The sequence below is a fragment of the Pongo pygmaeus genome, chromosome 8, assembly GCF_028885625.2.
Source record: "Pongo pygmaeus isolate AG05252 chromosome 8, NHGRI_mPonPyg2-v2.0_pri, whole genome shotgun sequence".
NCBI classification, from domain to species: Eukaryota; Metazoa; Chordata; class Mammalia; order Primates; family Hominidae; genus Pongo; species Pongo pygmaeus.
In genome coordinates, this window is record NC_072381.2 from 52,546,834 (window position 1) to 52,617,247 (window position 70,414).

The 70,414-nt window shown below is 50.0% G+C and overlaps 3 protein-coding genes across 3 annotated transcripts; all 3 read right to left on the reverse strand.

Moving 5' to 3' along the window:
- Positions 1 to 502: 502 nt before the first annotated feature.
- RBP3 (retinol binding protein 3) lies at positions 503 to 10,024 on the reverse strand. Its single transcript, XM_054436368.1, has 4 exons — positions 6,850 to 10,024; positions 4,851 to 5,041; positions 2,850 to 2,992; positions 503 to 1,280 (listed from the first exon to the last, which is right to left on the reverse strand). The coding sequence occupies exons 1-4, from the start codon at positions 9,898 to 9,900 to the stop codon at positions 925 to 927; spliced, it is 3,741 nt and encodes a 1,246-aa protein (XP_054292343.1). The 5' UTR covers positions 9,901 to 10,024; the 3' UTR covers positions 503 to 924.
- A 20,903-nt stretch (positions 10,025 to 30,927) lies between these two features.
- GDF2 (growth differentiation factor 2) lies at positions 30,928 to 36,056 on the reverse strand. The gene is made up of 2 exons (XM_054435814.1): positions 35,496 to 36,056; positions 30,928 to 33,674 (listed from the first exon to the last, which is right to left on the reverse strand). Exons 1-2 carry the CDS (start codon positions 35,839 to 35,841, stop codon positions 32,731 to 32,733), a joined length of 1,290 nt encoding a protein of 429 aa, XP_054291789.1. The 5' UTR covers positions 35,842 to 36,056; the 3' UTR covers positions 30,928 to 32,730.
- An 8,863-nt stretch (positions 36,057 to 44,919) lies between these two features.
- Positions 44,920 to 58,093, reverse strand: GDF10 (growth differentiation factor 10). The gene is made up of 3 exons (XM_054436867.2): positions 57,444 to 58,093; positions 47,763 to 48,688; positions 44,920 to 45,896 (listed from the first exon to the last, which is right to left on the reverse strand). Exons 1-3 carry the CDS (start codon positions 57,757 to 57,759, stop codon positions 45,705 to 45,707), a joined length of 1,434 nt encoding a protein of 477 aa, XP_054292842.1. The 5' UTR covers positions 57,760 to 58,093; the 3' UTR covers positions 44,920 to 45,704.
- Between the last annotated feature and the right edge of the window lie 12,321 nt (positions 58,094 to 70,414).

The window sequence follows — 70,414 nt, forward strand, 5'->3', positions numbered from 1 at the left end:
GAAACAAATTGCCCAGAACCACTCAGCTGGGGAAATGGCTGGGCTGGTTTCCCACCCAGGCGGGGCTGACATCACTGTTTCCTACTGATTCATATGGGCAGTGATTCTCTGATCATCCAAAGGTGCTACAAATGCTGGGTGGCCCAAAGGAGGACACAGGTCCACCATGCTGGATGTGTGACCTTGGGTGAGCTGCGGAGTTTGTCAGTGTCTCAGCTGGCTCCTGGGTAGAAGATGAGAGTGGCCAGCTATCAGCCGGCATGAGGCTCAGAAGAGACACAGCCAGCGTATGTACATCACCAGCAGAAGGGCCACACCAGCCCTTTCCCTGTTTAAGATCCACAAGATCTTTGCCACCTGCTGACCCCACAGCATCTTGCACCACATCTTAAACAAAATCAGCTGTCCATAGAGGCCAGCAGGGCAGATCCAGAAGATCTAAATAATGTGAATGGAGAACTCATGAAAATAAGAGATTTAACAACCACTAGTGATTACTAAATTGTGGTTAATGGCTCGGTTATATAATTTATTTTATCTTCTTTATTTTGTATTTTGGAATAATGATAGCTGCGTCTGAAAATAATGATATATGCACATTAATGAGTATTTAAGAAAAAGAGCAAAGTATGAAGACGAAAGGTAAAAATACCACCCCAAGTTCTACCACTTAGAAGGAACCTTTGTTAAAATTTAGGTGGTTATTGGAAAGCCATATACATACATATATATACATACACATATATATGTGTATATACGTGTGTGTGTGTGTATATATACACACCTCCAGCTGTAACCTAACCAGAGCTCAGCAGGCCCCTTTGCTGCCCCTGGGAACCTCAGGCCAGGCCACCTGCAGGAGTGCCCTTGGTGTGCGTCCCAGAGGTTCTGTCTGCCCTGGGGCTCTGCCTATGGGGCCCTTCCCTACGGATGGTCCTGCAGGCCTGGGCTCCGCTTCACCCTCAGCTGGTTGTGCTGGAGCATCTCCTTGGCCCTGGCGAGAGCCTCTTCTGCAGGGACAACCACATGGGGTGTCACCCCCACCCCTTCCCAGGAGCTGCCATCTGAGGCCCCCACAGAACGGGCCGTGGGGATAGTGAGGTAGAGGTTGGTGTCATCCACGTGGTAGGTCTGTGGTGGCTGGCAGCCCCCACTGGTCACCTCCCCAATGACCAGGGCCCGGCCCAGCCTCTTCATGATGTAGGTGAACTCCTCTGCGGTGCCGGCCGTCACACTGCTGGTCAGAATGACCATGCTCTTCTTGGAACCATAGCGTTCACCTGGAAGACAGAAGGCCTTTCAGGATGGGGGTCATGTCAGGACCCTGGAGCACCTGTCTTCTCTATCCTGCCTGGGCCTACAGTGATGGAGGAGTCCCGGGTGTTTCGGTCTGTGTCCTTGTGTCCACTTGTGAGCCATCTGACTTCTCTGAGCCTTGATTTCTGCATCCGTAAAATGGGGACAAGAATGCATGCCTAATCACAAGGATTTCAGTGCTTGACAACTCCCAACGAGGCCTTTTTACGCCAAGTGATAGGAAAGGCTTGACTCTCCTGAGAAAGGAGCGTCCTCTCTCTTCATGAATAATAAGAATACCTAAACTGACCTGACTTCCTTTTCACTTTGGACTCAGAAAAGCCCAATTTGTGATGTCATAAGAACAACCCTCCAGGACAGCACTGTCCAACAGGAATGCAACGTGAGCCAGAATGCTGGCCATAGATGTCATTTTAGGTTCTCTAGTAGCCATGTTAAGCAAGCAAAAAGAAACCCATGGTGTTAATTTTAATCATGTTTTGTTTAAGCCAATGTATCCAAAATACATTCATTTCAAAATGTAATCAAATAAGATTATTAATGAGGTTTTTTTTTTCATAATGTCTTCAAAATCTGATATGCACATTACACCTCCAGCACATCTCAACTTGGGAGAGCCACATTTCAAATGCTCGATGGCCGCAGGTGGCTTGTGGCTCCCATATTGGACCTTGGGGTTTTGGGACCTCACTATCTGCAGAATTGAGTCTATCTTTAACTTCCAGTCTTGAACATCTATTTGAATTTAGAATTCGCCTGGTTCTGATTTGCATTTACACTTTGTAATATTATTGAATGTATGTCCTAGGAGCTACGGCAAAATGCCTGTGTATTACAGAAGCATGGACATGAAAATGGTGGGGTGTTTCTCTGGTCACAGGCACACCCCCATCGGTCTCTCCAGTCCTTTCTTGTTGGATAGGAGCACAAGTTCCTTGGTCTTACATACTGGGCAGGGAAGATAGATGGAGGCCATCCACCCTGGAATGGGGCTTTGAGAGTTATGGTTCTGTAAAGCTCAGGGCCTGCCTTTGCTCCCATAGCCACTGCTCTGGGCCCAGGGCAGGGAACAGAAGCCCGATCAGCATCATGACCTTTTCAGGCAAGTTTGTGGCACTGTGGCTGAGAGCTCAAGTACGGTGAGCACTGGAAATGCCCACTGGGGTTGGTGAGGGGTGGGGAGAATCCTTCAAATTCTGTATTTGTCCTGCAGGCTGGTGATTATGGTGCTAAGCCTGGGGGAAATTTTGGTATTAGACAAACTAATATTCACATTTTGGGTTTCACTTATTAGCTGCATGACCCTAGAAAAGATATTTGACTTAGTCAACCCCCCTTTTTTTTCCCTCTAGAAAACAGGCGTAGTGATACATGCTTTTCAGGGATTCGAGATCATGCACATCTAGTGCCTGGACTAGGACAGGGCCTTACATTCTGGTTACTATGACTTTTACCTACACCTAAGCTGTCTTTCCCTGGTTTCCCAGAAGCTTCTAGAATGACAGCAGAAAGGAGAAAGCTTCTCCACATACCTACAACCTGGGCGTGTGTCCAGAGTTCACTGACAGAGTCATCAGGCCGGCTGTAGATCTTGTCCAGCAGAACTGGAGGGCCTTCATCAAAGAAGTAGGAGCACAAGATGGGAATGGAGGATGTGGGGCCACCGATGTTGAACCTGAAGGATGGGAAGCAGAGCCTGTTCAGGGGCTGAGCTCACAGTGAGGCCCTCTGTGCCCCTCGGGGAGGCCAGGATCTTTGTCCCATGGAGGGTTCTAATTCTTGGCAGCCTCAGTCTAGTGCCTCTTCCTCCTTTAGAATTCCATGGGTTGGCATTTTCCAGAGTATTCCAAGAGTACTAGTCTCTTGAGAACAAGAAACTTAGTGGTCAAATATGTTATCCTTTCCTTCTGCTATATAATTAATACGTTAATATATTAAAGGCCATGACAAGTCCTGCAGTCAGAAACTTGTTGATAAATTTCCCCCATTTATTGACCATGGACTGCTCGCCTGCACCCATATCTGCCTATGAGCGGAACACATTTTGGGAAACATTGTTTTTCCCAGTTGCATTCTGTGACAATCTTATGACACCTACCAGCTGTCTTAGTTCAGGTGTCTTAACAGGGCACTTAGTGTATTGGAATATTCAGGCTTGTGGAGCCACATTGGGAGCAGGGGAGCCTGTATTTCTCCCAGGCCATTTAGATTTGTCCCACTGTGTGACCTCGTTGGGCCCCTGTCTCCCCACTGGGGCTAGTGATGTGTTAAGGAGCCTCATCCAACTGATGGCCTGGGACAGCCTGGCTGGGTTCGGGGCCTGTGTTGTCAGTGTCTGAACCTCCAAACAAACCTCAGGGGTGGAGGGGTCTTTAAGCAAAGTGCACTTGCAGGCTGGAGCCATCTCCTCTTTAAAAAGTGTAAATGGCACATTCAGAAGAAAGGGACTTAGCATGAGTGTCATTCGGGTGCTCAACAGAACTTCTAAAGAATAAAATGATCAGAGACCCCAGGAGCCTCAAGCTCAGGCTGTGAACACACACAGAACTGGAGCCAGGGCTAATGTTTTATCTCCCACAGAGGAGAAGCAGTGGGTGCAGGACTGAGAGCCACCTAGTGACCACTAAGAACCATGTGAGTGAGCGCTGAGGGCTTGAGAACTGGAGCTGGCTGAATGCTTCTGGTCTGCCACCCCCCGCCACTTCTTTCAGACAACACAGGAGCATGGAAGGGTCCCATCTGAGGAAGGCAGCCTGCCCATGGAGGGTGCCGGGGCATGTCCACCAATGGACCCCAGAGTCACGGGATGCCAGGTCTGGCCACTGCCTGAGAGTGCTCATCCATCTCCCACCCCTGGTCCATGATGTAAACTCATGACATATGAGGCACATTTTTACCGAAACAGAGGAGAGGTGGCTAGCTGAAGACATCCTTCTGACAATCATTTGGTGATGCAAAGAATTCTTTTGATAACAATAGTGATTAATTTCTAAATTTTCCCTGTGTGATTTCCAAATTCTGCCTGTACGATTCATATGACCAGGGTTGTCATGAGTTGATTTTGTATGACGTGAGGCACACTCCCAGGTGGGGGGCCTGGCTGTCTCACACGCCACTGACCATCAGAATCACCTGGGATGCCTGTCAAACAGAGATTATTGGGACTGTCCACTGGAGCTTCTGAGTCAGTAAGAGGGGAGTGGGGCCCAGGAATCAGTGTTTTTAACGTCTCCTTCCTCTCCTGCCCACTGAATCCTATGACCAGGCAAATCTGGGGGGTAATTCTCAATCTGGAATGCACATCGGAATCATTGGAGAAGCTTGCAAAAACTACCAGTGCTGGGCCCCACCTGCAATGAAAGCAGATCCCCTAGGCTAGCTGGCCGGAGCCCTGATAGGCAGGAGGCCTGGCCCCCCTCAGGTCCTCTGCTGTGTTGCAGGGTTCCTTTTCTTCCCTGCTGTGGCCCATAGCTTTGATTGTCCCCCAGCAGCCCTGCGTCCTGGCTAGGAAGCACCGACCCCTCGCCACTGACCTCATGTCGATGATCATGGCATCCGTGTGCATGATCTTCTTCCAGATGTGCTCCACCAGCAGCCTGGAGACCTGGGTGAGCAGCTCACCGTCCCCAAACATGTCAAACCTCAAGTAGCCAATATTGTCCTCAAGCACGTTAGTGTGGAAGGAAAACTTGATCAGCTCTTCAAAGACTTCAGGGGAAGGGATCTGTAAGAGTTGGAGGTCCTACTCAGTGTCAGGAGGAGCAGCCAATTTTAGAGCCCAGGAAAGCAGGCGCCACGGATCGCCTTTATGTCATGGGAAATATTAAGGGCATGGGACAGGAACTAACATTTCTGAAGGAGTTAGTAGACACCGGGGACTTTCCCAGTGGCATGTCTGGGATGTGACATGCCATTGGGACATGTGTGATCTATGGGCAGCCTCCTTGCAGAGGATGCTCCTGTCTGCCACCCACATGCCCTGGTGTCCTTAGCTAGAAGGCCCAGGAATGGTCTCCCCTCTGACCTCTCCAACCTCACCAGATACTTCCTAATGTCTCTAAGCTGCTCCACTGGGGCAGGATTGGAAGATGTTAGTTACCTTTACCAGGCGCCTGGCCCTGTACTAAGCACTTTGTAGAGCTTATCATCATCCTCACAGCCCCCTATACAGGAGATAACACGATCCCCATCTTTTCCATGGAAAAACTGGAGCACAGAGAGATTAAGTAATTAGTCTCAGGTCACACAGTCAGTAAGTGGTGGAGCCAGAATCTGAATCCACATCTGACTCCAAATCGTGAACCTTGGCTATACTGGAAAGGCAGGAGATGTTGATTTGGAAACTGGGGATTCTGCAAGCCTAGCACAGGCTACTCCCACATGGACGCACCTCCTCCTCCCTCTCTAAGGCTGCTGGAGGGAGGCAGGTCTTAGTGAGATTGATGGGCAAGGAGCCTTTGTTGACAGAGACACTGCCCTCCAGGCCCTGCCCTGCCCTCAGTCACAGCTCTCTGGCCTCAGGCCACTCCCTTCTGCTCCTCTCTGGGCCTCAGTTGCAGAAAATGGGGATGACAATTCTGTAGCAGATGCTTTTGGCACTCTCAGCCCCCTCTGCTTTCAGCTGCACCCGACCCCACTGACAGGCTCTCCTATAGCACAGCCCTGTCTTTCCACCCTCAGCTCAGGCCTTCTCCAAGAAGGGGGAGCCTGCCCCACCCTGAGGCATGTCCTCAGGGCAACTCTTAGCCAATGCGGGACAGGAGCCACTGGACCCCGCCTGCAGTGGGCTATGCCTAGGAGCATCCCCACACTCGTCAGGGTCCTGGCTTCAGCAGAACAGCTTTGAGGCACCTGCCTGTCAGCTTCCCATCCCACTCTCCCTGCTCCCTCCTTCATGCCTGCTTCAGCAACTGCCTCCCAGACAAACCGCCTGCACCCAAGCCCTGGTCTCAGACCCTCCTTGCAAGGGATCCCACGACAAATGCTGCCCTGCCCAATTGTGACGATGCAGCAAACCACAGGTAGAACAGTGTGGAGGTGTGAGTGCTGCCTAGGTGGAGCTCTCGGCCAGCGGTAGGGCACTTGGTGAAGCCCATTGGCCACCTCTGCCAGGTGTTGGCCTCTTCCCCAACACTGGCAATGAGAAGCCCTACCAACACTCACCTTCCACCCAGCCAAGGCTGAAATGCCTTCTATCCCAGGAGCTTCCGAACTGGCTTCCTGTGAGTATTGGTTGGCTTTCAAACTGGCTTCCTGTGAGGTGGGTGCAAAAGTAATTGCGGGTTTTGCCATTGAAAGTACTTTTGCACCAACCTAATATGAATGTTCTACAGAGGTGTTCAGCAACCCCAGGGTCACAGACAGTGGATGTAACAGGTTGAGAAAGAGGAAAGGACTTGACCGGTCAAAACTTAAACATGAGAACAAATCTAAAAGCCATTGTCACGCACTGTGCACAGAGCCCTGCATGTGCGGACAATGGGTCAACTCACTCCCGGGACTGGGCTCAGCCAGGTATCTCTTGGGTCTCACCTGCATGGGCACAATTCCAGGAATGCGGTCCTTGGCATTCTCAGGAATATGGGCTGCCTTCAGATGTGGGTCTCCGGAGAGCATCTGCAGGTCAGCCCCCAGGATCTCAGCCAGGGCCACTTCTGAGGTCACCCTGGAGTAGCGGCTCTGCAGACCACTCAGTTTGGCGGCCATCTTGGCCCCCAGCTCGGCAGAGGCGTAGTTATCAGCCACCAGCTTCCCGGCTGTCTGCAGCACCGTGGGCACCTTGGCACGCAGAGCCACTATGTCCTGGGCTGTGGAAAGGGCTTCGCTCATGGGCACAGTGATGTCGGGCTCCACACCAGCTAGGTCCCAGGCCTTGCCTGTGGTGGCACTCAGGGCCATCTGGGTGGGCATGGATGCATATAAGGGGCTGCTGCCCACCTGATAGATGCCCACAGAGAGTGCCCCTCCGGCTGTGGGCTCCCCAATGACCGTGGCCCGCTGCAGGTCCTGCATGGTGTGTGCAAAGGCCTCAGCCGTAGAGCCACTGGTGTGGCTTATCAGGATGTAGAGGTCCTTGTGTGAGCCGTAGCGTTGGCCCGCGACTTGGGGCAAGGTCCACACCTCCGTGACTTTCGAGGTGGCCCTGTCAAAGACAGAATACAGGTGCTGGCGGGGCTCTGCCTCAAAGAAGTAGGAGCAGAGCAGCGGGATAGCCGTGGAGTAGCTTCCAGGGTTGTAGCGCAGGTCGATCACCAGCGCAGCCGTGTCCACCAGCTGTTGCCATACCAGCCGCACCAGCTGTGGCCCGACGGCCTTCACTGTCTCCAGTTCAGCCATGGCGTCAAAACGCAGGTAGCCCAGCTGGCCAGGCAGCACCTCTGTCTTGAACAGGGCCTCAATAAGGTAGGTGAGCTCCTCTGGAGAGGGGACAGCAGGGGGTGGTGGGGGTGCTTCCTCTACCACCAGCTCGCCAGGGCTGTGGAACACTAGCAGGCGGTGGTCCCCAGACACCTCCTGGAGGTCTGCTGTAAGCTGAGAGGCCAGAGACTCCAAGTCCACAGCTGTGCGGTAGGCGCCCTGGGCCAATTTGGCCCGCAGCAGGGCACTCGTCTGCCCCACGACCTCTGGCCGAGCATAGTGGGCCTCCAGCAGGTGCCCTGTGCCCTCCACCAAGGCCCCCAGGCTCTGGTGGAACTCCAGCACTTCCTGGGCTTTGTCCAGGGCCTCCTCGGCCAGCACGATGGCATCGGGCACCACTCCACCACCCAGCCAGGCCTCGCCGTGATTGTCGATGAAGGTGAGGACCGGCACGGTGAGTGCCAGGCTGCCTTCGGGTGTGTCTAGCAGCGGCACCGTGCGGGTGTGCAGCAGGTTGCCCGCGGTGATCTCACCTACCAGCGTGGCCCAGCCCAGCGACTGCATGAGGAAGGCGAACTCCTCCGCGGCCGTGGCGGTGCGGTGGCTGGTGAGCAGATACACCCCACGTTGGGTGCTGTAGCGTGGGCCCGGGAGCTCCATGCGGCTGAAGTGCTCCTGCGTGATGTTGGTGCGGCGATCATAGGTGGTGAAGAGGTGCACGGGGCCGGCCTCAGGGCCCTGGAAGTAGGACAGGAGCAGGGGCACAGCAGAGGATGGCCCTCCAGGGTTGTGGCGCAGGTCCATGATGAGGTGCTCCGTGTCCTGTAGCGGCTCCCACACCTGGCGCAGGACATATGGGGCCAACACACCCAGGACGGAGGCGTCAGCAAAACTATCGAAGCGCAGGTAGCCCACGTTGCCCGGCAGCACCGACACCTGGAACACGGAGTCCACCAGTGCTTGCCGGATAGCCTCGTCCTCAGGCAACTCTGGGGCCGCCCCTGGTGGGTCTTCGGCTGCAGCGTCGGGCGCAGGCCCAGAAGGAGTTTCTCTGGGCCCGATGGCTCGCACCAGAAGCCTGGGATCCTCAGACGCAGCCTGCAGGCCGGCATTGAGCTTGGTGACCAGATCTTCCTCGGAGACCACCGTGGAGAAGTCCATGCTGGCCAGGTGCTGCAGCAGGGTGGGCACACGGTCCACCAGCGTGTAGTAGTCCTTCAGGACCTCCTGGAGGCAGTGGACTAACCCTGGAAGGGCGCTGCGCAGAGTGAGGATGGCCAGGGCTTTCTCCAGGGCCTGCTCGGCCGGCGTCCCCACACAGGGCAGCACCCCGCTGCCCTCCCACGTCTGGCTGCCTCCACCCAGGGGCCCCAGGGACCTGGACACGGGCACGGTGAAGAAGAAGTCAGACTCGCCTATCCTCAGCTTCCGGAGGTCCAGGGCCCCTCCCCCAGTCCGCTCGCCCACCACGATGGCCCTGCGCATCTGCTTAAGGATGTGCGCGATGTCCTCGGCCACGCCCCTGGTCTGGCTGCTGGTGAGGACCACCACGTCCTTGTCGGCACCGTACCTTTCTCCCAGGACCTGGGGCAAGGTCCAGATCTCCGTAGTGGTGTTGGAGGGGCGGTTGTAGATAGTGTCCACGTGCAGGATGGTGTTCTCTGGGTGCAGGTAGGAGATGATGTAGGGAATGCCAGAGACCTGGCCTCCCGTGCAGTGCCGGAGATCCAGCACTAAGGCGGAGGTGCCCATGAGATTCCCCCACACGTGGGCCACCAGGAACTCCCCCATCATGCTCAGCACCTCCTGGCCCGGGACGCTGTCCACCCGCAGGTAGCCCACATTACCCTCCAGAACCTCATGGCGGAGGCCCCTTTGCAGCCAGGCAAGCAGTTCCTCTTCTGAGAGGCTGGTGAGTGCTGGGACTTGTGGGGGAGGCTCGGGAGTGCTGGGCTCATAGGAGATGACCAGGCGAGGGTCGTTCAGGGAGCTCTGCACCCCGGCTGTCAGCACACTGGCCAGCGTCTGCGGGTCTGAGATGCTCAGAATCTCATGGCTCTTGATGGCCTGCTGGATGGCTTCCTGCATGCCCAGCAGGTTCTCCGGGAAGCAGTAGTTATCCAAGAGGACCTTGGCCATGTCCAGCACCAGGCTTGGCTGGAATAGGTGTGTGGGGCCAGCCAGACCACAGAGCAGTGTGGACATGAGCAGAACCCATTCTCTCATTATGGGGACCCAGGGGGAGGCCTGGCTCCTGCACAAAGCTCCCTGGACTGTGTGCAAGGCCGTGGCCCTGCTCTGTGCAGCTGCCTTCCGCCGTTGTCCTTCTCAGCTGGTGGACAGAAGGTCTGGGACTAAACTCCTGAGTTGGGGCAAGGCTTCCAGCTCCAGTAAGCCTTTAATCCTGTCTAATTCAAGCACATCAACCCTGGGTATCGGGGAGGAGTGGTCAGGGTGGTTTGACCTAGAAGGTACATTGCATCTTATCTTGCTATGTTGTGTCTGCATATCGCAACATTAATCACTGCCATCATTTTAGTTCTTGCTACATGCCAGACACTGTGCTCCATCCTTTACAAGCTGACAGTTTCCACCAGAGCCTTGCAAAGTCCAGCTATTAACTTGCAAGTCCTCCTTGGAGAACTGGTTCTGCTACTGTATCTCCCATGGCCTCAGGGAAATGTCTTAATTACTTATTGTGTAGATTAAATGAGAAAATATGTGTAAAGCATTTCTTCCCAGTACCCAGTAAGTAGGAAGCACTCATTACTGGTAAGTTCTCCATTAGATATTACCTCTGTTTCATAGTTAAAAAAAAAAAAAAAAACAGGCCAGAGAGTTCTGTAACTAATAGAAGCCCATCGTTTTAGTTGTGGACAGATAGGGGGTGCAGCAAGAAGAAAAGTCCTTGGGCTACAATTGGCCCATACAGTGCAGAGGCTGAGTTTGAGGCTGGCATCAGCCTCAGAGCTTGAGATTTATTTCTATGTCCCTTTAATGCCTCCAAGGAACAGAACGGGTCCCCCTACAGCTTTCTAATGCTAGGAATGATGTGTCTGGACCACCACGTAGGGTGTGGAGTGTAGAGGTGCCCACCTTCCAGACATCACAGGACTAATGTTCCCATTCAGATGAGGTTAGCTCTGAGAGTTAATGGCTAGAGGGGACTCCTGCTTCTTGAAGGCTCAGCCCACAGCCCGCAGTTTGCAGGGAGAATCAAGCAGGAAGTCTTGGGTCTTTGTGGTCCTAGGCTTCACGTGGAATCCAGATCATTCCTCCTGACTGCATAAAGCACAAGAAACAGGGAAAGGTAGACTGCTGAAGACTTCAGATCCCAGCTCCTGCCACTTCTTATAGAAATAATGTGGGTGCTGCTTGCAACTGACTGGCTGTAGAAATCCAAGAAGTCCTGCTATGGGGTCGGAACCTGGAAGCCCTGTTTTGCCACTGAATGCCTCTGGAGATGGGCACTTTCCTCACTTAACAGACAGACATCTATGGCCCAGAGAGTGGTCGCGAGGCCAGGGCAGAGCGTCAGGAGAGCTGTCCCAAGCTGCCTCCAGCAACACCGCCTTGGCTGAGTGGGCAGAAGGCAGGCACCCCTGTGTGCCTCAGCAGGCAGCTGGAGAAGGTGGTCTCAGGGACGTGGGCTTTCTCTGCACAGCTGAGACCCACAATCTGCTCTTTGGAAATCATTATCTGAGGATGTTTACCAACTGCTTTATGAAGGCCAAAGAGGTCAATTAGCTAAAACAAACATATTTTTAGCTCATTAGGATTTGTGTAATGCTCAAGTGACATATGGTCACATCACTCCACCGTATGCAGCCAATGGAAGTGAGCCTGATTTACGATGAGAATGGGGCGGGGCTGGGATGCTGCCAACACCTCCGGATGAATGCACTCCTTGCATATCCTTAGCCCTGCTGGGAAGGCTGGGCCTTCTCCTCTGCCTCCACTTGGAGAATCACAGTTCTGAGCATGCACTTCCGTGTCCTCAGAGGGCACTTGTCTGCCATTGCTTGAGTCCAGGCAAAGCTTCTGGCCCAGAAAGGGCTTAGGGGAGAACAGGAGTAAGACTGTCTTTGGGGAAAGGATTCCTTGGAGTCTTACTAAGATGTAGTTTCAGGATAGGATGTCTGGACCTATCACTGGGTTTGATTTGTGTGGCTAGCCCGGAGCCTTAAGAGGGACATGAGAAAAAATCAGTCTGTTGCAAGTCCCTGGGGTGCCTGAGTTGGATGGGGCATGGGTAGAGAGGCAGTGCTTCCCCTGTGGGTTAAGGCCGAAGCAGGTGGAAGAGCAAGTTCTGTCCTCAGAGTTCTCCATACTCCAGGGGGCCAGGGTGTCCTTGCCCCCAGGCCATGGGGGGATGTAAGAAGATGGCAGCCAGCCTCCTTAGCTCATGAGGAGAATATGTTCTGGGTAAGTCCCCAGAGTGAAAGTCGAGAGCTCTACATCTTCCCATCCAGTCCCTGACAACTGTAGGCCCAGGGTGGGTTCAGAGAGTCCACTTGATCTTGGGGGCTGAGTTTTGGAGTTGGAGGGGGCTAGAAGGCCCTGTACCCCCTCACTTATACAAATGTCCTGTGAGCAGAGCTGTGGAGGGTAGCTTAGAAGCCATCCTGAACTGAACTGGTGAGAACTGAATAGTTGAGTGGGTGAGACCCTGATAAGGTGACATGAGACCTTGATCAGGTGACATGAGACCATGTTTAGGTGACTCGACTGCTCTGAGCCTTGGCTTCTTCAAAAGGGAAAACAGAATAAGGAGAAAAGCCTCAGTATTGCTGGAGGATTAGGTGTTACCATCCTAGAAGTTATGAAAGGAAGTTGAGGACATAGAAGTTGGTGAGGGGCAGCTTGGCTCTGCCTGGGATTAGAACACCCCTGTGGTATTAGGGAAAGTAATTCCAAGAGGCTGGGGCTGCCCTGGAGACCTGGAGTCCTAGGGCTTCTTAGGCTCCAAACCTTTCCTGGGCCTCTACATATCTAAGGAGAAATGCCCAGACCCAGGCTCCAGAGCCCAGCCCTGCAGCACCTGCAGCACAGGTTAAGAGGGGGGCAATGACACATCAGGGCTGCTGCAGGGATGGTCAGGGAGCATGTGGAGCTGGGCAGTACAGGAAGGAGCGTCTTGCCTATTGCATCACAGATGTTGTCTTTTCAGTGGCCAAAGCCCACGTCTGTCTATTGTTTTCTGTTAGTTTTCCCCTCAATGTTTTATAATGGAAATGTTCAAGTGGCACAGCAAATATCTATATACTATCATTTAAAGAAATACTTTGACATGTTCACATTTTAAAGAACTTATCTGAGCAGACAGCGATCCATGAATCCGGTAAGGTCCAGATCTCCGTGGTGGTTTTGGAGGGGCGGTTGTAGATAGTGTCCTAATCAGCAGTTCATTCAATCAGCAGTCCTGGGCTGCGGCGTCGCAGTTACATTTGGGAATATGCTTTCCCGTGGGGTCACAGTGAGGGTTTGGAGTCAGGGTGTGGAGACAGGAAGCTGGTCTGGGCCTCAGTCTACCCTGAGCAAACAGAGCCCCAGACTTCTTCCTCCTCTGCAACAGGAATAGGACAGAGGCGAGCGCTCTCACTCATGGCCACCCCACCCTCAGGAAGCATTGTGGGACACACGGCCTCATGAGACGGGTGAGCCCCAGCGCAGGTGCCATGCCCATGTGTGAGGCCGTGACACCCTTCCTTACTAAGGAAGAGGTGGTTTGGAGCTCTGCAAGGGAGCACAAGGGGAGGCTTCCACAGGGTGAAGGCAGAAGCGGAATAAATATTACAGATGCTTTGGTTGCTTAGCGTTTCGGCCCTTGCATGATTTGGAACATCCTGGTGGAAAGTTCAAGACCATGCAACTGATGTCCAGTTGGCCGTCAGTGATTGGCTGGACTTAAGCTTCGGTTTCTTTTAAATTAGCTGCTTACAGTAAATGAGTCTGAGTTAGGTTTCAATTTGCTCTTGTAGGAAATCAGGGCGTTAGAGCCATCTTAGTTTAATGGCTGCCTCCCTAGATTCTACCACAGACATTTTATTACCCCTTTCTCATCTCAGCTCCGCATCACTAGCCTCCTGTACCCTGCAAGCCTCCCCTCCCCTGCAAACCAACACATTTTTAAATGCACTTCAAAGCAAATTGAACCTTGACTTTTTATTCATTTTAATGTATTTTCATTTTACTTTTTTCTTAAATCAGAGGAGTAAAACATACTCATTTTTGTAGAAATGTGCAAACAAACCTTTCCTAAAGCTTTTAAAATCCAGCCTCCTTTAGTAACAAATAATCAGCATTGAATATCTAGCCATTGTCACCTATCTCTGTGTACATGCAGGGAGGTGCACATACAGGAGAGATCCATCCACACATCTATGGGCACACCATCCATTTGTCCATCCTATTGTCAGCCCTTTATTAGCATAGACGATAATTTGCATTTTGTTTTGCTCACTTAAACATACAACACAAACATCCTTCCTAGTTGAAGTATACCCATTAAATTCATCCTTTTAATGGCTACATATAGTCTGGGGATCCCGAATCTAAAAATCTGAAATCTGAAATGCTCCAAAACCTAAAACTTTTTGAGCACCAACACAACACCACAAGTGGAAAATTTCACACGTAAGTACTTAACACCAACTTTGTTTCATGCAAAAAAATATTTAAAATATTGATATAGTTACCTTTAGACTATGTGCATAAGGCATACATGAGGCATAAATACTGTATTTAGACTAGGGTCCCACTCCCAAGATATCTCATTATGTACATACAGATATTCCAAAATCCAAAAAGAATCTGAAATCTAAAACACTTCTTTCTCCAAAACTTTCAGATAAGGGATACTCAACCTGTAGTAGTTCTTGATGATTTACTGATCTGTTCCCTTTGTGAGGCATATTTTAAGTTGTCTCTGTTTTGCCTCAGTATTGTTTCAGCGATATTGTGATAAATGTTTTTGAAAACATGTTCTTAAGGGCCTAAGGTGCTTTTTTGTTTGTGGATAAATTCCCAAACCTGGGCTTGCTGAGTCAAAGGGCATATACACTTGTTTGTTTTCTTTATTGTATTTCTTCAGTACCTTTAAATTATCTAATAAGTACATCCTTTTTTTCACTACTTAATTGATGTATAATTAACATATAATGAACCTATTTGAAGTGTATCATTTAGTCAGTTTTGACAATGCATACCCCCCCCCGAAACTCTCGCCACCACCTGGGCAACATATATTGCTGTCGCCCTCAAGTTTTCCTGGTGCCCCTTTGTTCCCCTGTCCCCTTTGCATTCCCATATCCAGACAAACATGGATTTACTTGCTGCCAACACTATAGATTAGCTTGTAGCTTCTAGAATTTGCTATAAAAGAAATGATACATGTGTATTTTTTTATCTGTTTTCTTTTGCCCAGCATAATGATTGTGGGATTCACCCAGATTGTTGACTGTACCAATAGTTCATTTATTTTGTTGGCTGAGTAGCCTTCCATTGCACAGATGGACCACAATTTGTTATCCATGCACCTGTCGATAGCCCTTCAGGTTGCTTCCAGTGATGAATATTACAAAGAAAGCTGATATGAGCCAGGTGTGGTGGCTCACGGCTGTAATCCCAGCACTTTGGGAGGCTGAGGTGGGCAGATCACCTGAGTTCAGGAGTTCAAGACCAGCCTGACTGACAAGGTGAAACCCAGTCTCTACTAAAAATACAAAAATTAGCTAGGCATGGTGGCAGATGCCTGTAATCCCAGCTACTTGGGAGGCTGAGGCAGGAGAATTGCTTGAACCCAGGAGGCAGAGGTTGCAGTGAGCCAAGATTGCGCTACTGCACTCCAGCCTGGACTACAGAGCACGACTGTTTAAAAAAAAAAAAAAAAGAAAGCTGATATGGATATTTGAGTGCAAGTCTTCGTGTGGATGTATGTCTTTCTTTTTGCTGGAGTAATATAATACCTAGGATAGGAATGTATATTTAACATTTTAAGAAACGACTCAACTGTTTTCCAAAATTTAAATTTCTACCAGCAGCAAGAGACTGCCAGTTCCTCCACATCAGTGGCAACAATTGGTAAGGGGAGACATTTAAATTTTAGCCATTCAAATAGGTATGTTGTGGCATCTCATTGTGATTTTAATTTGTATTTGCTTAACAATTAATGGCGTTGAGCATCTTATTATGTATTCATTGGCCACTTGTATGTCTTCTATGGTGAAATCGATGTTCAAATCTTTTGCTCATTTGTTCGGGAAGGGAGGCAGTTGTTTGTCTTATTATTGATAAACTACAAGTTATTTTTATGTTCTGGATGTAAGTCTTTTGCCTGACATATGTGTTGCAAATATTTTCTTCCAGTCCATGCTTTGTCTTTTCATGCTGTCAACAGTGTCTTTTGAAGATTAAAAGTTTTTCTTTGATGAATCCAAATTTATCATTTTTTTCCCTTTACGATTCATGCTTTTAGTGACACAGCTAAGAAATCTTTGCTGATCTCAAGGCCACAAAATCTTTCCTTTAGTATTTTGTTCTAGAATTTCCACAGCATTAGGTTTCACGTGAATCTATGGTCTGTTTTCAGTTAATTAGATATCCAGTTGAGCCCACGCTAGTTGTTGAAAAGACTTTCCTTGTTCTAGTGAATTGTATTGGCATCTTGATAAAAAAGCAATTGATCGCATCTGTGTGGGCCTATTTCTACACAGTCTGTTCCACTGCGTTCATCTATTTGTCTGTTTTCTACCCACATCACACTCTCTTGTTTACTACAGTTTATAATATGTCTTGAAATTATGTAATCTGAGTCTACCAACTTTGTTATTGTTTATCAAAATTATTTTGGCTATTCTAGTTCCTTTGATTATCCATAAACATTTTTGATTCAAATCATTGACTTTACAATCAGATTATTGATTGGGATTGAGTTGAATGTATAGATGAGTTTGCAGACAATTTACCTCTTAACAATACTGAGTCTTCCAACCCATGAATATGTTATATCTCTTTACTTACTTAGGGCTTCTTTGATTTATTTATAAGTGTTGTGTGGTTTCACTATATAGATCATGCAAATATTTTGCTAGGTTTATACCCATGTATTTTGTGGGGTTTTTTTTTTTGGTGCTATTGTAAATGGCACTTTTTTCTTTAAATTTTAATGTCCAGTTATTCATGATGTTTTGATCATATATTTTACAACTTGCTAAACTCCTTCATTTATTCTAGTATACATTTGGAAGATTCCTTGGAATTTTCTAAAGGGATGTTTATGTTGCATTTCTTGATTGACAACTTATGGATGCTATTTTTTTTTTTTTGAGACAGAGTCTCGCTCTGTTGCCCAGGCTAGAGTGCAGTGGCATGATCTCGGCTCACTGCAAGCTCCGCCTCCCGGGTTCACGCCATTCTCCTGCCTCAGCCTCTGGAGTAGCTGGGACTACAGGCGCCTGCCACGAGGATGCTATTTTTTATTCTTGCCTTATTGCCCTTGCTAGGGTCTCCAGTGCCTTGTTCATGATCTTAGGGGGAAAACATCCAGTTTACCATTAAGTATAAAGTTAGCTGTAGATTTTTTTTGGTAGATGCTCTTTATCCGTTGAAAATTCTTTTAGATTCCTAGTAATTTGAGAATTTTTTAAAAATCATGAATGAGTTTTGAATATAGTCAGATGCATCTACTAACATGATGCTTTTTCTTCTTTAGTTTGTTAACATAGTTAATCATATTGACTGGTTTTCTAATCTCAAAGCAGCCACTCATTTATGGGTTAAATCTCACTTGTTCATGATGTATTAGCCTTTGAATATGTTCCTGGATTTAATGTACTGGTATTCTGTTGAGGGCTTTTGCATGGTTATAAGGAATACTGCTCTCAAGTTTTCTTTTCTTTTGGTTTTGGTATCAAGATAACGTCTACCTCATAAAAGTGTTGGAAAGTAATTTTTTCTCTTCCTATTCCTCCCTGTTTCTATTTGCTGGGAGAAGTTTGTATGGAATTGATATTATTTCAAGTACTTGAGGGGCTGATAAGTATTGCGCTAAGCATGAGAGGAGGGCTGGTTGTGCTTATACCTTATTCCTACTTTTCGACTGAGCATTTCACAATGTGTGTCATCAGAGGAAAACGATAACTGAAGTATAAGAACATAGATTATTCCAGCTGTTAATGATCTATATTAGAAAGTATTCACAGCCTCAAAGATGACATCACTTGCCTGATATAAGGCAGCAGCTGGAATCATGAGGGTGCATTACCCACTGCTGCCTCCAGGGGGTGCTGTGTGTCAGGCAGCGGAGCCCAGGGCCTTTGAACCTGAATGAGTTCTGAGGTGTGTAATGGGTTCAGAATTGTGACCAAGTTCCCATCACCAGGGGCTCATCACTCACACAGTGGTTGGGTGGAAGGATAGAAGCCCCTTCTCTGCAGGATGGAAGCCCCTCGGAAGCACATGGCTGTCCTGCCCCTCCCTGCGCGACACCTTTTCTGTGCAGTGAGGACAGAAATTCAAGTTTTCAGACAGTTAGAGTAAATTTCGGCCAGAGATATCCTAGAGACTGAACACAGGAGGGCAGGGCCTTAGGCGGTTTGGAAGGATTGATTTGCACAAAGAAATGAGGAAGCAATCTGCATCTGGAGAGAATGCATGAATGACACTGTTTAACAGGAAGGTAAGACCACAAAGCTAGCGACCCAAGATCAGAGTCGGGTCCCTGCTGCCTGAATCTGCAGGGCATGTGCCATGTTTATGGATGATGCCTTCATCACTCCCCACCCAGGCCATTTCTCCTAAGCCACTGCTCCTTCTGCTTTGGGGATGAGGAAGCTGGGGCTCAGGGAGAGCACAGAAGTTGCTCAAGAGCACAGAGCTGAGGAGACATGGACCTGCTAAAGGGAGAGGGGATTCCACACACACTCCCTTGAGCTTTGGTTCCTGTTTGTGTCGTAATCCCAGGCACGGACTTGTAGCAGGAGGTGGGGTGGGGAGAGAGGCTCCAGCAGGGACTAGGACCCCTGTGGCTGTGGCAAGGCTGTGTCTCCAGTAACTGCAGGGCATTAGTCTAGAGGAGACGGAGGAGACGGACCCCGCACTGACAGATGCAGGGGTGAAGCCTGAACCCAACAGGCAGAGCACCCCGGGTGCCCTTCAGGAATCCAGGCCATTAGGTGGGATGACACAGGGGACTTGGGAGTAGTTAGTGGAACACAGCCTTGGGAATCTGAGAGCAGGACACTGCAGGGTTTGGGAAGCAGGGTTCACCAGGGAGGCTTGAGAGCAGGGAGGGCTCAGGGCCTAAGGCTGGCTTAAAGTCCAGGGAGTGAGGCTGGGTCCACTCATCAGGATGTGGGCTCAACATGAGGGCCGACTTCTGGACAAGGCAGAGTATGCAGGGAGCAGGGGGTGCAAAGCGTGGCCAGGCAGCAGGAGGCAGCCTTCTCTCTCTCTTGCCTAATGTGTCTGATGTGGAACTGATTCAAGAAGTGGGAATATTGGTCCAGGGGCTCAGGGTGGTCTAAGGCAAGGAAGTCCCTAGCAGGCACTCGCAGGAGTCATCTTCCTCCCTGAGTGTCCTCCTTCGTCAGCACCCTAGGCACTTTCTAGAAGCTGAGCAGGGATGCTGAGGTAGGCATCTCAGCGGAGCACCACATCCACGAAGCCCTGTGCCGGGCGCTGCCCTGACAGTCCTGTGCTTTGGAAACCTGGGCTTGTGTGTCCTGAGCCTTGCTGCAGAGAGGACTTGGTCTACAGGGGCATCTGTTTCCCCACCGGTGGATTTGTCTCTGAGAAGAAAAGCCTGGAGTCTGGCATCTGAGGACAGCCTAACCGTGAGGGATTGGAGGAGATGCTTTGACTCATAAAAGGGAAGGAGTAGCTGGGACAAAGGCAGAATGGCTTTGGAAAATACTTACCGCTTCTGTTTGTACCCTGTCATGAAGATTGTCTCGTTTAATCTTTTTTTTTAAATGATTTTTTTGAGATACAATTCACCCATTTAAAGTACATAATTCAATGATTTTTAGTATTCACAGAAATGTATGACCATTATCAAAATCAGTAATATTAGAACATTTTCATCACCTCAAAATAAAACCCTGTAACCTTCAGCTCTTACCCACTATCCACACCCGCATCCCTGCCTCCCAGCTCTAAGAAACCACTCATCTACTTTCGATTTCTATAGATTTTCCTGTTCTGGAATTTTTCATGTGAATAGGATCATATAATATGTGACTTTTTGTGACTGGCTTATTTCATTTAGCAAAATGTATTCAAGGTTCATCCATGTTGCAGGTTCATCCATGGCTCACTACAGTCTTGACCTCCTGGACTCAAGTTCACTCCTTTTTATGGTTGAATAATATTCCGTTCTATGCGTATGCCACATTTTGTTTATTCATTCATTAACTGATACAAATTTGTCTTTTTTCCACCTTTTGGCTATTATGAATAATTCTGCTATAAAAATGTCTGTATAAGTTTTTGTGTGAACATACATTTTCATTTCTCTTGGATACATGCCTAGGCATGGGATTGTTGGGTCATATGGTAACTCTATGTTTAACTTTTTGAGGAACTGCCAGTTTTCCAAAGAGACTGTATAATTTTGCACTCCCACCAGCAATGTGTGAGTTCTGATTTCTCCACAACCTTGCAAACAATTATTACCCAACTTTTTGATCATAGCCATCCCAGTGGGTGTGAAGGGGTATCTCATTACAGCATTGATCTGCACTGCCTGATGACTAATGATGTTGGGCATCTTTTCATGTGCTTATTGGCCATTTGTGTATCTTCCTTGCAGAAATGTCTATTTAGATGATTTGCTTATTTTAAAAATTAGGTTATTTATCATTTTATTATTGAGTTGTAAGAGTTTTTTATATATGCTAGATTCAAGTCCCCTATCATATATGTAATTAGCAAGTATTCTCTCTCACTCTGTGGATTAATCTTTCACTTTCTTGAAGATGTCCTTTGAAGCACAAAAGGTTTTCATTTTGATGAAGTTCAGTTTATGTAATTTTGCCTTCATTGCTCTTGATGTCATATCTAGGAATCTTTTTCCAAAGCCAGGCTCATAAAGACTTACCCCTATGTTTTCTTCTAAGAGTTTTAGCTCTTATTTTTAGGTTCTTGTTCTATTTTGAGTTAAGTTTTGATTATGCTATGAGGTAAGGAAGCAAATTTATTCTTTTGCATATGGAAATCCAGTTGTACACCATGTTCTCATTTAATCATTACAATCCAGAGATATCATGAGCCTATTCTTTAAAATAAACATCTCCCTTTTACATCCCCCCTTTAAGGAGTCTTATGGGGAGATGTAAAACGGAGATGTTTATTTTAAAGAATAGGTTCATGTGATTGTGGGAGCTGGAAAGTCTGAAATCTGTTGTGCAAGCCCCAGCAGACTGCAAATTCAGGCAAGAGTCGATGCTGTAGTCTTGAGACCAAATTTGACAGGACAGGCAGCTGGCTGGTAACTCAGACAGGGTTTCTCTGTTGTAGTCTTGAGGCTGAATTGCTTATTCCTCAGGAAACTGCTCATCAGGCCTTCAACTAATTAGATGAGACCCACCCACATTATGGCAGATAATCTGCTTCATGTACAGGCTACTGGTAGCAAAAGTATATCACATCCGCTAAATACTTTCCCAGCAGCATCTCAACTAGTGCTGCACCAAACAGCTTGGCACCATAGGATAGTCAAGTTGACATAAAATCAGTCATCACAGGTAGTATGGTTGCCGTTTTTTAGGAGAAGAATCTGAGGCTTGGAGAAGTTAAAAGATTTCTCCAGAAGCATAGTCAGTCTAAACATAAACTGGATTATCAGGTGCTGGGCGAGGAGTCAGGAAAGGGAAATGGGAAAATGTTGGTCAAAGGATACATGAATTCCAGAAATCTTCTGTGTAGCCTAGTGACTGTGGTTAATAATGCTGTATTGTATACTTGAAAATTATAAGAGAGTAGATTTTAAACATTTTCACCACAAAACGTGTAAGGTGATGGATATGTTAATTAGCTTGATTCAATCATTTTGCAGTGTATACACAAACATCACATCGTATACCATAAATATATGCAATTTTATTTGTCAATGACATCTCATGAAGCTCGAGGATAAAAACGACACTTGGACCAGAAGCTGGCTCCTCAAGGCACTCCATTCTTATGCCCATACTAAGCCTCTCTGTTCTGAGAACAGTCCAGGCTTAGGGAGCACTTGAATTCTCAGAACTCCAAGTAGGTTCCAGGAAAAAATACCATCTCATTGATGGCAGACACACACATTGTGTGAATGACTAGAGTTTCTCTAAAGCATACATTCCTCCTCTCACTGTGCCTGAACTCTTAGTCACAGCAATGTGGGGTGCCATCCTCGTTTAGGAAAGTTCTTCCATGATGTGGCCTCTCTCTTTGTGTTTCTTCCTGCTGTTTCTCCTAAGCCCATCAGAAGTGTGCGTGTGTCTGAAACCCAGCAATGAACAGGCGTTAGGATCTTTTCCCTGAGAGCTGCGGGCACTTGGCTTGTCTTTGGGAGGCTGTGGCTGCCTGGCAGACGGAGGGCCTGGGGGTGTGCGCTTGGCAACTTCCAACTCAGGTATGACTAGAAAGGCCGACGGCACTAGGAGATCGTGGGAAAGACAATGAAGAGGAGGAAGGAAAAAAAGAATGAGGAACAAAATGAAGGTTTTAGGTGACAGAGAACGCAGTGGCTCAAATGTTTTCCTGCGCATTACACACAAAGAGAAGCAGGCAAGGACAGAAGTGCAGGCTTCCTGAGAACCCGGGAAACATTTGTGTATGTGTCACTTTGTGGATGATGAGCAAGAACCCAGTGATCCACGTCCACTGGCTGTGACTGTGCAGCCAGTACGTGACCTGGTCAGGATTTGAACACAGGAGGGGCCATCCCTCCCTCCGCTCCCTGCCAGCCACCCTGCTGTTTCCAGTTGGCCTCTGCTATTGGCTCCTGAGCTCCCCCTGACTGGGGATACTGCATAACATCGTCCAGTACCCTAGTACTAGTTACACAGGAACAGCAGGCATTAACCAGAACCATGCCAGGCAAACTAGGACGATGGTCACTGAGCCAGAGGAAGAGGTGGCCCAAATACTGCCTAGTGGGAGCATTGTCCAGAGAAGGGAAGAAGAATGGTCCAGCACTAACATAGATGACCACAAAAGGTGCCAGAGGTTGGGGTGCAGCATGGCCTCCAGGATTTGAGTGTGATGTGGGGGTACTGGGTGCTCACACACTCCCCACCTGGCTCACACGAGGTGGTCACACCTTGGGCATTGTCGGTGATTTGAGAAATGTTTGCAGCTTCATGCCTTTTGAGCTGGGTCTCCCTTCATTTTGCGTCCACTGCTGAGCCTCAGACTGCCCGGTCCAGTTTGGCCTGGGGACAGTCTGTTGCTTCTAAGAGTCATTTCCAGGGTCAGCTTCATTTTACTGATGCTGAGACCTCCAAATGCCCTTAGTACTAGGGATGTCACCTCCCGCCAACCGAGGAGAAATGTCAATGCACAAGTTCAGAACACCAGGAGACTGGGAGTGCAGATGGACTTTGAGACCTTTCTTCCCTAGCTTTCTGCCTACACACTCTCCTAAGAGCTAACAGGTCAGTAAGAGACATCAGGCATGAAGGTGTCAGTGCAATGGGGGGACAAAGTCACCTAGAACCACCTACTCTCAACACCAGCTCATGCACTTCCGTTCTTTTTTCCATGTATGAATTTTACAAAATCACAGAAGAAAAAAAGACCATTATCAATTAAGTGACATGTCTTTTTGACATTCTTCTCCTTCCTGCCATTTGCTGTGTGTCTTTCTGGTCCTTTTATGAACTACTTCCTTATGTATAAGCATATCGTTGGAACACAGATGCTCTGTGGGTTTTTATGTACGTGCCAGATATCACATGCCACTCTGCAACCTGCTCATTTTGCTCAGCACTATATTTTTGACATGTAGCCATGCGGGTGTGCGTCAACTAGGATGATTTTTAATGGCTCTACATTATGTCACCATAGCCATGTATCACTCTTTAGTCAGCTCTTCACTGACTGATGGATATTTGGTCTGTCACAGTTCTGGTTTCCAGTGAAACAGACTGAGATGGGACTGGCTGCAAGAAGCATGCAGGTGGCACCCTGGGGAGCTGCACTTGTCAGAAGGGGAGGGCCTTGGACTGCACAGAGAGAAGGAAAGGTTGAGAGTGATGCAGCTGCCACGGACCTCAGCCAATTCCAAGGGGAGTGGGGTTGTCTCTTCAAAGTCACCCTGAAATGAGGCCAGAACCAAGCCTTCATGCCCCCTATGCCATTCTCAGACGGAGGTTGTCCTCAGGGACGGGATGAGACCTGGGCAAGTTACTCCCTATAGGCTATTGAGGGCAATTCCAGGGGAAAGGGTCCTGATCTGGGCAGGTGCTCGGCACCCGCTATGAGGCCATGGCCAACCTTTCATGATTACAAGTGATGCTCCAGTGTTTCTCTCTGAAGGGCCTGTTTGCTCATGTGCAAGCATGTCTCCAGAACGGGCGTAAATAAATGGAGTTTCTAAGTGTTTCATCTCTATTTGATGCTGCTGAATTGTCCTCCAGGATGACTGAAGCCATGACAGTCCCACCAGCCACTGATGATAGTGCTCATTCCTCCCTTTACCAGTGGCAATATGCTGTATTGTTATATGCTTTCATTTTTGCAACTCTAATGAATATAGAATGGAATCTCGTTATCATTTCCATTTGCTTTTCCATAATTATAAATAAGGCTAAGCACACACACAGACAACACTTTGAAGCAAATTCTCTCTTCTACATCTGACTTTGGCCCTGAATGTAAACCACAGCATCCTCAGACACCCTTTCTTCTCTTCCTTTCTTTCTGCCTCAGTTTGCCCAAGAAGAGAATGTTTCCTCTGAGCCTTTTGGTAGTTTCAGAAGTTGCCTAATGCATCAGAAAGTCCTGTTGCATGCATGTGTGAGCCTGTGTGGGTGTGCACATGTGTGGTGCACATATGTATACATGCACACACAAGCATGCATGCATGTGTTAATGTGTGAGGTGTCCAGGTGTGCACACAGGTGATGTGTATGTAATCGGTGAGAAGTTTCTGTTAAAGAGTCTTGCAATACTCATACTCTTTGAAAGAGGAATCTTGACTCAGAGGTTCTATCTTAAAAAATATATGAAATATGGAAAGATTGAATATATTAAGTTATAATGTCATATATTAAATTATATATGGTGTGTCCATGTGTGGACATGTCCACGTGTAGTGTGTGGTATGTCCATGTGGACATGTGTATCCAGCTACGTGTCTAGGGCGGGTATGGGTGAGGGAGCTGTCATTCCTGGTCAGGCTCTGCTTCAATTCAAACCTGTGCTGTTTGAGGCAAAGAGGCTGGTCTCTGGGGTAACTGAAGACACACACAATCTTGTTTTCTTTCTATCTCCTGCTGCCCCTCAGCCATGTGTCCCAGTGACTGCTGGAGAAAAATTGGATGCTCTTTAACCTTACTCCAAATCAGGTCCAGGAAGAAAGAGGAAGGGAACTAACCACAGTTCATTAAATTATTCTCCTATTGTTGGTAATTTTAGGTAGTTTCCTGTTTTTCAGTATGAAAAGCAATGTTCAGTTAACATCAAATTATACTAAATTAAAGCTAACATTTTTTAAATTAATTTAATTAATATACTGAATCTTTCCATATTAAATATTGATTTTTAAGATACAGACTTGGAGTCAAGATTTCTCTTTCAGAGAGTGTGAGTATTGGGAGGCTCTTTAATAGAAACTTCTTGTTGATCTGATCTTCATTCCTTTGGTTAGTAGTAAGAGCAGCTGCCTTCCACTGACGGCTCAGAGCATGCCAGCGCCAATGCCTGTGTGGGACTAGCATCTGTGTTAACCTCATCTTCCCACCTCTGGGCTCCAGTCAGAACTTGTGTAGTAGTAGTAGTCCCAGCTACTTGGGAGGCTGAGGTGGGAGGATTGTTTGAGCCCAGAAATTAGAGGTTATAGTGAGCTAAGGTTACTGCACTCCAGCCTGGGCAACAGAGTGAGACCCTGTCTCAAATAATCATTTTGAAAATCAATGCAGAGTTGTCACAATTTTATTTTGCCAAGTCTGAACATTATTAAAATAAACCCCACAAACCTATTACCTACTGTCTCTATTATTTCATAAAAAGTAGGAAGATATTTGAACACTCCTGAAACTGTATTTGGCTTTTACAAACAATATTTCATTGTCTTCATTTTTCTCACTTTGATCCAGAAAGTGACCCAGCCCCTGGCCCCTGGTTGACTAGAACCCTGTCCATTTCTGCCCAAGCCTAAACCCCTCTACCCTCCAGGGAGATGGCTCATATATCACAGCTCTCCAGGACCAAGGGGGCCCTGGAGTCAGAGCAGAAGCTCACGGGAGGGTGCTGCGGAGAGACAGATTTTGGCTCAGGCTTGAGAACATCCTCCTGATAAATGGCCATGTTCACAAGAACCGGGCTTTCTGGGAGAGTGGTGGGCGGCTGAGCCAGAAGTGTTCCAGGGAAGCTGAGGCCACTGCTGTGCAGGTTTCTGCCTGGAGTAGGTGCTCTTTTCCAAGGTTCAGATTCTACAATTTGTAAAGGAAAAGAAAAATGTTCTGAAGGTTTGTTCAGTCTGACCCTGCATAAACCACCTGTGTTCCCTGCTAGCTTGAGGTGTGGCCTGCCTTGGGCATGGTTTCCTTGGTGCTTCAGGAGAAGGCCAGGGAAGAAGTGGCAGCAGTTCCGACCCCTCCCCCAAGGCGCTGCTGCACGGATGTCACAGGCTGGCCTTTGAGAGATGAGCAGTTTCTCTGACCTTGGCTGACACACTGGAGAAGGCTCAGGGCTTCCTCACTCTGCACCTGGGGAGGCAGGCAGGGCTGTTGGACTCCCTGGGCAAGCTCTTAGCAGCAATGTTCAGACTCCTGTCTTCCCAGGACCAAGTCACCCCTGAGGCCTGAAACAGCTCCCAAGTATTTCTGGGACTTGAGAAACCAAGATGCCACCCCCTACATGCATTTAGAATTGGCCGATCGTTGGTGGAGCTGAGTGCAGAATGAAAACATGGGCCCCTTCTTTTAAACTTATTACACATTTCAACATGGCAACAGCAGACCATTAAACCAAGCGCAGAGCCTGAGCACCTAGTAGGCCACACACCTGAGCCTGCGAGCACTGTAGCATTCTTGGAGCCAGGCCCCTTATGGGTGAAAGGCCAGCATGGTCCTACTGGCTTCTCCTCCATCTCTGCACCATCACAGCTGGAGGCCAGGCCTGCTGCAGGGCCTGTCAGGGAAGGGAGTGCACTTCCAGAGGTGACAGTGGTCCGGGCTCTGCTGCTTTGTGCCCAGCACTGCCTCCTCCACCTCCCTTCTTCATCTGCAGAGGAGCAAACCCACCTCGCTGAGGGCTACTGTAAGGACCACCAGAGATGATGGCGTGGAGCCTTCCAGGTACAAGCGGGCCTATCTTAGGGGCCCAGAATAAGAGGCCCCAGGGACAGGCATAGCAGAAATCTAAGGAAGATTCTGAGGAGGAGCTGACGTCCAGGGCAGAGACAGCAGATCAGAAGAACCAGGTACGGAACCAAAGCCTTGGTGCCCCACAGGGAAAAAGAGCTTCTGAGTTCAGTGGGGCGGGGCCTCCCACTTCCACCTGCGCTGGGGAGTTAAGCCAGGCTTGAAAAAGACAAGGCTGCACACTCCCAAAAGTACTGACCAGGGATTCTTCTCTTCCAATTCTGGTAGAATTCTGAAAGCGGGACAGCCCCAGTGTTTAGTGGCCTGCTAACAAGACCTCTCCTTCTCAAGTGAGTAGTGCCCTACAGGTGCCAGGCTGACCAGAGATTCTCACACTGGTGGGGCAAGAAAGGCAATGCCCAGGGAGGGTGGTCCCTAGGTGGGGAAGAGCCTAGGGAGGGGAGAGTCCAGGGAGGGAAGAGTCAAGGTCAGAGAGAACCCAGGGAGGGTTGTGCCCAGGGATGGCAATGCCCAGGGAGGAGTGATCCCAGAGAGGGCAGAGTCCAGAGAGGGTGGAGCCCAGTGTGGGTGGAGTCCAAGATGGGGCAGCACCCTGGTAGGGCAGCATTTGCCCAGGAGAGCATAGATTGTGTTTGTTTTATCTTTTTTATGCCCTCGTTTTGATTTTTCTTTTCAGTGTGACTTCAACCTTGACACTGAGGAAAGCACCAGGACAGTAGTCCATACAGTAGAGAGAATCTGGGCTTGGTGTCACAAACTGGAACTCAAATTCTGGCTCCAGCAGTTGCTGGCTTGTGGCTCTAGCAAAGTGTGAGGCCTCCAAGTGCTTCTGTCTCCTATGTGTTTGTAAAAGGTAGGATAAAGACTCCTACTCATCTGCTGGTTATTTAGAGGCACTGGAGGCAGTGCTGGGCCAGGGCTGGTGCTCAGAGGTGCTCCTGGCAGCCTCTCTGCATCCCCATTGTCTTACTGCCTCTGTCTCTCCATGTGTCTCGCTGCTGCTTTCTACATGGCATTCCCCAGCCTCTCTCCACTTGCTGTGGTACAGAGGTCAGGTCACAACGAGGGGCAGAGGACAGCCTGGCCATCCTGCCAACTCAGTGTATGGCTGGGGACAGGCCCCTGGCTTTGCTGGACTTCCACTTCTTCATCCATGTGACATTGATAAGATCACCATCCTGATGGAATGCAAGGGAAATACTTCAGGAAACATTACAAATGCAGCCTTGAACGTGGCAGTCATCAGACAGAGGAAATTTGATCACAAGAATCACCCAGTGACATGGAGGCCAGAGAACACGCCTTGGGTGTTTCCTTGTATGTTCTGTCACTGCACATCTGTCCCAATCCTGTTGGCCCTCCAGGAGTGACCAAGGTGAGAGGCACACAGGCCTTTTCCCCAGGGGACTCAAGACAAGATGTCAGCAGCTCTTAGAGCCAGGGCAATGAAGACTGTACAGGAGGAATATTGTGGCCCTCCTCAGAGCCAGGGAGGTCCATCAGGAGCATCAGGAGGGGGTTGGGGGTGGTGGCACTGTAGCTGGACCACCCAGAAAATTGGCTGGAGCTATGGAGCTGGGAGTGGGGCCAGTAAGGCAGCCCCCCCTGGGGGGCAGAGAACAAGAAGGTGGTGTTAGGCTGGAGAGGAGGGGAGGAGTTAAGGATTGTCTTTTAGGGCAATTCAGGGCCCCCTTCTCCTGACGTGGGGAGGTAGAGGAAGGTAGGGAAGTAAGTGTCATCTTTGACTTGCAAACCCCTACACATAGACGTCCCCACCCCCTCACACATAGAAGCCCACACATGAGCACTCCACTCACCCCAGTGTGCACACACCACATCACTCACCCCAGTGTGCACACACCACATCACTCACCCCCCTCAGTGTGCACACACCACATCACTCACCCCAGTGTGCACACACCACATCACTCACCCCCCTCAGTGTGCACACACCACATCACTCACCCCAGTGTGCACACACCACATCACTCACCCCCCTCAGTGTGCACACACCACATCACTCACCCCAGTGTGCACACACCACATCAGTCACACCAGGGTGCACACACATCACTCACCCCAGTGTGCACACACATCACTCACACCACGGTGCACACACATCACTCACCCCCCTCAGTGTGCACACACATCGCTCACCCCCCTCAGTGTGCACACACCACATCACTCACCCCCCTCAGTGTGCACACACCACATCACTCATCCCCTCAGGGTGCACACACCACATCACTCATCCCAGTGTGCACACATCACATCACTCACCCCAACGTGTGCACACATCACTCACTCCAGTGTGCACACACATCACGCACCCCAGTGTGCACACACCACATCACTCACCCCCCTCAGTGTGCACACACATCACTCACCCCAGTGTGCACACAGCACATCACTCACCCCCCTCAGTGTGCATACACCACATCACTCACCCCAGTGTGCACACACCACATCACTCACCCCCCTCAGTGTGCACACACCACATCACTCACCCCCCTCAGTGTGCACACACCACATCACTCACCCCCCTCAGTGTGCACACACCACATCACTCACCCCAGTGTGCACACACCACATCACTCACCCCAGTGTGCACACACCACATCACTCACCCCCCTCAGTGTGCACACACCACATCACTCACCCCAGTGTGCACACACCACAACACTCACCCCAGTGTGCACACACCACATCACTCACCCCCCTCAGTGTGCACACACCACATCACTCACCCCAGTGTGCACACACCACAACACTCACCCCAGTGTGCACACACCACATCACTCACCCCCCTCAGTGTGCACACACCACATCACTCACCCCAGTGTGCACACACCACATCACTCACCCCCCTCAGTGTGCACACACCACATAACTCATCCCAGTGTGCACACACCACATCACTCATCCCAGTGTGCACACATCACATCACTCATCCCAATGTGCACACACAACACTCACCCCAGTGTGCACACACATCAGTCACCCCAGTGTGCACACACATCACTCATCCCAGTGTGCACACACAGCACTCACCCCAGTGTGCACACACCACATCACTCACCCCCTTCAGTGTGCACACACCACATCACTCATCCCAGTGTGCACACACATCACTCACCCCCCTCAGTGTGCACACACCACATCACTCACCCCCCTCAGTGTGCACACATCACATCACTCACCACAGTGTGCACACACCACATCACTCATCCCAGGGTGCACACACCACATCACTCACCCGAGTTTGCACACACATTACTCACCCCAGTGTGCACACACTACATCACTCACTCCAGTGTGCACACACATCAGTCACCACAGTGTGCATACACCACATCACTCACCCCAGTGTGCACGCACATCACGCACCCCAGTGTACACACATATCACTCACCCCAGGGTGCACACACATCACTCACCCCAGGGTGCACACACATCACTCACCCCAGGGTGCACACACCACATCATTCACTCCAGTGTGCACACACATTACTCACCCCAGTGTGCACACACCACATCACTTACCCCAGTGTGCAGACACCACCAACCTGCATCCGCCCAGCCCTGAGATGCTGCCTTCCCCTCCCCTCTGCCTCCTTAGGAAGGGGAGGCCCATCCCAGTGGGATCTGGAGGGTGGGGTAGGCAGGGTATGAGTCTATAGGGTCCTCAAGATCGGGTCTTACATTCAGGAGGGGCTGCAAATTAGACATTTGACTTTATTTCCGAGTGAAATTTTCAGGCAGGCACAGAAGCACACCACCAGGACTGAAAGAAGATGCTCAACACCCAACTTGGAATAGCATTGTCATAACACACTGCCCGGCATGTAGCAGAAATTCATATTTTCTCTAATGCCAGTAATTAAACAAGAATGTTTTGTTGTATTTGTGTGTTAAAGTTGTTCATTGGTTCCATGTAAACATTTAACATAATGTTTTCCCCACCCCCCACTTTTTTTTTAAATAAATGGGAGCTTCAACCACAGGGAAAGGCCCTGTCCTCTCTAAGCCTCCCCTAGGCCCTGCTCTGGCTGGAGGTCAGAGGGCCATAGGTGCACTCTTCACCACTTTCAGACTCTTCCTCATACCGCCCGGCTCCATGTGTGGCCAGGAGAGTCAGAGGAGAGGGTGAAACACAGAGCAAATGGAAGCCTTATCCTCCCTTGGGTTCGGGGATGCTGAGTCTGGTCCCACAGTCCAAACCCAGGCAGGGCACTGGGACGCACATGACTCAAGAGAGCCGTCAAATGCAGGCAGAGCCAGTGATCGCCGATAAGGACTACAGCTCTTCCGAGGCTGGGAGGCCTCGCCCAGGAAGGTTGGAGTCTTGTCACTTGAGGACATGTCATCAAGGAATAAAAATAGGTATGTTTCAAAGACCAAAGCCAGAGCACATTTAATTCCAACAAATTCAAATCCAGGCCCATCTCCTATGGGGTTGTCGCTGGGGGGCACCCTGGGCACCGCATGCGGGTGAGCTGGCTATGCTGAGTAACTGCAGAGGTGCTGGCCACAGGCTGCCCCATCCCTCAGGGGAAAGTGTGCCCGGCCCTCTCAAATGGTCACATGGTTTCAGTCCAGGGACAGTGAATGGCCCTGTGTGCACCATTGGCCGTGGGAGCACTGCACCAGGGGGTCAAAATAGCTCCAGCCACAGTGTATCATGCAGCCCACAGGGCTGCTGTCCTGACCTCTCTCTCTATCCTGCAGTTGGCCTGGGGTTAGTTTTTCAGTGCCTCAGGGGTGATATTAAAAAGCATTTGGCCGCTGAGTGAGCACTGGCAACAGTGGCCAGACCACGCCTTGTATGTGACAAGCAGCCCAGTCACACCTGTGACTGATGGGCCTCAGCCTGGCCTGGCCTCAACACTCCTGGGCTCCCAATGTCTCACTGCTCTTTAGCTGGAGAGGATCTGCTAAACTGCAGCGGGGCACTTGGGAAGATCCTGGGCTTTGGTGTCCCACAAATCTGAGTTGGAATCATGCCATTGACCAATGCTACTTGATCTGTTTGTGTTTTGTGTCTCTAAATTGGAAGCCATGCCCCTCTAACTGGGTTGTGGAAAATAACATGCAATGATGGGTGTGGCACTCAGCCTTCTCCTTCCCTCTACTCCCCAAGGGTTTTGGAGTGAGCTGGCCTCCTCCACCTCTGACTTCCATCAATCTCTGCAGTCACCTGCCCACCTGTGCTCCTCTGGCTCACTGCTGTTGTTTTCTGCTGACTCTGGATTATTTTTCCCCCTGTCTCCTTTTCATCACCTCCTTGCATCCCAACAACCCTCCCAGGCTTTCCCGTTGTGCTCAAATCCCCATTTCCTTAGCCTTCCCTGGCAGTTGAGCTCAGTGGTGTATGCTTTGGGTGGGGGGTGGGGAGGGAGAGCAGGCTCCCTTTCCTCCTCCAGGCTGGCATGCAGATTGAATCAGTCCTTGTTGTGCCCAGGGGGATGCAGGACCTCTCATGTGGAGCCCCTTTGGCCTGCCTCCCCAGCCCCGCAGGCAGATACTACCTGCACCCACACTCTGCCACGCTCATGCCCTCGTAATGGTACTTGAGGGTGGGCACCCCCATGTCATCCTTGTAGAGGACGGAGATGGGGCTCAGTTTGGTGGGCACACAGCAGGCCTTGCCCACCTTTGTGGGGAACCTGAGATGCACCAGGGTCTGCACGATAGCGTGTTTCGTCGGCGTCACATCGTCAGCCAAGGGGAAGAAGCAGCCGCCCTTACACTCATAGGCTTCGTACTCCTTGGGTGCGATGATCCAGCTGTCCCAGCCGATGTCCTCGAAGTTTACCCGCAGGGAGGTCTTTTGACAGTGGCTGCCAGCCCCGGCGCTCCTTTTCCGCCTGGCTAAAGTCGACCCTGCAGCCACGTGGCCATCCGTGTCCTCCTCGTGGCTGCTCTCACCTGCCTCTGTGGAGCCGTCCTTGGACAGCTTCTTGAGCACACTCTCTTGTTCATGGCTGATCATCTCCCTCAGCTCCAGCCTGGTCTCCTTGGTCCCGCTGCTGTGGTCATTGGAGAAGACGACAAAGAAGGGCAGGTTTCTGGAACCTGGGGGGACATTGATGTCCAGCGTGTCGCAGCCCTTCCTGTGGCTCTCCACAGTCACTTCCAGCTTATTTTTGCTCTTGGTGGAGTCGGACCGGACCCAACGCTTCACAGCACTGGACACTTCCAAGGTCTCCCAGCCCTCATCCTGAATGTCCTGGGACACCAGGAAGGTCTTGGTCTCTGCAGCACTATCCCAGGCATCTGTTCCATCCAGAACATCATAAATGACCACGCTTCCTTTCAGGTCGTGAGAGGGGTCCACGTGATTTTGACAGGAGACATAGAGTCGGAGCTCAGCTCTGGTGATCTGCTCGTGCCTCGGAATGGAGATATTGAAGAGCAAGATATGCTTTTGGAAGGGGAAGTCCTCCGTGGCAGTTATGGAGATGGCATCTGAAATGCAAACACATGTGGTGGGCATCTGCCGGAGGGTCTGTTTCCATGACACTGAAGCTGAGTCTCAGGGTTTAGACAGAAGAGCATCTGGGATAACAATTTTGGTCTGTATTATCTCTATTTGGTTTCACCCAAGCCCTTAAGGTATAAGAGTATTTTGAAAGGTACACTTAAGATCTTCCAAAGGAGATGCCTCCAATTGGGATTGACAGTTCCTACTGTTCATTGAGCATCTACTATGTGCCAGGCATTACACTGGGAGCTTTGCAGAATACATTTCACCTTAATCCTCTCACTTACCCTGGGAGGATCTAATTATTATTCCACGTTTGCAGATGTGGAGACTGGGATTCAAGGCAGTTAATTGCCAAAATGCATACAGCTAGTTGAGTATTCTGGGACTTACTAGCACACAGCTAGTGAGTACATAAAGAAAACAGAAAAACTCACTGTCAGATCCTGAATGAAGATCCTGAGTGTATGAATTTAAAGGAGAGATCCTGGGTGGGGACAGTGAAACCCCAATATTAAGATGTTATCAAAAATCTCAGCCTCTAAACAGTGTATAAATCATTTGAAATTGTAATTTCCAAACAAAGCGAAAGTGGATAATTGGTTTTAGTGTTTCAGGAACAAAATCTATTAGCTTCAATTGTTTTGTCACGTCAAGCAAAAATGGGGCTTGCCTTTTAGCCACATAGTTATCTCGATATCCCATTTATCCTGGGCTGACACTTGGTCATTAGCACGCTCCTGCTATACCATGGCTGGTTCACAGACAGGGAAAAGAGGTTGCATTTTTTGAGCACTTGCTATGTGCCCACATGTGTGGAGACCCTGTGCTATAGGGAAACCTAGCTGGCAGATTTTGAAGTGCCAGTCCTGCCTCTGCAGACCGGTTAGGTCTGGCCTGGGTGTGGTATGGAGCCAGGCCCCTTAGCCATTTGCAAGTCTCAGACCCAGGAAGGGAGAGGCTCTGTGCTCCTGGACATTCAGAGGGAGACAGCAGCAGCAGCAGGAAAAGCCGGCTGTGCAGGCAGACAGGCCTGGGTCAGAATCCAGCAGCTTAACACTTCCTAGGTGACATGGGTGGGTACCCTTGGTGGCTGCAAGCTTTGACTGAACAGTTTCACTCTTCAGAAACATATTTCCCCTGCATCATGTGAGCTTGACTGAGTTAGGACATAGGTCCTAGGTCCATGTTTGTTATCTTCTAGTCCTTCTAAATCAGATATATTTCTATTTAAAAACAATTAGGTTCTCTTCCAACACTTCTCTGTCAAAGAATTTTATCTGATTTTTAAAACCCTTTCACAAGAAAGGAATAGATGTGCTTTGAAAGTTTAAAAATATACCAGTTAGTTGGAGGTGAAATAGATTGTTCTGTTCTGAAGTAAGAAGGGGACAGGAAGGGAAGGGGGAAAGGAAGAGAAGTGAATCAGAGGGGAGAGACGGAAAGAAGGGGAGAGTAAAGAGAAGGGGTGGAAAAAAGGGAGCTGGCATCCCTGTGCACCTGCTGTGTGAAATGTGGCACACAGCCTGGGGAAGGTGAATCCTTCAGAGCAGAAGCACTGAGTAGAACTCTCAGTGACCATGGAAATGTTCTGCAGTCTGCACTGCCTGATAGGGAAGCCATTAGCCACACATTTGAAAGGAAGCTGGTGAGGCTAAAGAAATAAGTTTTAATTTTATTTCTTTGTAACTAATTTAAATGGAAGCTTGAAGAGCCTCCTATGGCCAGCGGCCTCCACCCTGGGGAAAGCAGCTGTGGACCTGTGAGTCCCACCCCAGCGCGCATGGTGCAAGCGGAGACCCTACCTTCCATGCTGAAGCTCCGCACAATGTTGGACGCTGGCGTAGTCGACTTATCGGACGTGTACCTGTTGTACAAGTCGATCATGTACTGCGGCGGCTCCACCCTGGTTTTGTCCTGCGAAGGGACCCCACTCAGGTTAAGGCTGCGCAAGAAATCCACCTTCACGTTCTCCAGAAACATCTTCAGGTTGAAGGTGTGCTCCGGCAGCCCACCTCCAGGCACCCCCAGTGGGCTGTGGGCGTTTCCCCCAGCAGACCCTCGTCCCCAGCTCTGCAGTGGCTTCCCCTGTAGGGAGCCAGCCAGCAGGGACAGCAGGGGCAGGGCCACCCACAGTGCCCCAAGACACATCTTAGGCCAGCGCAATCACCCAGAGAGGAGACTGCAGGCGGCCGTGCTGTGTTAGCGGGCACGGGGAGGAGCCGGGAAGGAGCTGGCCGGCATCTCCCTGCTGTTTGCTCTGAAGGAACCGTCCTGGCCAGCGCCCACTCTCACCCGCCGCCGGGCTGGATTGTCCTCCACTTGTGCTTATCTGGTCCTCGATGCCGCGCTCCGACGTCTTATCTGAGGGAGCCTTCCGTTAATGAAGGCTCTATAAACATCTGACAAACACACAGGGCATGCGGGAAGGACACGGCCTACTGTAAAGAATCTGTGCTTCTCCAGGGGGTTATTGCCCCCTAATTAGGATACTTTCTCATTTCCTTGCCAGGGCTCTTCAGAAGAATCTCCAGGCAGGGTGACATGTGCTCCCTCTCCTGGGCCACAAGAGTGAAGAATCCAGGAAATAAGACCAAGTAGTCCTCCAAATATAGAAAGGACAGCACAAGATCACAGTGAACCGTGGGGGCTGGGGAGATGGGGATAGCGTGGGGACCACATCAGGGCTCAGAAGAGGCCTGCTCCTTGCAGAATCGGAACCTGCCGGCAAGGCTCCCTGCTCTGTTGGTGGGATACACTGATGAGCATTAGAGATCACGAGTGAATATGGCTCCCGTGCAATTTAGTGTGGTGATGAGTCAAACTAGACACAGGCTGGGATCTCAGCTCCCTCACCGATTCCCTGCAAATGTCACCTGGAACAAGTCACTGCAGCTCTTGGAGCCTCCCATTCAGAAGATAGTTATAGGGGTTAAGGGGATGCTGTGCCCCAGGCTGGCTTGGTGGCTGCATTCTGGATGCCCCCTCTCCAGCCCAGGCCTGATTGAGCTGGAGCTGGGGGAGGAAGCCCTGGGTTCCCCCAGCCTGCTCTGTCAGAGCTCCACAACACACTGCAGCCTGCGGGGAGCTCCCGGCATCCCTGCATCCCAGCTCTGTCACTGGTCTGTTGTGGGGTGGTCTTAGATCACACCGACCTGGCAGCCTCCTGGCCCACACTCATCAGCAGGGAGAACCACACAATCTGGTAGACAGGGGAGTAGATGGGTTGTTCTGAGAGTGGTACATGCCAAGAAGATGATCCCCTGGCCTTTGGAGGCTGACAAGCTGTGGCCCAGGAAATGGCCCCAGGGACTGCGTTAAGAGCAGTGTGTCCACACTTGAACTCTGTCCATTTCCATCACGTGTGGCTTTGAGGAAAGCAAAAAAGGAGCACGGTTAGAAACACTCTGTGGTATGCTGTGCCTGGTGGTTTACTCTGGGGAAGATATTCTATGCTGGTGAGGCTGTCGGGGAGAAGTTGCAGAGAGCTGAGCAGGTTTAGCGGGGTGCAGGAGGGACCACAGCATGCCGCAGTCAGAGATTGCAGAGGGGGATGGGTGAAATCAGGAGCCCCTGAATGGCTGGGCCTGGACAGAACTTGCTATCTCTGTCCTTTGATGACATGGGCCATGGGAAGCCGGGAAGCGTGCTGCTTCAGAAATGCGGCTTGGGAAGAGGACTGGAAGTGTGCTGGGCTTTGATCCAGCTCAGTGCAAGAATTCCATGGGGCAGAGAAAAGACGAATAAATGGGTGCCATGCCCAAGAAACGGAGCTGCAAATGCAGAGTGGGGTGTGGTCCAGGAGGAGTGAGGGCAGGGCAGACGCCTCTAATGTGGTCTGGCCAGGAGCTTTTCACACACGAGAGGCTGAGCAGAGGGATAGCCTAGTGGCCTGGATGTGCTCAGGGAGGAGCAACGGGCTGCTACCTGATGTTATTTTTTAAATGTGACTTTTTTTCCCCAGTTATAACAGTAGTCTATAGTGTAGAAAACTTGGGAAATGGAAAACATTAAAGAGAAAATAAATAACCTACAATTTAATCATCCAGTGATGCCCACGGTTAGCATTTTGAGACACATCCAGCTCCACAATCCTATATCTGAAAACCTTGTGGCCAGGATTGTGTTGAGACTCCGACAGTTTCAGATTTGGGGGATTTTGTATTGTGCATATGCAATAACATTCCCAAAGGGGTCAGAGACAACTCCTTATAATGACACACATGAATATTTCTGCAGTGAAACAAATAAAGACACAGATGTCCATTCAGGTCAAGTTTTCCCAGAAAAGGAATTAAAAGAAACTCTAGGTTCTCAGATGGTTCTTTATTTGGGGGTCTCAGATGAAGGACTATGGACCTGACTGTATCCAGGGTCATCACAGCTGCCTGTGGGTGCCGGTCACACAGACACTGACATGGGTGTCTTTCCCTGGAGCTGTGCAATGCAACATGCCGGTGTATATCTGAAACGATTTGCCTCACAAACTCAAGATATCAATATGTTCACATCTCTTCTATTGTATTAAATGGATTGCTTGAGGTTTCCTGATCCATATTATCAGGAAGTCTAGTCTTCTCCTTTCCTGAATTGTCCAAGAGCCCCATGGGTCAATTAAGTCCAAAGGAGATGGGGTGTGAAGGTGTTAGTCCAGCTTCTTCATGCTGGGAAGCGGGAGGGAGAGAGGGGTCCCACCCGCTGTTGCTTCTCAACAACACTGACTTTGCTGTTGGGCACTGGTCCTACATGTCTATATGGCTGCTTGTTCTTAGCTGCTGGGATGCCCTCTAGCCCAGGTCTGTGGGGTGGCCCCCATGAGGCAACAAGGTAACAGTGTTCTTAGACATGTGCCGGGCTTACCCATCTCCAGCATGCGTGCCTCTGTGGCCAGTGGCTGGGTGAAGGTAAGAGGCCAGTTATGGGCACACACCAATTCCAACCAGCCCTTTCTCAAATCTGTAGGCTCTTACGGGGGGCACAGGTCACCAGCGGGACTCCCACTTTCATCAGGTGGTGATTTCAGGGACCTGGTTACCTTTTCATACAAATGGACCCTGGTCCATTTGAGAAAATCCCCCTAACTCTGGGTCTTAGGGAACAAGTCTCAAACTTGCTCTGATTTTCCCAGGAGGAAACAAACCCTGGATGTTCCCTCCTGCAGAAGGACCCCTCCCTCTGCTATCACCAGCTTTGCATTGTTGGGGCCTCAGGAAGGAGCTGCCTCACTTGAACAACAGGAGGTCTTATTTATCTCTCCTTTCCCCACTCCTCCTCCAAATTGTGTACTTTCTAATTCTTCACCGACTTTCCAGGGAAGTCCGTCCACATGATTATTCAAAGACTAAAGATCTGAATTATGGTAGTCTTATGTGTCTATACCTAAATAAAGCAAAGGCTAGCATAAAATTTAAGAAAATCTACACCAAAGTGTCTTCAATCTCTGCCTTAGGTTTACTTTCGAAGCCACTTGAGGTATACATGGTTTGATATATATAGGCTTGCTTCTCTTTGACAAAAATTTTTTAATTAAAAAAATTTTAAAATGTTGTCATTTGAATTCCTTTTGTCGCAGGTTGCAGAAAAGCAGAATTCAAACAGGCCTAAGCAAAGTGGATTGAACCTGACTAATGAAACCTTCTCGGGGTTGGCAAGGGTTTGGCTTTAGCATGGCTTGAGCTATAGGACAGGCAAAGTTCTAGCCATGCTTTCTCCTCTCTCAGTCCTGCCTTACACTGTGTTGGCTTCACGCTCCATCTCTCTGTGTCTTGGCAAGGTGGCCACTCACTGCAGCCGGCCTGCATCCCTTTCACATGGGGGGCTAGGTGGGGTCAAGGAGGAGCAAAAGCCTCTTTTCCAGGAAGTCCTAGGGAGTCTCATGGTGTCTCTCTGACCCTAATTGGATAATCTGCGAACACTCCAGCCAATCACCATGGCTGGGGGAATGCAGTGTCCTGAATGTTCTGATTGGCTTAGGACCCTGGGATGGGCATAGTGCAGACTGCACAGGGAGAGAGTCAGGTTGGCATGAACCCCAGAAGGGTCTAGGTCTGGGCACTAGGAGGAGGTACTGGGAAAGGATTGTGTAAATACCTTCCCACGTCGTGAAAAACTTTTCATGAACTTCATTTTTTTTTTTTTTTTTTTTTTTGAGACGAGATCTCACTCTGTCACCCAGGCTGGAGTGCAGTGGCATGATCATGGCTCACTGTAGCCTCGACCTCTCTGGTCCCAGGTGATCTTTCCATCTCAGCCTCCTGAGTAGTTGGGACCACAGGCATGAGCCACCACGCCAGTCTAATTTTTATATTTTTAATAGAGATGGGGTTCTGTCATTGCCCAGTTTGGTCTCAAACTCCTGGACTCAAGTGATCTGCCAGCCTCCACTACACAAAGTGCTGGGTTTACAGGCGTGAGCCACTGCGTCCAGCCCAAGAACTTCATTTTTAATGACTAAACATTTTCCAATTCTATGGACATATCTTAATTTATTCAAATATTTTCCAATGGTAGGACAATCAAGACTATTAAGATAATGTGGCAAGACACATTGTTGTACATCATTATAGTGTATATTTTGTATTATTTTATTGGACAGGTCATTGGAAGTGGAATATCTAGGTCAAGGTATAAGTAACATTTGCAAAGCTCTTGGTAAGCATTGCTAAGCGGCTTTCCAGAAATGCTTTTTAAATATTCACTCTCAGCTGAGCCTAAGAACTCATCTTACCACACTGTTACCAATACTTCTTTCTAATCCTTGGCAAATTAATGAACAGCAGCAACAAAAATGCTAATTTGCATTGCTCCTTAGGCTGGACTATATTTTCCCCCACTTTTTTCAGGAGACAAACCACAAGATCTGGGCTTCAGCCTCCAAGGAGGTATATAGCAGTGGCCAGGTCTCACCCTGTGCTGGTCCAGGGCCGGGCTCAGGAATCACATTTGTTACCGAGCTGTGAGTCTAGGGAGAGGGCCAGAGGGTACCACAGATTCCTGGGTATTCCACAGGAATATGGCCTAGGGTAAGCACGCAATAACTAGTCATTAGTATTGCTCCTGTCAGTACATGATCTTTCTGTGACTGTTTCTCTCTCCCCCACCCTTGGGACAGCTCTGCCCTTCCTTTCCATGGAGCTGCAGAGTGAGCTGTGCTCTTCCACCAGGACCACCTCATGTCCCTTCCCGTTGTCCTCCACCAGGGCCAGTTCTGACTGCCCTTTAGTACCTGCCTAGGACTCCCAAACCATGCAACCTCTGTGTTCCAAGAAATAGTTGGATTCATCTAACAAACACTAAAGGGCCCCAGGGCTGCTCCTCTGCTGTCAGCAATTTGACATGCCCAGTGAGCCTGCCCGGCCTTCACAGCCAGCCAAGGCTCCTCTAGGGCAGGCCTCCCATGCTCGTCTCTGCATATGTCTTTGAACACCTCGGCATGCTCTGTGGTGGGTGCTGGTCAGGCTGGGTTCTGCCCCAGTGGCTGCCAGCTTGGCCCTGTCCTCCTGTCTCTTCTCAATACCCAGACAGTTTCACATGACTGTGCTGTTGTTACTTTTAACCAAAACCTCAATAGGGTCACAAATCTCAGGACTTGTGAATTACAGAAATCATGGCATCACTGCAATTGGTATGGAAGAAGCACAATTCAATGAAAAAGAGAAGTAAACTTGACTCATCCATTTATTTCAAGCATCCTTGAAGCCCGTTCCTCCAAAAAGGTGACATTGACCTCAGCGTTCCTTCATGGAGGGAGAAAGGATTCACCTCAGTTTCTGTTACACCATGACTCCAGAGCATCAGGGACCCCTTCCCTCCCAGGAGACATCACTAAAAAAACCTGTTCTCAAAGCGTGGCCATGGAGCCAGCAGCAGCAGTGCCTGGGAAGTGGATAGAAATAAAGCCTCAACCTGAATCAGAAACAATGCTAGGGGGCCCAACTGTGTCAAGCTCTCCAGGCAACTCTAATAGGCATTTTGCACAGTGGTTTTGACAAGAGAGGGAACTCATAAGAGCCTTCCAAGAGAAGACATATGAATACATTGCCTAGCATGGTATTTGGCACATAGTAAATGCTACATAATTGGATAAATAAACATATTTCTTCTCCATCCGACCCACCTATCCCTGACTCATACAAACAAGGCTGCTGGGAGATGCTGGAGGAGCATGGCTTGGGGTTGGGCTGAGCGTGAGTGAGCTGACTGGAGGCAGGGTAGATGGAGGATGCATGGACATCACTATCTCAGGGAGCAGAGAGAAGGGGAATGGAAATCCCAGAAGCACCTGTGAAGGATCTTATGTTTCCAGGTTTTGGTAAAGGGAAATAGTTTTGAACTCTAATGTCGGTGTTTTGGTGCACAAGTCACAGCCAGAGCTGGCCAGCTGGCCAGCCCTCCTGGTTTCTCACTGACACTACCTTCCAGCCCTCCCTGGCATGTGCTACTGCAGACGCTCTTTGTGATGTCCTTATTCCACGAGCCAAGCCCAGGTCTTTCGTCCTGCTTGGTCTCAAAGTCAGCCTCTCTGTGGAGTCGTCTCCATTCCTCCTCCTCCAGAGTCTCCTCCTCTCACCCTCCCCTTCCCACCTCAGACATCCATAAGCTCCTCAGTCACAGCTTTGTCTCCATCCTGACCACAGAAGAAGCATGAGTTATAAGCTTCTGCTCTGATGACATTTTATGAAGTCATAGAGAGGCACCGATTGGGACACCCCAGGCAAAATACCTGGTAGTACCAGGACTCAAGTCTCCCCATTTCTCAAGTATAAATGTTGTATTGGAAGCCTTCTAAAGTTTTCTCCCAGCCCTCAAGTTTTTAGCTCTCAATGGTACTGTTTATGTTCGTCACATGAACTAATCTATAAGAGGCCCTGCCCTTCTAGAGGATGTGTAAATTCAGAGATGGGGCCCAGCTGCAGTCCACCACCCTGCTCCCTCCAGAATGAAACAGGCCCAGTTGAGTGACATCAGCAAACCGTGTCTAGACTGTATGATGGAACCTTTTGGGCTCTTATGACAAGGTAATGTTGACATTTTTTGTTTTAAGGGAAAAACAAGTTATTTCATAAACATATTTCTTTTTAAACTCACTTTACTGTGTCCCAACCTCAGTGTTGTTGGGACAACCCTAGCAGACTGGGGATCACTGGCCAGGAAGTTCAGGGTCAGTGCCAACCATGTAGGCCTTGAATCAGGCAGCCTTGAGCATCAAACTTAATGTTCCCTGTGGTCTTGGCAAGACATCAATGGACATGTTACTTACCTTTCCTGAGCTTGTTTTTCTGCAGCTCCAATTGGGCAGTAAGTTGCAAGGCTGCTGTGAGGCTAAGCAAGATCCTATAACTGCATGGTCTTCTATACATTGGAGGGGTCACTAATGATACCAGCTCCTCCTACTATAGAGTTGGGACATGTCATGTCCCCAGTTGGGACCTGCCCCATTTCATATTCCAAGGTCTTCAGGGCATGCCCAGGAGAGATGGGAACAACTGAGCACCTTCCATCCAGGCACAGGCCTGGAGGCCATGCCCACGGCTGGACCCAGGGAGAGTGTCCCAGCCTGCCCTCCCCAACTCCAGTAAGCCAGACATGAGGACTCAGAGGCATTCCAGGTATTTGGAGGGAATCCAGAAGGTCTCCCAGAAACTGCAAGTGCTAGAAAGAATAAGATAAAACTATCATGTTTAGCAAAAATAGAAAGGGGGCAGTTGAATGAGAAGAAAATGAGGGATGGAATATTCGGAAGAAAGGGACTAGAAGTTTTATTAAGCCCCAATATTTTCACTTATTTTGCTATTAACTTATATCCTGTCATGTTCCAAAGAGAATTAGACATGGCAAACCAAGCACTAAAGTGCAGGCCAGTTTGCGCCAGCCCAGCAACCTATAGGAGCTTGAAGGGAACAATTTGGTCCCATGTCCAGTTCCTGTGGGAGTAAGGGAATCAGGTGGTGAGTGTGGAAGACCATCCCACCCCTCCCCTGACCTCTGTCAGCAGGCAGGGCCATGTGCCCAGCAGGTGGGGGTCCCCACGGCAGCTGCTCACGCATGTGTCCCAGGGTCACTGGGAGCACCTCATAGGAGATGCTGAGCAGAAGCTGCGGGGCTTCACCCTGGCACCCTCGCATCCCCCTCACCCACCAGTTCTGGCTAATCATTCTCCAGTTTCAATGGCTTCGCCTCCAGGAGTTGCCACTCTTCGGATGCTACCTAGGCTCCTGGAATCACTGTGGCTGCCTGGGCAGAAGGCCAGGGAACTGGGACTTTACATCTCCCTTCCCAGGGCGGCCAGAAGCCAAGAGATCCTGAACACCCAGCTCCCTTGCTCGAGGCCACACTGCCCTGAGGAGTAACTAAGCTCCAAAGCTCCCCACAGGATTGCTCCTAGCCTGCTTTTCTGCTTCACCCCGCCCTTGCCTATGTCTCCTGGGAGCACTTCCCCATACATCCCTTGCACAGGAATCCTGGTCTCCAGAGCCCAGCCTAAGGCCCAAGACAGACACCAGGGCTGCTTCTCTCCTTGGACATCCCCTCTTAGAAAACCACTGTGGCTTTGCAGTTTCCTCTAAGACTTGGGGCCATGTCATCTGTAGGTCCCAGCTGATGGGACTGCTATATATACACCTGTCTCAAATTGGACCCAGATTCTCTTTCAGGATTGCTGGTTAAGCAGCTTCAGGCACTCCATCATAAGGCAATGTAAATGAAGGGTATAAGGGAACAATTTGGGATGGCTTGGGTGACCCTTCTACACACAAGCAAAAGAGAAGCAGGCGCAGGAGACCACATGGTCCGTCCACTTCCTCATGAGTCCTTGGACCTCAGGAGAGACCCCTACTTATGTTGAATCTCTTGCTCCATGAATTACCAGAAGTAAAAGATCTCTGACCAGGCAACCATAGATGTTTCTTTAAACACCCCAGGCACCTCCCAATCAATCAATGTCCCTGAGGCTAGGGGATGAGGAGAAACCCCGAGAGGCCACTGTCCCTGTCTGGGGCCATGTCCATTCTCGACATCAGCCTAGGTTGGGTTTGCAGGAACCAGTAGTGGGGCAGGCCCCTGGAAGGCATGGGAAAGCCTGGGTTTCTGGAGCCTGGGACAGACACCAGAGAGTATGGAGATGGCTTAGGGGACTTCAGCGACCCTAAAAGAGGCTGAGTCCCCAGCAACCATCAGATGGTGTACTTACAGATGGGGAGCCAGTGAAATTTTGAAATGGGTGACATTCAGTTTTTCAAGATACCACTGTACCTTTAATTTATTAGCTTTCCATAAAAACACATAACATACACAATCTACAGTATAGAAAGTATAATTTACAAAAATATAAAATCTTGGTTATTTTTTAGTATTCCCACGTTACTATATGTGTTTTTTCAATATGCATGTTTAAACAACCCACACTCAGCATGACTATCTCTGTGGGGAATGGTGTCAACGCCCTTCTTTTTTGTTGTTCTAAAATAAAATATATATTTTAAGAAAAAGAAACCTATATTGGTTACATGTGCATACTGTATGGATAAAAGCTCTGCAGTGGACTTTGAAAGGAAACACCCATTTACACCACGATTATCCTGTTTTCCAAAATCACTATGTGGCCCAAAGTGTTCTGAACTGAGCATTTAAACAGAGTTCTTTCCGTGTGCAGAGAGCGAGTTCCCTAAGACTTGCATAGTCTTCTTGCTCAGTTATGAGATGATGATCACATCAAGCCAATGTTGTGGACACGTTTTGTTTTCAAGCCTTCAGAACAGTGGGTATGAATGATGGGCCACTTTCAGGCCAGGGCTAATTCCCAGATTCCTTCAGGGACTCAGGCTGGCATTTAAGGGGCTAGTCACTAGCAATGAAAGACCCCCTAATGATGCACTGGCGGACATCTCTCTCTGGGCCCCAGTGATGTTGCCCATGAGCTCTGCTCTGTGTCTGCAGCTGCACCACAAGTCCTGGCTGCAGAAGGCTCCGAGAAAGCGGCTCTGCTGGGCATGGCTTCTTTCCACCCTGGAGTGGTCTCACCGGCAGGCACAGGTGTCCACGGACATGTTGGGGTACACCTTCAGAACCACATTCCGATTCTCATCCAGGAAGAGGACCCCAAGGGAGTTCATCTTATCGGGAACACAGCAGGGCTCTGGGATGCCAGGGACAATGCCCACAGCCCTGACAATGCTCTGGATGGTGGCATGGTTGGATGGACGAACGATCTGCAAGGCAGGAAAGGAGTAGGGTTACCTCAGCTCTGCCCTCACCCACCCACCCACCCATGCCATCCTCACAGTCCCAGGCCATACTGCTCTGCTGTCGTTCCCCGGCTGAGGCCACAGAAAAGGCATCCACCTACAGGAATGGATGAGATCCCAAGGCGGGGCACACGATTCCTCTAAAATCAGACATACGCTGAGTTCCGGGCTGAGGTCTCCAAGAGCCCCTGCCCCTTCCTGCCCCTTGGCTTCCCTGAGGCATGCTGTGTCCCCAACACGGCAGGGCCACATGGGGGCGCCTGAGTGTCACACATTGCCGCGGAGCACCAGGAAGCAGGCAGAAGCTGCCCAGAGGGAAAACCCAGTGAGATGCCAGCACAGCCCTGATCTCGCAGTCTGAGGAGGACAGGCATGCTTCCCACGAGGTTGTGCTCTTGTCACTGAAGGGAAGGCCCGGCATGTGCGTGGCAGTGTGACAGGCTGGACACTGACATTTCCTAGGGGCTACTCTCCCTGCATCACCCCCTTTTTTTTGTCAGCTTAGCAATTTTATGGGGTGGGTATTACCTGGACTTTACTGGGAAGACACCGAGGCTTAAAATGACTGAGTAACTTGACCAAGACCCCCAGTTAGAAAGTGACCTGGCTTGGAAAACTGTGCCCACCTCTGACAAGATGAACCAACCGGGTCATCCACTTTAGCGCATTACCAGCCAAACAGAGATTTTTATATGTAGTGCAGTTGAGGAGGAAGCCCTCTTGTGTCGGTGTGGTGGTAGGGGAGCAGGGCAGGGACACCTGCATTTGCAGCGTTCTGGCTGGTGTCCCGGAAGGTGGGGAGGCAGCAAGCCAGGGGGATAAGCTAAGCGCATGGCCAACCAGCTGCAAGCCTTCAGGGTTCCGGCTTGCATCTGCGTGGGTCTTTGCTAGGCCCTTTTAGCAGGCCCTGTCTCTTTGTCAGGCACCTCCCTCTCTCTTGCACACACACAGTTTTGAGGAGAAGCCATTTAATTCCCAAACACGTTCCTGCTGCCCCATGTCTGGGTCCTGACTTCCCCAGCTGGCTGATTTATTTAAGTTCAAATTGGATTTATGCACTGACTTTCTTTTCTTGGAGGGAAAGGCATGACCTGCCCTGGGCAGAGTAACTAAGCAGGAAGAAACTGTGTGCTGAGTGCCGAGGGCTGACATCACAGGCAGCCAGGCTGCTGCAGGGCAGGCTGCAGGGAGAGGGATGGACTCAGCCACAGCCCAGGCTGGAGCGAAGGTGAGAACTGGAAAGCCTTAGGCTGGTGCAACAGACAGAATAGCCCAGTGCTGTGTGTCCTGCAGACCCTGTGCACAGTGAAGGCCTATTCCCTGTGGATTCCTGCCCTGAGCTGTAAGGAGGAGGGAGTCTACAGTGGGAGAGCTGCTGAGGCTAGCACTGTGCTGGTCATAGATCGCCACACTCTGGGGTCCAGGCTGGGAACAGAAATGAGAGCCTTGGTCAAGAAGGAGCTTCTGGGACCTGCCCTGTGTACAGGAAGCAGCATCTACTCAACCTCTGCAGATAGTTGCTATGTGGGGATGCGTTTCTAAAAACATGGATTCTCCTGCTTTTCAAAAGAATGTTCTCATTTTAAAGTCCCAATTCAACCAAGCCAATACTTCAAAAAACACACCCAAACTCACACATATGTGGGCGGCAACTACCCTACGGGCTGCCACTTGGTGACCTATGTCTACCTATTCCCTGCCTGGAATAGATAGGAGGTACTGTTATTCTCATTTTGCAGATGGGGAAACAGAAGTCCTGCAGGCTGAGGGGCTTGACGGTAGCGGCAGAGCTGAGCCTTAGAATCTGACAAAAGGCGGAAGAAACCCTACCTTAGGCATGGGGAACTCACATGCTCCCGCGCAGTAGTAGGCATCAAAAGATTTCGGTGAGATTATCCACTCATTCCAGCCGATGTCTGTGAAGTCCACCTTCAGGTACCTCCGGGAGCACACCCTCGGCTCATCCCACTGCTTCCTCCGGGCTTTCTGCATCGTCTTCTCGTCGAAGTCCAGCACCTGCGAGGAGGCCATGAACACCTCCTGGCCCTTCTTCCTGCGGTCTTTGCGCCCTGGCCGGGGTTTCAGCGCCCGGAAGGGGCTGGGCCACAGCTGGTGCTTGTGGAAGTGCTGCGCGGGGGCACGCGGCGGCCTCTCATCCAGCCCCGGCAGCTCATTGTCCTGGAGGGGCCCAGTGGCCTGCGCGGCTCGGCGCACGCGGGGGTCCGCTGAGCTGTTGGGGGCTGCGCGGGGCTCGGGGTCTCCGGCAGGGAAGGGGTCGTATCTCTGCAGCGTCACCGCCACGCTGTTGGGCTCCGAGATGGCCAGATCGTTGGCGTAGACTAGGATGTAGGGCGCATAGGGGCTGGGCCGGGGCACCCCCGGGTCCCTCTCCTCAGAATCCAGCTGGGCGGAGAGGAGCAGCTCACCATCCCGGCGGGCCGCCTTGACGATGGGGGAGATGTCCTTGGCCTGCCACAGGCCGCGCGGCGGGGGCGCCAGGGCCATGGCCCCGCGGAGTAGCCCCTGTGTGGCCTTATTCTGCGAGAGGCTGCGGAAGAGCAGGTGCTGGCGTGCGGGCGGGCCCAGGGGCAGCGGGCGGCCTGAAGCGTTCTTGGCCCGCGGCTTGCATAGCACCTCGAGCGCTCGAGGCCACCGAGGCGGCTCTGAGTAGAAGTGGAAAGTGGCCGTAAGGATCATTTCCGAGTCTTGCATGGAAGTCAGGTTGAAGAAATACACGGCCTTCTGGTCGACCACTTCTGTGAGGGAAGGAGAGACCACAGGCTGTGAAGTTCTCGCTGGTGCTCCTGAGGGTCTCCCACCCAGTGCTGGAGGAGCAAACGCCCACCGATCCACACTTTCAGGACCGTCCTCCTCCCCCGCTTTGCTTCCCTCCTTTCGTGTAATCCTCACATTAAACTGATGAGAGCGCCCTTTGCAATCCTCAGTGCACAGGTGAGGAATTAAGGTTGAGATTGTCAATATCCCGTAGCAAACAACAACAACAACAAAAAGCAACAGCAAAGAAATAGGGGCAGACAGGGAGGCGCTCAGGCCTGCTGGACTCCAAAACTCCTGTTTGCTCCCCCTGCCCTCTACTGCCTCTGCATGCACAAATGAACAAATGTCACTGACACCTTCATTAAGTGCTCAGGATGACTTGGGTTGGGTCCAAGCCCTGCATCAAGGCAGCCCCTCCTGTATTTGCACAGCCCTCTGTTTATGCAATCAGTTTTTAAATGCAATCATTAAATACACTTCATATTAAACTCATTCTTCCAAAAGAGATGAAATAAATAAACGCTTATGCTTTTTGAGCACCTCCTAAGGGAAACTGGGATCAAAAGTACAGCCATTTAGGCATATGCTCTTTGTTCTGCCTGAGGACTTTTAAGATTGTTTTAACAAGAAAAGAGCAGTATCAGGATTACACAAGGCAACTTGACTAAATCTCCAAAGTCCAGGTAAAGACCGGGACATCTCAATCATTACATCTGCAACTTGGTTCAAGAATGCTCCAGCTCCGGCTTCCCTGGGGCTGCCGGCCACTCCTTCCTATTTGTCTGGTGGAAGCAGGCGTTCCCCAGGGCACCAGGGCAGCATAGCCATGTCAGCAGTCCCAGGAAGCTGCCCCAACCTTGGCAGCAGCATGAGTATTGTGTCAGGTTTGAATCGCCTAAACATTATTATATATCAGTGAGCGTTCGTTCTCAAATGGCCAAGTCCGCTCTAGGCTTCTGAGGAGTGGGGAGTCTTTTCTGGTGCCTCCCTAGGATGCTGCACACTAACAGGACAGCAGAGAGGCCAGGCCGGCTTTCTCCTTCCCACTGCTTCATTTCCTGACAACCAAGTGTCCTTCTGCTGGGGAATGTCTGGAGAGGAGCAGAGCTCCCAAGCCCAGAAAGTGTGTGTGGGGGACGCTGGGCTCTCTAGGGGCATGGGTCGGGGCCACACCTCTCTGACCCCTGTACCTACAGGATCTGCAGGGATTTTTTTTTTTTTTAACAGAAATATTCCACTTTCTCTTCTTTGTTTCTGTTGGGAAGAAGGCATAATTCAACTGGGATTGTTCACATACTCTTAAGGGACTATGAGCGGGAAGAAACAGAGAAGCATGTCTATGGAGGGCCTGATAAATAAATGCCAGTAAAGGCTTAGGTGACATTGAAGCCATTACCTTATTTAATCCTCACAACAAACCTGCCAGGGCAGTGTCACAGCCCCTCAACATGCTCCACACATAAGCAGCAGCCCAGGGTCTCGATGCACATTTGAACCTGACTTCCCCGAGCATGTGGCCTTGACTGCACAACAATGACTTCCACATTTTAATCACACTCCAGGCGACTCTGGCCATCAGGGAAGTTTGGGAAGTCAGTGGCAGCTGATAGCTCAATCTGGTGGTAGTGGTGGTGTATCTGCAGCATCTGGGGTTGACCTATGGATGGGGTGAAAGTTCACCAATAATGTTGCACCCCCCATCCCCAAGCTAGAAAATGCCCTAGGAACCAAGCTCCCAGGACTCAGTGGGGCCACGCCCTGAACCTTGCTTTCCCCATCTGCCTCACAGGGACAACAACCTGTATCTCACACAGAGGATTGTCTGGAAGATCACAGAAACAGCCCAGTGAAGTGCCAGGCACAAAGGAGGTGCCCCCAAATGTGCTTTCTGCCACTTGAATCTAAAGGACCAAGGCTGGCAGAGCAAGCTCCCCTCCATCAACTGGGGTACCTTGCATTCACTGATCCAAATATCTGAGCTGCAACCCAGCCAACACAGCACATTGTTTTTCTTTGATCTAGTTCAAGTCTTAACTTCTCCATTGTTCTGCTAACAGATTCAGAGTGGGGAGGAACATTTGAGGTTGTGCAAAAGGGTGTAAGTCCTACCTTCATGTGGCTTGAATGCCTCCGGCCAGAGGGAGCTCAGCTCTCACTGGGCAGCCTGCTCCGGGAAGACCCTCCCTGCTGGGGACTGCTGGGGACAAGATGGGTCACCCCCAGCCCTAGTGCATGAGGGACCACAGGCTGGTCCTCTCTCTGGATGTGCCTGCATGTACGCAGTGCAGGGGGCTCCAGGCTGTGGCTCAGAGAAGGGACCTCAACCTGAAATCTCTCAGTTTAGCCAAGCCCAGGCCATAACAGAGCACTGAAGAGAAAGTCATTATTTCCTCTGATGCGTGCTGGTGCTCTGTGATTCATGTCTTTTCTCTCTTCTTTCTTCTCTGCCTTCCTCCCTTCTCTCTTTCCTTCCCCTCTTTACCCTTTTCTATCCACCCTCTTTTCCTTTCTTTCTTCCTCTTCTTCTCTTTGTTTTCCTGATAAAGATTTGCAAAACTCCTACTCCAGGCTAAGTTGGGCTGACCAGGGTCATAACAAAGTTGCCCAGGAGGAGTTCAGCCTAGAGGGGAGACAGACTGGTAATGGCAATGACGCCCATCTTCAGTGTCTCCTCATGTCACAGTTTTAAAGAGCACTGTCCAAGCGAGGCCCCTGGTGTGCTGGGTGCATTCCGTCACAGGTCACCCCCAAGCTCGGAGCCCTCCATTGCCCCAAATAAAACTCAACCCCTTACCAAGGCCTTACTTGATCTGGCCTGCCTACCTCTGCAACTTTATCTCCTATCCCCAGCCCAACCCCACCCCTCTGCCCCCGTCACACTGGCCTTCTTGTCCTTCCAACACGTGGCTTTATTCTCAGGACTGTGCCTCACGCTTCCTTCCACCTTCTTGGTTCCCCATCCAGTACCACTCAACCTCTTCAGGTATCTGCTCAAATACAGCCTCCCACAGTGGGTCCCCTGGGCTCCCGTGGCTGGACAACAGCCCCATCACTCTGTCTGCTCCTGCTTCATTGGCCTTCAGAGCACTTCCTGACATCCTGCTGTATACTGATTTATTGCTCTTATCTTCCTAAAACATAAACTCTAACGGGACAGGGACACTGCCAGTTTTATTCACTACTGCACTGCTAGACCTCACCATAAGGCTTAGGTGACAGTTGGAGCTCAGAGATGCATGTTGAATGAGATTGTCTGTGCAAATCCTGCCCAAGTGGGGACAAGAGAAAAGTGTGGTCTGTTACTTCAGTTAACACTGGGGGTTCTTGGCATGCTGCCCTGGAGTGCAGTAACCACAGCCTTAAGAAGTCAAGAAATCCTCATTCTTTACAAAGATGCAGCTGATGATGCAAATCCAAATGGAGACAGCGGCCAGCCGGGTGTTTAGCCAGACTTCCCCTTGAGCCTCAGTGTTCTCATCTTTAAATTGGAAGAAAATTGCTTATTAATTATGACATTCTGAGCTCCAAGTATATGTGCTTGGTCCTATGCTGAGTGTTCTGCATGCTTGATTCATCATTTTCACCATGAGGAGAGTAGGGAGCGGTCATTCATTCTGTGGACAAAGAGCTGAAGATTCAGAGAGGGTGTGCAATTTGCCTAACGTCACACAGCTGGCAAGGGGTGGAGTCGGGGCTTGTACCCAGCTCTGTCTGACCCCAAGCCCATGTCTGTTGCTCCTCCATGTGTTCTGGATATGTTCATGATCTGCCTAAGAGCTAATGGACAAAGATCATGTGCTGTGAACTGTAGCATGTTTTGCAAACAGAGGTCATTATTTTGATACTTTTGAGTTCTGACTCCCTAAGAAGAGAAAGACCGACTTTATTTGGACAAGCTGATCTCAGTGGCTCTTGGGAATTCTCAGAACTGTGACCAGGTCCACTTTGCTGGGCACTCAGCCTCCTTCCTGAGGGCAGTGGGGATGGTACTGGGGGAAGGGACTTCCTCACCCAAAGGTCTGTCCAGCCCCCCTGCTGGTCAACTCTCAGGCCAAGAGCAGCCCCTTAGATGCTCTGCCCTATATAAAAAGATTCCAAGACAGTTTGGAGCTCTGTCCCTTCACCCATTGGCCCTCAAACAGCCACCAGGGCAATCAGTGAGAACGCTGGGCTTAGATGCATGCACCAACAGAAGCTGGAGGAAGGGGCGGTAGGCCAGACGGTGCTGCAGAGAAGAGCAGGGAACTAACACGGATTTAGTAATTAGTGCCCGTTTCCATGCAGGCTCTAGGGTTGAGGTTCAACTCCTGCTTGCATCCCTTACTAGCTGTGGGGCCTCAGGCAAGTCATGGAACCACTTTGTGCCTCAGTTTCCTCACCCATAAACTGGATAGAGTATTTGCACCTCCAAAAGTTATTGTGAGATCACCGTGCCTGGCACCCAGCAGGGGCTCAGAACAGTTATGGCCTCAGGAACTACTGCCACCCTCAGGGCACCACACCCTTGCTCCCTGACCTCCTGCCCAGTGGGAGGCCTCACTTCTCCTCCAGCCCCTCCAACAAGAGCCTGAGAACTCTTTTGCCTCTTCCACTCCTGCTTTTAACCAGTCTCCAGGCCCTGTTTGCTCTGCTTCCTGTTTCTACACAACCATTCTGAACACAGCATCTTTCCACCCTGCGTTCAGGGCTCCAGACTCAACCACAACAGTGGTCCCAGAACTTTGTTGCCTCTTACAATGCACTCATGCTTCAAAAGCAAATTGTCTATTAGAAGTGAAAGGTTAAGATCCTTACTATGTAAAGAACCTTTGCATATCAGTAGGAGAAAGGAAGGACTCCCATAAAAAGAGGCAGTTTCCACAGGAAAAATTGCAAATGGCCAGCAGGCATGGGGAAAAGTTCAAGATTACCAGTAATGAAAAAAAGTAATTTCAAATGGAAATACCTGCAAGTTTTACCTGCATGCTGAAAATATAATCCATAAAAGATGTATCCACATATATCTCACATATATATCGCTCAAATATATCCATATATCCATATATATCTTACATATAAGGGTAAAACAATGGAGATATAGATAGTGGAGACATAGATAGATAGATAGATATGGCTGGAATGATTCTACCAAAATATACTAACAATTCTGGTTATATCTGGCTATGTGATTAGGGATGACTTATGTTCTTTACTGTGATCTTCTATAATTTCCAGGTTTTCCCCAATAAGCATGCATTTATTTATAATCTCTCTCTCTCCTTTATCCCTTTTTCCCTGCAGTCTCTCCTCTTCCTCCCTCTCTCTCCCTCTCTCCTTTCTCTCTCTCCCCTCTCTTCTTCTCTCTCTCCCTCCTTCCTTCCTTCTGTCCCTTATGCATGCAGATTGTATATTGCCCCATTGCCTATGGGGGAACAAATTCATAATACTCATGGCTCTCCATGGTCTGCTTGCAACCTATTTGTCTGTCTCCATCTCCTGCCTTTCTCTCCTTGCGTTATCATTAAAACCAAACTCCTGGCAGTCTCTGAACACAGTGGACAGCTTCACTTCTGCACCTGGCTAAGCCCCACCTGCCCTTCAAAGTGGCTGGGGCCTGGCCTGCTCTGGGAAGGCTTTCCTGGCCCCACCTAGAGGCCCTGCCCCTGCCAGGTCAGTGTGCCCTTGGGCTCCCGCAGCACCTCTGCCCTCCTTCTTATATGGCACCCCCCTATTCTGCTGCCCTATTCTGCTGCTTACTTTGATTTGCCCTGCTAGTTTATGAGCTTTTCTGGGCATCTTTGTGTTCCCTGAGCTTACAGCATCTGCCACCAAACCAAGTGCTCAGGAAATACTTGGGGAACTGAAATCAACTTGAATTTTGGCATTTTTGACAGATGAGTATGTAGTATTATTCTCAATTTAGAGATGAAGAAAACCAACTCAGTATCATGTTGGTAAGTGACAAGCTTACATTTAAACACAGGTCATTCAGTGGGAATTAGGGGTAGTCTAACCTTAACCCTTAGGGTCAGGCTCATAGGCTTTCTCCTCTGATGCAGATTTAATAAGGAACAAAATGCACTTCAGGGAGCAATGAGGGAGGGAAGGAAGGGGTGGCTGGTATATCAACAGCAAGATCTAATACACCATTGACACTTACATGTGTCAGGAATGGTGTAAGCACTTGACATATCTCAGTTTCCATTAAAAAAAAAAAATCCTATAAGGAGGGGAGCATTATCAGCTCCATTTTAGAAGTGAAAAGAAAACTGAGTCATGGACAAGTTCAGTCCCTTGCCCAGATTGCAGAATTGGGATTTGGACCCCAAGAGGCCAGCTTACAGCCAGCACTTGGCAGCTGAGCTGCACTGCCCGGTGGCGGGGGAGGTACAGTTACGTACCGCAGGCTGTGGGGATGGAGGCATTTGTTGTTCAGGAAGAGGTGCTGCCCCACTGAGGCAGCAGAAACCCACCACTGGGGAGCAGGCTGAGACTGGCATGTTCTCGGACCAGAGCTGAAGCCTCCCACATGGGTGGCATCATCCATGAGAGAAGGGTCCCTGCCCAAACTCATACCTCCTCAGACAGGTCACTGGATCAGGAAGCAGGCACATCTGAGGGCAGGCAAGAGGCTTGGCATGAAACACTTAGATGAATCAAGGGAGGGGAGGATCAAGCAACCTGCCTGGGCTCCCACTGTATGCAAGGCACAAAACCTGCTTAGCCCATTTAATCCTCACTTCTTCACTGTACTACAAGGAAACTGATGCTCAGAGAGGTAAACTAACCTGTGCCACAGCACACACCTGGTAGCTGGTACAGCTGGGATTCACACCCAAATGTGCCTCAGGCTTCCAAAGAAGAGAGATTTGTCAGACACTCCAGACTACCAGAATCCTGATTTCCCAGGCTTGTCTGTTTCACCCTACCCCTCCCAGACCCTGGTCATAGCTCTGATGGAGATGACAGGGTGTGGGGAGTGACAGTGAGAACAGCAATGACCTGGCAGATGGGAGTTGCCAACCCCTGCCACTGTGAACAACCACTGAGTCTCAGTTTCCTTATCTTGAAAGTGGGAGTGCTGGATTTGAGAGACTGTCTTCAGGTCCTTTTTGAGATTAATATCCTGAACTCCACTGCTACTTGTACTAACCCCTCTCTGTGAAAACAGAATGACACAAGCAGGCATCTCCATGCCTGGCTGCAGCAAGTAGATGGGCTCAGCGGGCAGGCTCACCCGTGTTGCATCAGTGACCCTGCTGGCCTTGCTTCCTCAACTACAAGGCTTCAAGGATTGAGTTAATAGAGAAGCAAGGTCAAGTTTAAACCCACAGGAATACACAATACTTAGCACGATTCTTTGTGCTCCCAGGGGAATCCATACATCAACACTTAATCTGGCTGGTGCTGGGCTCTGAGCTTACACATATGACCTCATTTCATCTTCCCTTCAGCTGCACAGGGGAGATATTGGCAAGCCTTGCCCATTTTATCGATGAATACACTCAAGTCCACATAGCTTCAGTGATTTACCCAAGGTCATATTCATGCCAGATGATTCTTAAATGGCTTAATTTAATAATGTTCCTCCAGAAATGGACCCCACATGGTGCAAGAAAGTTATGAGTGAGGATGGAGTTAGATCCAATTGGCCTGGAGCCCAGGGCCACTGACCTGGTGAGTCTGCTAAGTGGAGGAGGAGGGCATGGGGCCTCTTTGTGGCAGGTGCTCCCCAATCCATGGTTATGAGAGGCCACAGATGTTACCTTGAGTCACACAGCCAGTGACAGATCTGACCCCAGGCTGTCTAGCTCCACAGCTAGGCTTGTTTCCCTCTCCCGCAGGAGGGGAGCCTATAGACTGCAGATTTTTCTCCTGTTGCATGGCCTCATCTTCTACAGAGCTGCAGGAGACCCCCACCCACATTTTCTGGAGCATTACTCTGCAACCAGGAGTAATCACCATGACAACCAGGGTCTTCTTATCACCCTGTGGCCCTGGCTGCACCTCCTCTCTACCCAGGGCCTGCAAAGGTGGGCAGGCTGCTGAGGCAGAAGCCTGGAAGCACTCTCAGAGCAGGGCAGCATGGGCCTTTGCAAGTGTCCTCTGCCCACCTCCATCCAAGGGGCTGAGGAAGTGGAAAGGTGGGACAGAGGCCGGAGACAGGCAGAGTGTTCCCACTGCCTAAGCCCCTGGGCCTTTCCTTAAACCCCTGTGGTCTGAACGCTTCATGCCAGTCCATGGAAGTCCTCAATCCCGGGCAGCCAAGGCCCTTCTCAGTCCACTCTGCTTCCCTGGACACAGGAACCATAGCTGCAACCAGCTAGTGGCTCCCGCTTCCTGACAGGGCCCAGTGCCTGGAACTTCTGTCAGGGCTGCCTATGTTCACTGGCTGTGCCCTCCTCATTTGTAAAGTGCCCACATAATTGACCCTATGACAGGGGTACTCCCCTGGCCCATGTCCCCTCTTCCACTCTCTGTGCTTAGAGCCTTGTGTATGGGGTAGTCTGTGTATGTCCAGCAATGTGGGAGCACCCCAGGGGCAGGACCTCTGTGCCACCTGCTGCCACTCTTGGTGCCCCACTGGAGGTTCAGGGCCTGACATGGAGAGATCAGTGAATCATTAGTGAAAGAATGAATGAACCACCCACCCGTTGGCTAGAAGAGAAAAAGTAGAGGTGCACGGGTGGGGAGACAGAAAAGTGAGGAAGGTGGAGAACGAGGAGAAGGGGTCCTGGGGCACGCTCTACTTACCCAGCCTGGCCCTGAAGCTGCGGACCGTGTTGCCCCCTCCCGGCCGCGCGCCCTGCCGGCTGTACTTCTCATAGAGCCTGTGCATGTGGACAGCGACCATGTCCTGGGCGCTGGGGCCCAACGTGGCGGCCGCGTCCCCAGGGGGCCGCTGGGGATCCCTGTCCCCCTGCAGGCCGTCGGCGGCCGCGGGCAGTGCGGACCAGGCGGGGGCCCTGTGGCAGCCGGCCACGTCCCGGAGCAACAGCAGAAACAACGGCAGCAGCAGCAGCAGCTGGGGCCCGGGTCCCGGGCTGGTCCGAGCGTGGACACGAGCCATGTCGCGGTGAGGGCGGCAAAGGGCCGAAGTCCAGGAGGAGGAAGGCGAGCGCTGGCGCACCGGAGACTGCGGACTGACCTCGCGGCAGTAGGGCGCGCGGGGAAAGCCCGGGCAGCAGGGCGCTGGATACCGGGGTCCGCGCGGGGCGAGGGGCTTAGCGGAGCAGGCACCCGGGCGCGCGGTCCGTGGGTACCGGCGGCCCGAGCCCCTGGCCAGCGGTCACAGCAGTCCGGAGCAGCGCAGAGCCGAACCGAGCCCGAGTCGGCGCTCTGCCTTGGCGGACTCGCGCCGCGAAAGTTTGCAGCCCACCGAGCGCCCGGCCCGGCGGCTTCGAGGGGCGGGGCGGGGCGGGGCGGGGCGGGGCGGGGCGGGGCGGGGCGGGGCGGCCAGCTGCGCCCTCGAGGGGACCGGGCTGCGCGCCCCGGACCTCTGGGGCTGCAGCTGACAGGGTCGTCGCCGGCCCGGCTGCCGTGTGCGTGCGCCCGTGTGTGGCAGCGTGCGCGCGCCGGGGTGTGCGCCCGCGAGTGTGGGGGGCGTGGGCGTGGGCGAGCGCGCTCCCCGCTCCCCCGCCGAGAGCCCGAGACCCAGCCCCGCAGCCGGCTCCTGTGTGTCGGCGCCGCAGCCTGCCCTGGCTGCGAGGGGGGCTGGGCGGCAGTTGGAGGGGGGCCTGCCTGCTGGGTTGCCCCTGCAATGGCATGCGATGGCTATGTGATTGCAAGATGACAGCTCCCCTGTGAGGACCAGAGAGGGGATATGTGTGCGCCCAGTTGCCTCGGAGTCAGCGTATGTCCAAAATGTGGGAGTGTGGGGAACAGAGATCCTCTCTGGGCTGACTCCGTAAAGAAAAGCCCTCACCCCAAAGCTCATGCCACCCAAGGGAACTGGAACAAGATCGTGATTAAAATTCAGAATTAGCTGATTAACCAGCCCTTTATTTGGCAAGAGTAGTTCCAGTTGCTGAAGAAACACATCAAAGGTCCTTATTAATCTTTGGACATGTAGCCTTCAGGATTGCAGGAGTAAGACATGCTTTCAATTTGCCTTTAAAAACATTTCTAAAGCATCAGAGCAGGAGGAGAGAAAGCAGTGGCTTTCCTAAGAAGGGTTCCCAGTGAAGTGAGGGTATAGTGAGTCCTTGGCCCACTGCCCCTCAGTTTAACCCTGGGACAGAAGGTCCTGATCTTTGTCTTGCCTCTAGCAGGATTTCTTCTCCATTGATAGAATTCAAGGGCTCTTATGAACTTGATGGGGAAAAAAAATACATCTTTATTTTCATTAACTCTAACTGAAACTTAGCATTAACTAATGTTATAAATGCAAGCAACCAACCACAGTGGTATTAGTGACTTTGTCACCAATAGGCACCATCCACAGATATTTTCATATCACGTGAGAGTGGTTGCAGATTCATCTAAGTATCATTTTGCTCATTAGGACTTCAGTTAGGCCTACTGCTAGTTAGTTAGCAAAAAGGAACATAGTTACTATGTTGCAAAATTGTTCTTAAATATTTGTGATAACTGTATTCTAATGTAATTGTCTTCCTTTGTAACTCTGCATATTTTATTTTATGCATTTAAAAACATTCTTTTAAGAAGGGGTCCACTGGCTTCCCTAGACTTAGAAAGGGGCCCAAGACCCACCTAAAAAGTTTAAGGACCCTTGAGAGGGAAGGAAAGGACCATGTCAAGCCCATGTTCTTCCAGAAAGCTCCCAGATACAGTCTATGCTACATTTCAAAGGACTATTTGCAAACCTGTGAACAGGCTGTTCCCTTTACTTGGTAACTTTGGGCTCTGTGAGCCAAAATAGTTACTTTTCTTGGAGGGCTCACAATGCAATAATTGAAAAATTGCTGGAAAAGGCTTCTGTTGGTGTGTAAAACATGACCCATTTGTAATTTTTTTAAATCTTGCAGTGTCAAATTAGAGGCCATCCTATTAAGAGCTTCTGAACCTCAGACTTGTAGCTGTTGGAAAACCAGAGAAAAGCATTTTATTTGTTTTGAAAATTAGATCATAGTGTGTTCAACTTCCCATTAGGATAGCTCCCATTTGTTCTGAACCAGTTTTCAAAAATGGTTTGCCCGGAGGTGAGATGATCGGGTCTCAGCCTGGGACTTAGTGAATCTCTCCTTATAAATGATCCAGACCATCTTTCAGTGGTCCCTTCCCCCACTCCCACCCCCACTTCCCTCCTTCTCCATGTGCCCCTCACTTCCCCTCTGTCCCCCTCTCCCCTTCCCCCCAAGAATGCCTCTGACCTGCACCGGCTGGGGGTAACCTCTGCTCATGGGTAGTTTTGTCTCTGTTGGGGCCATACACAATCGAGGCCTGTGAAAAGGAGGGTGAGTCCACAGGAGGCCTGCACAAGCTGGGCTATTCGGAATCCGTGTCCATTAAAGCCTTCTGGCTCTCCTTAACTCATTCCCGCTCCATTCAAGCCAGCCTGAGGGTCAGGCTTTAGCCAGCACTAAAACCTGTAGGGTACAGATTCTCTGACATTGTTGGGAAAGACTTAAGGCATCAGCCACGGACGGCTAATATTTCTTGCCTCATTTTATTGCTGAACAGCGGGACTGTAAAGTCTTGAACACGAGCACTGTGGCCCCCTTTCATGTAGCCGAGATGATGGGATAAAAATGTGTTTGGTGAAGCAATTCAGATTACCACTGGGTCACATCCTCGCTGGCTCTCAGCACGGCCCTTGAAACAGCATCACTATGACAAGAAACAATCTCTGTGCAATTTCAGCTCATGCAGAACAGTTTTTCTAGTGTGGAAATGAGGCTAATTGTGGAGCTTGCCCACGAGAATGTTTTGTTTTTAATAGCTCAGGCCGCAGCTCAGAATAAGAGTTGAGATGGCAGATTGTGGAGACAAGTCCTTAGATCTGTGATTTCTAACAGCTTCCTACAAAATTATCGTGGTTCTGGGAGTTCCTTACACTGCAATTACCAGGGGTGCTGAGGTCTTGAACTTGCCGACTGGAGTGAATAGTGTTCTCCCCAGACAGGTGAGAAGTAGTTTGGGGGCCCTCAGTTCTCTAGGCCTTCTTGCTGTGCACTCTGGGATAGCAGGGTTTTCTTCAGCTCAGAAAGTCATGAGCAAGGAATGAAGAGACTCCATAGTTATGAACTCTGCACCCAAGTAAGGAAGTAAAACAAACTCTGGGTAGTTTTGAAAAGCAAGCTCATTTGGTTTCATCAAGAACCTCTCCCCAAATAAGTGTTCCCAAGCGATTGTTTCATGATATTGTCCAGTTAATTTGTAGCAGAGCTAGTGTGTGATTTTAACTAGCTCTGTAACCCTGGGGCAGCCCCATTGCCTCTCTGGAATCCTGGGAGCCTCTTCTTTAAGTGAGAAGTCTGGCCTCCAGGCTCTGCTGTAGCTCCTGTACTCTCCCGCTGGTTCTGTGGCCCCATGTCAACATGTTCTTGGAAGTGAGGGGGTTCCCATGACCCTCTGGAGTCAATTGGGACTAGATTCATGTCCCTATTTTCACTGCTACTTAGCTGTGTGATGTTAAGCAAGTTACTTGCCTTCTCTGGACCTCAGTTTTTTCAACTCTAAGATGGGGACAAGAGCAGGATAGTATGACGATTCTTGGCCAGATTTTAAAGTGACATGATACTAACTAAATTGCATTGATCATTCAGATTGGTCTTTTCGTTTATTGTGTGTTTGAAAGAAGTTGTAGCACATTTAAAGTAGACCCAGACTGGCAGATTTGATGAGAGTTTCAAGCCTGGCTGTTCCTTACTCTGCAGAGAAAATTCGTTTCTTAGTGCGCAGTGCCAACAACTAAAAAAAAAAAAAAAAAAAGGAAAGAGAAAGGGAATGTTTCCTTGATGAGGAAGTCGTAGACCTCTACCAAGGAGTTGTTATGCTGTTATTGTCTGTGTCTGCGGGTTCTTGTCCAAAGATTGGGAGGATGATTCACAGCTCTTCATCTAGATTTTCAAAGCTCCTGGCTCTTAAGGACAAAAGAAATGCAAGTGAGTCCCTGTTCCTGTTGGGGCATGAGCTGTGGGGTGCTAGAGACAGGAACCCCAGGGCCTCCCCAGGCCGCGGGGCCAGAGTGTAATAAATCTGTGAAATAACAAGCACAAAGGACTTTATAATCAATGACAGATTTTATTTTTGCTCTGGCAAAATCCATCCGTGGAGTTAACATTTTATAGGGAAATAACTACCCATTTTGTGACTCCTCCTCAGCCCATATTCTCTTTCTTAAAGTTGGGAAAAGCTCAGAAAATCAAAGTCGGCTCCTCTGAGAACCGTGGCAAGCGAAAGCATGACTTCCCTTGGGCGGGGACCCAACTCTCCCGTTACTTCCTAGGGTGGTGGGGGCCATTCATTTCTGTTTTGCTAAAATACCCGTGACATGTGAATAAACTAGGATTACAGAACATTGTCTCGGTTAGTAATCTGAGCCGGCATGGGCTCTGGTTTGATGAAATATGGTGCTCTCTGAGCAAACATGGGAATTGGTATTACTTCTCGTTAAAGCTGAACAGTGGGGCTATTTAGAACTGACGCATGAATGCAGCACTGTGGGGAGTGACAATTTGAAGGGAACCGATTTGGGGGAGGAGGGCAGTGGTGTGTGTGTGTGTGTGTGTGAGAGAGAGAGAGAGAGAGATGGCTGGAGCCAGCCAGTTAAGAGGAGTCTATGGGAGAGGCGGCCAAGGGGACACTTTGAAAATTAGGACCCCTTTGTGGCTTGACAGTCTCCTTATCACCCCCAAATAATCTTGCTCAAAACCTTTGACTACTCTCCTTCACAGGATGGATAAAGTCTTCTGTGCTTGTCCTGGCATTTAAGCCCTAACCGTCTAGCCTCTCTGTCCTGGTGGAGTCTTTCTCCAGCCTTTGTTCCTATGCATCCTCTCTTGTCCCAGAATTTAGAGCAGCTTCATTCCTTGAGTTCTCATCCCAGGCCCCTCCCCATGGCTTTAAGGTGGCTGTAGCTAATTCCCCTGTTGCCAGCGCCCAGACATTCATGGCCTCAGCTGCCAGGACTTCTGTCTGCTGAGGGCTCACAGTGGAGCCCTTCCTCAGGAAGGCCAACAGGAGCGGCCTCACTCAAGTTATCTCACACTCCGGGGACAGCCAAAGCCAGTGACTAGGTGCAGGGGCCTGGAAAGCACTGTAGGGTCACCTGGCTCCGAGGCTGTCTATACCACTGTGTCATTTAGCTTCTCCCTCTGGTTATCCTAGTCCCTCAGCTCCCTTATTGATGTGGTCCCCCCAGCACTCTCCCATACACTTCTGCACTCAAATTTCGATCTCAGAGTCCCTACCCTGAGATATCTAACCTGAGATAGTTCATGCCAGGAGTGATCTAAGGAAGTGGGCTCTAAGGTGGCATCTGAGGCCCTCATCATCTGACATTCGGTGGCAACGAGGACTCTGTGGCTGCTGTAACTGGAGTCCCCATAGCCTGATGCTGTGGTGGTGAGTGGGAGGGGTCACTTTCTTAGGGGTTAGAGAGGTTCAGGGGAAGGAATAATTCCGAAGACAGTGGGATTGTCAAGTGTCATGGATGCATTAGAAATAGACAGTAAAAGATTGAGAGGGATGAAACACTAATTGAAGACAGAGTGTGAGAATTGGAGGATCATGGCACCATATAAAGAAACCCTCAGTTCTTACAGCCAGTCCTGCTGAGGACCAGGCCCAGGACTTACATATTAAGATAGCAGAGCTCCAGAAATGGTTTGATTCTTAACCCCAGCACTTCTGTTATGCCAAAGTCAGGGGTGGGACCCTGAGACTTGGAGTGGGGGCATCTTGGTGGATGTACTCAAGAGTCTTAAAACCTCATACTTCCTTGAACACTCTGGACCTGGGGAGGTGAGCTCTGCCCACCTTGCTTGAAGATGATAAAGATATAGCATGTGCCCCTCTCATAATCTACCCTTATCTGTCCCCTGGCTGCCAGATGAAACCTGGGCTTATGTCACCACCTCGCCCAGCCAGGGAAGTCCTGGTGAGAGGTGAGGCCAGCTGGACTTCCTGGGTCAAGGGGGGACTTGGGAACTTTCCTGTCTTATAAAAGGATTGTAAAACGCACCAATCAGGAACTTTCCTGTCTTACAAGAGATTTGTAAAATGCACTAATCAGCGCTCTGTAAAATGCACTAATCAGCGCCCTGTAAAACACACCAATCAGCAGGATCCTAAGAGTAGCCAGTCGCAGGGAGGATTGAAAAAAGGGCATTCTGATAGGACAGAAATGGAACATGGGAGGGGACCAATAAGGGAATGAAAGCTGGCCACCCCAGCCAGCAGCGGTACTCAGGTCCTCTTCCATGCTGTGGAAGTTTTGTCCTTTTGCTCTTCACAATAAACCTTGCTACTACTCACTCTTTGGATCTGTGCCATCTTTAAGAGCTGTAACACTCACTGCGAAGGTCCACGGCTTCATTCCTGAAGTCAGCCAGACCAGAAACCCACTGGAGGGAACCAACTCCGGACACACCGGGCCCACCAAGGGGAAGAATACGGTAGACTGGAGGATCTGCAGAGTCAACGTGTATAAGCAGGACCTGAGGGAGTATGATTGGGATGGGTCCCAAGGGTGCTGAATCAAGGGGGACTGGATATGGAAGTGGATAAGGGAGAGTTTGTCAATCTAGGAGCACGGTCCCATGATGCCGGTTTTCCACCATGGCAAGGGCCCTAGGGTATGGGGCTGATATGCTTATGGGTTGGCCGTTGGACACTTGGAAAAAGCAATGGCCTGCACTAAGTGACGTGTCAACCCTGAAATAGCTGTGGTAAGTGATAGAAGAATGGACTAAAGGCTCAGAGAGCAGACATGCTGGATTAGAAATGGTACATAGGCTGGAAAGCCATCAGCCTATATGCTCCATGGAAGGACTCAGAGGACTCTCCATTTGCCAAAGTGATAAGGAATCCACCAGTGAGAGGGATACCAGCAACATGCAAAGCTGAGGGATGGCTTCTATCCGTAGGCTGGGGCTGAGGGTAGAGGATATTGTTACTGATCTGGGCTCCCTAGCAGAAATGAGGATGAAAGGATCCCAAAATAATGGAGTATTTTGCTGTCCAAATCAAAGTAGATGCAATTATCAAAATGAGAGGTGCAGTCAGATTTCAGTCAGGGTTCCCAACTCATGGGGAGCTATGAAGACGTTTAATCAAACCTGCAGTTGCTGGGGGTAATATTGATGGGCAGCCCACAAGAGCACCATTCAATTTGTACAAACTAAGACAAATCAAGAATGGATAAATGAGGCTGAGGGCAACCACTCCAAAAATGGTCACACTTCTTTGATGGGCTTGAGCCAGTTTCTATACCTGAACACTTTGAGTGAGGGAGAGGCTGGGACCTCAGGAGGAAGGCGCCTGCAACACCACAGCAAGGATAGATGATGGTGATTTCCAATCCTTCCCCAAAGGGACCTATCACCATTTACTCAGGCAACCACTGAACCTGAGGGAACGGAAACATCCAGACACTTCAAGAATAAATGGACACATGGTCCAGGTTGATATTGATATGAAGGACCCAAGGCCTCATTATAACTCCCCTGCTAGAGTGGATTTTGTGGAAACCAGATGATCAATGAATCCTGGTGCAGCCCAGCTCACTGGGCTTGTGGACTCATCCACAGCGGTTTCCTTACACCTCAAATATAGAATTGCAACAAACATCCTTGGTAGCTGCCAGAACTTTGCATTGGTTCCTTGGCTTACAGGGCAACAGTTAGAGGAGTGCGGAAGGCAAGTTGAAACTTGTGGGGTAAGAGTTACCATAGTAGAGAAGTCCAAGGAGAAGTGTCTGAAACCATTCCCTCATCCCTGTCCTGGCCAGATTAATAAATCAAAATCAGCGTCATGTCCCAAAGGAAGTGGTAGCGATTAGTGCCATCCTTAAAAACCTAAAGGATGCAGCTGTTATGGTTACATGCTGTCCTCATTTAATTCACCAGTATGGCCCCTACAGAAAACCAGATGTATGCTAGAGAATGACTGCAAATTCACCAAGCGATGTGTGAGTAGCCCTTACTGCAGCATCTGTGCCAGATGTGGGATCTTGGCAGAGCAGATTGACATGGCCTCAGGCATCTGGTATGCCACCTCTGACCTGGTGGATGTGTTCTTTTTCATCTCATTCAAGAACACAGAAGCAGTTTTCATTCCCACGGGGCAGGTCCCAGTATGCATTTACTAGTATGTGTATTTCTTGTCCTAGGGCCATGTTAACTGTACAACCTTTGTCATGAGGGATCAAATGGATATGGGTCATTTGGATATTCCACTGAGCATAACATTGGTCCTCTGTGTTAATGACATTGTGTTAACCAGAATGAATAAGTAAGAAGTGGAATCAGTAATCAGTAAGAATACTTTAGAGACCTTGGTAAGATGCCTGTGCTCCAGAGGGTGGGAGATGAAACCCATGATGATTCTGGGGTCTGCCTCATCACTGAGACTATGAGGTGGTGTGTTAGTCCATTTGTGTTGCTATAAGGAATACCTGAGACTGCGTAATTTATAAAGAAAAGAGGTTTATTTGGCTCATGGTTCTTCAGGCTGTACAAGAAGCATGGCCCCAGCATCTGCTCCTGGTGAGGGCCTCAGGGAGCTTCCACTTATGGTGGAAGGCGAAGGGGGAGCAGGCATCACATGGCGAGAGGGGGTGCATGAAAGAGAGAGGGAGGAGGTGCCAGATTCTTTTAAACAACGAGATCTCATGTGAACCCATAGAGCAAGAACAAACTCATTATTGCGAGGACAGCACCAAGCTATTCATGAGAGATCTGCCCCCATGACCCAAACGCCTCCCACTAGGCCCACCTCCAACATTGGAAGTCACATTTCAACATGAGATTTGGAGGAGACAAAACATCCAAACATATCAGGTAATGAGTGGCCTGAGCAACTTGGAACATACCCTCCAAAGTAGAAAACACATTGCATCTTGCACTTCCCATCTCTAAGAATAAACAATTCCTGGTAGACTTTTTTGGGCCCTGGAGATGACAAGTTCCATCCTCGTGAATGCTACTCTGACCCAGAGGGACACAGAAGGATGCCAGCTGTGAGTGGACCCAGAGCAGGAAAGAACTCTGCAACCTGTCCAGGCTGTGAGCAAGCAGCCCAGCTGCTTAGATCATAGGAGCCGTCAGACCTGTGGTATTACAGGTATCTGTGGAAGACACATCATGTGGGATTTGTGGCAAGGTTCAATAGGAGCGAGTCCAAGCCATCTGCAGCAGATAATTATATGCCCTTTGAAAAGCACCTCCTGATACTGGGCTTCATTCGAGATGAAGAGCTTAATCATGCGCCATCAGGTGATCATGCAGCCAGAACTGCCTGTCATGAGCTGTGTTCTTGTAGATCAACCATGTCTACATGGTCCATAAGCTTGGGTGGGCCCAGCAGTAACTCATCAGAGATGGAAGTGGTGCATCTGGGATGCACATGAGCAGTGCCAGGGGGTGCAGTGAGGCTGCACTAGTAGGTGGCTCATACCTCCATGCCATCTACCACTGTGCACCTGTGCTTCTCTTTCATTTCATACCTGTGACCACATGGGGGTCCCTTATGATAAGGTGATGGAGAAGGAAAATGTATGAGCTTGGTGGAGGGAGAAGTAGACTTGGTATATGGGTATAAAGTAAAAATGGACTTTTGTTGCACTGTATCCTAACTCAGGGATGACCCTGAAAGATAGCAGCAATGAAGGGAAATCCTCCTTATGGGCAGAGCTTTGGGGGTACAGTTGGTCATCCACCTTATATGGAAAGAAAAGTGACCTGAGGGATTTTGGGGCAGTGGGAAATGGCTTGGTTAGTTGATTTGGGGCCTGGAAGAAAGCATCTGAAATGTCAGGGCTACGGAGGCCTGTGGACAAGGCATATGAGTAGGCCTACAGGAGTCGGCAGGGAGTGAGAGGATCTTTATATTGCATGTCAACGTCCACCAGAGAGCACCCACTGTGGAAGAAGCACTAAACAGCCAAGGATATAGACTGGCTCTGTCAGTTGACATCAGCAGCCTCTGCCATCGGTCAGAATGAGTGCCTGCCTGGAGCTGCTGCGGCAGGAATGGGAGCTGTGGATAGCATGGCAGCATGAGTGCCAACTGACCAGGGCCAATCTAGCTCTGCCATTTCCCAGTGTGCAGCCAACCAGCAAGGGAGACCAACTCCAAGCCTGTGATATGGCCCGCCCATGGCTGAGCACAAGAGTTACTTGGTGGAAGGATGATTAACTGGATTCTTTCCACCCTGGAAAGAGCAGTGATTCGTCTGGTCTGGAGTCTACACATATTCTGGGTTTGGTTTGCTGTTTTTGCCTGCAGAGCCTCAGTCAGCACCACAAAACTTAGAAAGCATTTGATATCCTTCAGGATCCTGTGTGACAGAGCATGGAACCAAAGGACTCACCTCGCAGCAAAGGAGGCACCACAGTGAACACAGGCCAGTGGGACTTACCAGTTCCGGCGCATCTCCGTGGTAGAGCATTGGAAAGTGCGGCTGAAGCACCATCTGGAGAGGATGCTCTGAGAGGGTGGGAGGCCATCCTTCACAACACAATACTCACCCCAAACCCGTGGCCAATATGTGTTGCTGTGTCTCAGTCAGTAGAAATCATGGGTCCAGGAATCAAGGCACAGAAATAGGAGTGGCATTGCTCATCGTCACACTTAGTGGCCCACCAGGGGAATCTGTGCTCCCTGAATGCTCGGCACAGTGGGTCTAAAGGTCCTGGTGCCCAGAGGAAGAATGCTTCCTCCAGGGGACATAGCAAGATTCCCTTTTCATGTTCAGTGACAGGTGCTGCCAACCACCCCCAGCTCCTATGTCTACAGACTGGTGGGAAGGAGGCGAGTCTCCATCCTGCACAGGTCATCAAACCTGTGCTGTCACACACTGGGGCAGGGAGGATGTGTTTAGCATCCAGGTGATCTACTGGGTCATTTCCTGGTACCTCCCTGCCCAATTCTGATGACAAATGGACAAGGGAAGGAGCCACAGCTTGAGAAGGGCATGACAACTCTCTGGGGCGTGAGTCTGCGCCACCCACCAGGTGAGCCCCTAGAGAAGCAGAGGCACCAGCCAAGGTGGAAGAAAACCTGGAATGGGTGGCAGAGGAGGGAAGTGGTGAGTACCCATGGTCCTGAGCCCAGCTGCAGCACAGGTACTGTGATCACCCCTTTAACCTTCTTCCCCTTGTAAGCTTTCCCAGGAAAAGAGACCAGGGAGCATCCTGGGGGAGCTGTTCCCAGGTAGGACCGAATTATACAAAACAAGTGGATGCAGCTGTGGAGAGGGAGGCCTGTAGAGGACACTGTGGAGCTGCCCGGCTCTACCCTTCAGGGTTGAGGCCCCCATTTCCCAGCTTTCAGGGGTGGTGCCTGCTGATGGCTCCTGGTTAAAAGCCTCCCCAGGAACTGCCCTCTGCAGCCTAAAGGAGCTGCCCAGCCCGTGGCCATGCCTGCTCTTCCCCAGGGCTGCTGCATCTCCCAGCTGGGACCACACAGCTATACAAAAGCCTGGGCTCTCTAGTCTCAATTTGGGACAACACTGAGGGGCCATCCCAACTCCAGAGCTACCTGTGGGAACAGCCACAGCCCCCATTGTAATCTCATTCCAGTCAACTTCCCCCTCTGTCCAGCAGCCTCTCTCACCCCTTCCGGGTGTCGATGTTCCCAGGTTCTGGCCTCATAAACCCGCCACGCTCATTTTTCCACCCCTGAGCCTGGTTCCGGGGTGCTGCACATGAGATGGCAGGACCCAGGTACCTAGAGTGGCCGTGTGTCTCAACACAACAACTGCTTGCTTCCTTATTCCCTTTCCACCTTTCTGAAAAATGTCATTCTTCTTCTGGTATTTCTCTCTCTAACATCTCTCTCTAACCTCTCTCTCACACTTCCTGATTCCCCTTGTTCACAGGAAAAGCAGCTGGCAGGTTCATAAGAAATTCATGAGCCCATGCTTCTTTTATTTATTTTTATGGTTAACTTCTATTTATAACAAGGAATGCTGGTTTTCCATTTATACTTGAGATTTAAAGGTTCTGTTTAAAATAAATTTAAGTAAAACGGAGTGAGTGGGTTTTTTAAAAAAACAGCTAAGTAAATGATAGCGATGGCAGGCACGGTGAAGGTGGTTCACTGAAGGATGGCGACTTGGGCAATGCCTACACCAGCAATTTCTCCTGCCTGGGAGCCCCTCTGAGTCAGGTGAATAAGCACCCTGCAAAAACCAGCCCCAAGACTCCATTCTTTGCAAAGGTCCTGGCCCCTGCATTTCAGAGATAGTCATGTCTTCCTGTAAGATATGTCCCACTGTGTGGAACAATCTGTCTCCACGTCTCATCTGCATCAGGCCAGCAAGGGCCTTGAGCGCTAAGTCTTTCTTACTCCCTGTTGTTGCTCCAGGACCCAGTGTGGGCTGAGACACAGGGAGGTATGGGGGCAGGATTTTAAAGTGGCCCCCAGAATTCTGCTCCTGGTACATTTGCCCATAGCAATTCCATCCTGAGTTGGGGTGGGGGCTTTGAATATGACGCATGTCACTCCTGGGATTCGCTTGTGTTATATGGCAGAGGTGATGCAATTTTGTGTGTATGTAATTGAAGGCCCCAAACCAGCTGATTTTGATGGAATGA

Bases quoted from the DNA above. Each gene is read 5' to 3' on its own strand.
- GDF10 (XM_054436867.2), bottom strand. From the start codon at position 57,759: ATGGCTCGTGTCCACGCTCGGACCAGCCCGGGACCCGGGCCCCAGCTG. The intron at 48,689-57,443 runs GTAAGTAGAGCG...CTTCCCTCACAG, and splicing joins CAGCTTCAGGGCCAGGCTGG to AAGTGGTCGACCAGAAGGCC. The intron at 45,897-47,762 runs GTAGGGTTTCTT...CCTGCCTTGCAG, and splicing joins GTGAGTTCCCCATGCCTAAG to ATCGTTCGTCCATCCAACCA.
- RBP3 (XM_054436368.1), bottom strand. From the start codon at position 9,900: ATGAGAGAATGGGTTCTGCTCATGTCCACACTGCTCTGTGGTCTGGCT. The intron at 5,042-6,849 runs GTGAGACCCAAG...CAACTCTTACAG, and splicing joins CTGGAATTGTGCCCATGCAG to ATCCCTTCCCCTGAAGTCTT. The intron at 1,281-2,849 runs GTATGTGGAGAA...TCTGTCTTCCAG, and splicing joins GACACACGCCCAGGTTGTAG to GTGAACGCTATGGTTCCAAG.
- GDF2 (XM_054435814.1), bottom strand. From the start codon at position 35,841: ATGTGTCTTGGGGCACTGTGGGTGGCCCTGCCCCTGCTGTCCCTGCTG. The intron at 33,675-35,495 runs GTAGGGTCTCCG...TTTGCATTTCAG, and splicing joins GCGGAGCTTCAGCATGGAAG to ATGCCATCTCCATAACTGCC.